Source organism: Mixophyes fleayi, chromosome 7 (assembly GCF_038048845.1).
Source record: "Mixophyes fleayi isolate aMixFle1 chromosome 7, aMixFle1.hap1, whole genome shotgun sequence".
Taxonomy (NCBI): Eukaryota; Metazoa; Chordata; class Amphibia; order Anura; family Limnodynastidae; genus Mixophyes; species Mixophyes fleayi.
The window spans coordinates 102,740,141-102,812,229 of NC_134408.1; the positions used below are offsets into that span (position 1 = coordinate 102,740,141).

The 72,089-nt window shown below is 38.9% G+C and overlaps 2 protein-coding genes across 2 annotated transcripts; both read right to left on the minus strand.

Annotated features, from left to right (window-relative positions):
* Positions 1 to 10,025: 10,025 nt before the first annotated feature.
* Positions 10,026 to 28,844, minus strand: LOC142096995 (gamma-crystallin M2-like). The gene is made up of 3 exons (XM_075178604.1): positions 28,756 to 28,844; positions 11,062 to 11,304; positions 10,026 to 10,300 (listed from the first exon to the last, which is right to left on the minus strand). Exons 1-3 carry the CDS (start codon positions 28,765 to 28,767, stop codon positions 10,028 to 10,030), a joined length of 528 nt encoding a protein of 175 aa, XP_075034705.1. The 5' UTR covers positions 28,768 to 28,844; the 3' UTR covers positions 10,026 to 10,027.
* Positions 28,845 to 53,483: 24,639 nt separating this feature from the next.
* Positions 53,484 to 56,242, minus strand: LOC142096996 (gamma-crystallin 1-like). The gene is made up of 3 exons (XM_075178605.1): positions 56,189 to 56,242; positions 55,251 to 55,493; positions 53,484 to 53,848 (listed from the first exon to the last, which is right to left on the minus strand). Exons 1-3 carry the CDS (start codon positions 56,195 to 56,197, stop codon positions 53,573 to 53,575), a joined length of 528 nt encoding a protein of 175 aa, XP_075034706.1. The 5' UTR covers positions 56,198 to 56,242; the 3' UTR covers positions 53,484 to 53,572.
* Positions 56,243 to 72,089: the final 15,847 nt, after the last annotated feature.

The following is a 72,089-nucleotide window of genomic DNA, read 5'->3' on the forward strand; positions in this document are numbered from 1 at the left end:
GAACGCAAACAGCATGGATCTACTAGGGAGGAGGGGGGGGGGGGGTCAGGTCATGTCAAACAAGTCTTATTTAATTTTATGACTGGGTGACTAAAGTAATAGATCAAGGAGGGGCTGATCTAGATTTTAGTAAAGCTTTTTGACACTGTCCCACTTTGCAGACTGTTAAATAAACTTGAAAGCTTGCGATTTGATTCAAAGATGGTGGAATGGATAAGATCTTGGTTGCAGGATCGAAAACAGAGAGTTATAGTAAATGGAAATACATTCACAGCATAGAAAGGTTACCAGTGGAGTACCCCAAAGATCTGTACTTGGATCAGTGCTTTTTAATATCTTTGTTGGAGACATTGCAAATGGTATTGCAGGGAAAGTATGCCTTTTTGCAGATGACAAAGATATGCAACAGGGTAGACACACCAGGAGGGGTAAAACAAATGATTGATGATCTAGGTAGACTAGAGGAATGGTCAAGAGAGTGGCAACTACAATTTAATGCAAAAAAAGCAAAATCATGCACTTGGGTCTCAAAAACCCAAACGCTAAAAATAGTATTAATGGCACTATAATGGAAACTACTGAGGAGGAAAGGGATCTAGGAGTCACTATTTCAGGTGACTTAAAGGTCGGTAAGCAATGCAACAAAGCAATGAGAAAAGCAATTCAGATGCTTGGTTGCATAGGGAGAGGAATCGGCAGAAAAAAAGAAGTAATAAAACCACTGTATAGGTCATTGGTACGGCCTCATCTAGAATACTGTGTTCAATTCTTGAGGCCTTATCTCCAGAAGGATATAACTACATTTTAAACTGTACAAAGAAGGGCAACTAAAATGGGGCATGGCCTACAGCACAAAACTTACTCGGAAAGACTAAAAGACCTTAATATATATAGTTTGGAGCAGAGAAGGGAAAGAGAGGACATGATAGAAACTTTCAAATATATCTAGGGTTTGAAGAAAGTACATGAAGAAAACATTCTTCAAAGGAAGAGAAGTATTAGAACTCAAGGATATGCACTGAGACTGTAGGTTCAGAGGAAATTTGAGGAAAAACTACTTGACAGAAAGAGTAGTGGGTAAGTGGAATAGCCTTCTATCAGATGTGGTAGAAGCTAATACAGTAGAGCAGTTTAAACATTCTTGAGATAGACATAAGAATATCCATATAAATAAAAAAGGATCAAATAAGGTTTAAGGTTGCCATAGGTTAATAAAACAATGGGCAGACTAGATGGGCCAAGCGGTTCTTCTCTGCCGTCAATTTCTATGTTTCTATGTTTCTATATTCCGCTTCACACGGCTCTGCTCGAAAAGGAAGAGCTGTATGCACCTAACAGTAGTGCACGCAGCATTGCCCATGTATATGCTGGGGATGGGAAATGTTGGAGAGCAGCAAAGCCCTGTCTAAAATTATAGCCACGCCCCCATGCATGCTGTCACGCCCACTGGTGGCATGGCGTGGAAACCCCTCTCTATAAATCCTGCGTTTGCCCCTGATATATTACACTGTATTGTTTTTTATATTTCCGGCTCACATTACCTACTGTGACAGTGCATTTGAAACCTGAGAGGAATGGAATTGACTATAAACTGGCTCTGTTTATTTAATGAACACACACACTAAGATTATTCTTCTGAACATCAATACCTCCTGTTAATGGTAAAAGTGGTCCTCAAATATTATAACTGCTTCACAAGGTTTTCACCTATAGCAATGTTTATGTTCCACAGTATTCATTTGCCTCCAGGTCTTATACTCATAGTAGTAGATTATTATCACATCTGCTGATGATGTGGACAGAACACAGAGGGAAGAAGTAAGCAACTAGGATGATATCAAAAATGGCTAATTACAAATTGAGATCAGGGCAGGCTGAATAGGAAGCCAAGGTCAGGGCAGGCAGAGATTAATACAAATCCATTAAGCATGCCAAGGTCGGAGCAGGAGAAGACAGAAAAATCCATAAAAAAGTAGACAAATCAGGTCAGGATTCAACAGCACATTAGATCAAGCAGAAACTATAACCAGCACAGGTTTTTTTAAGCACAGAAAGGCTTATGAGAGGAGACCAGCTAATTAGATGCACAAGTAGAACAACCTTGATTAGCATGAAATTTCCTAGGCAGCTAGTACTGCCTTGCAATTGGCTAGATACTGGCAGTAAAAGAAAAAAAGACGCTGGTTGCCGTTAACATCACAAGGAGTGTTGCTGAAGGATTTTTGCAGCCCACCTTTAGTCGTGTGCTTAAGGTGGTGCTGCAGGTTTTCCTGTCATGTACCCATCAATTTAGACATCTATTACTCAATTAGGAGTTCTTTGTGCCCATAATGCATCTGTTTGCCTCCATAGCTGGCTACCTGTCAGTTATACGGCAGTAGAAATATTCTTTATATTATGATATAATATGTAAAATAGCGTGGAATACTGTTGGGTTAGAATAGCACCATATCATGTCAAAATAGGTCCCTCATACTTTACAACATTGCTTAAACATTATATATATATATATATATATATATATATATATATATATATATATATATATATATATATATATATTAATTCTTTCTCTTTAAAGAAGACAATGCTTAACCTTTCCACCCTTGGTTCCTTACTCCCATTTTACATACACACACAGAGCAAGAGGTTGCATACAATTTTGTGCATACCTAAAACAGATTTTTTATAGAACGAACTTTTAGGGATATATTTACTAAACTGTGGGTTTCAAAAAGTAGAGATATTGCCTATAGCAACCAATCAGATTCTAGTTATTATTTGTTTAGTGCATTCTACAAAATGACAGATAGAATCTGATGGGTTGATATAGGCACCATCTCTTCTTTTTCAAACCTGAAGTTTAGTAAATATACCCCCTGGCCCAGTGGTTCACAAACTTTTTCAGTTTGCAGCACCCTTAGAGTCTCCATAATTTTTTCAAGGCACCCCTTCAAAATAGTTACCGAGCAGTCCCGTTTTTTAAGTATTTGAGTCAAAATAACGTAATAAACGTAATAAATATTTAGGTCAGGACTGAAATACTTAGTAAGTTGCTTGCAAAAATAATACACATCAATCCAAGGGAAAATAATATTTTTATATTTTATTTTCAATGATATTTCTGTCAAAGAATAATTTACAGCTAATATTAAGAGGAATAAGATCAAACAAAATAAAACAACAACATGTACAAAAATCATCACATTGTGCCCCTTCACCTTTACACTGTGCCCCTCTTCATTCACACACTGTCTGCCCCTCTTCATCCACTCACTGTCTGCCCCTTTTCATCCACTCACTGTCTGCCCCTCTTCATCCTCACACTGTCTGCCCCTCTTCATCCTCACACTGTCTGCACTTCTTCATCCTCACTGTCTGCCGCTCTTCATCCTCACTGTCTGCCCCCTCCTTCATTCTATTGCCCCTCCATTGCTGTTTTCTTTCACCTTCTCCGTTTCTATACTTACCATACCTGGCCTTCTTTCTTCTATATCTTCTGTCTTCTCTTCTACCTTCTTAGCAATGCGGCGGGGCCCTCCTCTCTCCTGTCGCTTCTCACTGAATATACCGGGCGTGAGGGAGGATTGGCAAGTTGTTTTTTGCTGGGTTTTTTTGTCCCCTGGCCGTGACACCCCTGTGACAACCCCGCGGCACCCCTGGGAATCGCGGTGCACACTTTGGGAACCGCTGCACTAGCCTTTTAAAAACCAATTAATGTTGCCTTGACTGGTCTGAAGAAACCCTTATATATGTGGTGAATATTGTTTGCGACATCATTGCTTTATGTGTGATATTTCACATATTGCCACCCGGAGTGGGATTCTTTGAGTGGAAGAGGCTGAGTTTACTGGCCAGGAGGAAGATGACATTGGTCCTAGTCTTCCAGATTCACATGATTACTCTACCTTAAAGTGATTAGTAATTTCATCGTTCTTTACATATAAGAACTTTTTATGTTTACTTAAAATGTGATGTTTGCAATATATGGATAAAAAAAACAAGGAAACCATTTATTTTTCTAAATAGTGCATTTATTGGAACAGACAGGCAAATAGTGCAACACAAGCACAAGTGAAACACATAAAAGTAATTTTGATTTGTGCCCTTACTTGCCCCCAGGCCCAATATTTCCTGTGTTGCTTGATTAGAGCTGCCTCCGGATCACCCATGCAACTCCAACAGGGGCAGGAAGGTAAACAAGTGGATTCTCAGTATAATGAACAATGATATCGATCAGTCTCTCCAAAGTGGTATGAATGATGGTAAGCTTGTTTCCTATGTGATCCATTTATTGGTGTAATGCTGTGTTGGTTTCATACATTTTCTGAAACAATTGTTGAGAGATGGCCGCTATCTCCTTCTTGTGGCTGTTGTTCCACTGCCCCATCATGAGTGTTCTCACCTGTGGGGCCCTGTTCCACATCACCTGGCTTCTCAGCTTCTATATCTAACATAATGCAAGAAAAATAAGACATCACTATCATGTATGTTTTCATCAGCCAAGGTTTTGCATCATATCAGTCAATTTCATAAGCACATTAGTAAGTTCACATGTGAAGAAAAAAATACACCAAAAGATTTGATAATATGCATGAAGCGTAAAGTTCATGACTTTGGCTTGATAGCAATTTTACCTATGCATCAATTTATAACATTATCGTTCTTCTAGGGATCAGCACAGAACATACATAGTAATCCTGAGTACATGGCCAGATTATCCTATAGGCTGACCAGGTTGCAGTCTAGCTTGCTAGGCCTTTGTGAGGTTGTTGTTGAAAATCTCTTTTGTGAAAAGTCAAGTGAAAATTAGTTTAAAAAACATGGGAATATTTACATTGTTGGTGTATTTTTTTCGGTCTAAAGATCACACAATAATCATAGACTGTTGCAGATGTAAACAATTTTTTCAACTTTAAACAGGTTGCAATGTAATATTGTGGGCAGCACGGTGGCTAAGTGGTTAGCACTTCTGCCTCACAGCGCTGGGGTCATGAGTTCAAATCCATTGCATTATCTGTGTGGAGTTTGTATTGTTCTCCACGTGTTTGCGTGGGTTTCCTCTGGGTGCTCCGGTTTCCTCCCACACTCCAAAAACATACTAGTAGGTTAATTGTCTGCTATCAAAATTGACCCTAGGCTGTGTCTGTCTGTGTGTGTGTGTATATGTTATAGAATTTAGACTGTAAGCTCCAATGGGGCAGGGACTGATGTGAATGAGTTCTCTGTACAGCGCTGCGGAATCAGTGGCGCTATATAAATAAATGGTGATGATGATGATGATGAAACTTTTAAATTGTTATGCATTGAAAAGGTTTTGGGTTTGTAATTCCCATGCCTTGCACAACATTTATGTGTTTGACAATATTAAAAGAACATGGACATTTTGGTTATGTATTCTAAGCACAGTATAACTGAAACAATTATGTGTTTGCTTACCTTTTCTTGCCCTCAGTCACAGACCTCCAACTAGGAGCCACATAATTGACCTTCTATGTGATGTCCTCCAAAATTCAGGGGTTCACAGGCTTTGATAGTTAGTATGGAGCAGCCTTTCCACCAAAAGTTCCACCAAAACTGAAACCTACATGTAGGCAAAGTTGGGCTGCCTACCATTGGTGTAGGATTGGCTTTGCCCAGCATCTCTTCCTCTGAGTGGAACATTTTTCAAAAGCAATGTATAGCGTAGAATGACAATATATGGCCTTTACAATATGACAAGGAACAATCTTTGACTTTCCAGCTTTATATGGTGTATGCAGTGGCACATTCTCCCACCATTTATTATGTGTGAACACTCCAGCTTTGGAACACTCCTAAATGCCTTGGTATGGCCCACTATTGTGATTGAATGACAAATACTCCATTTGGGACAAGAGAAAGGAAGATCCACAATTTTAGATATTCTATAGAAGTTAACGGTGACTTACATACCTTCATCCACACATGGCCTTCTCACAATCATTATAAAATAAACTAATAATAAAATACTGTATTTTTGATTACAGTTTGATCTGGCTCATGTAGTTATGTCCCAGTGTAAAAGAGAAAGTAATGTGGCTTGTGCTAACCTTAACTGGACAAAGTACAAGGTCTGCTATGTAATAGTGATGTTTCAGTATTAGCATGTGATTACATTCACATTAGGCTACTGAAGTTTTATTAAGCCTCCTAGGTCAAGTCCATATGCAAGTGGTGTAGATGTGTTTGTATTTGGCCAACAATGGAGTAATGCTGCCTGTTTGTTATTTAATAATTAACATTAAAACCTTAGATAATATGTAATAAAAGACTAATCTGTCAAATTTCTTCCAACAGAATGCTTCTGCTGCCAACATGAGGCCAGGGAGGAGCCCCAGCTTGAGGATTCCGTGGAGGATGCCATAAAAGAATCATGGGACGATTCCTTGGAGGGACACTTGAAAATTGTGGAAGAGTCCCTGGAGGAGTCCCAGGTTTGCCCCATACCCCAGCATGATGCACCACAGGAGGAGTCCCTGGAGGAGTTCCAGATTAGCACCAGTTTGAGGCACCACAGAAGGAGCCCCACCTTGAGGGGCTCCAGATTGAAGAGCCCCAGCTTGAAGAAAAGTTTGTTATTTTGAAAAAACTTTTTTGTGTGTGTTTTGTTTGTGTGTGTTTTGTCTAAGCAAATGTCTACTAATTAGACATATTTGTTAGTAAATATGTTAAAGAAGCTTTTATGTTACCATGGCATAGTGCAGGCTGATAAGGTAATGCATAAGAAGGGTTCATATGTTGTAATTAACATGAAACATGAGCGCTTAGTAATAATAAGGTGAATGAGGGTAAATAAGGAAATGCATGCATGTGCATTCTACTGTGAATTACGAATAAAGACAGATATAATACAAATAGGTGGATTTGCTCCCAAATCAAAAGAAGGGGAAAACAAATATGCAATGTTATGTACGTGCAATTGTAAGTCACGTAATTCACTTATTGTCCTATTATGGAACGTAGTACGCAGGGGCGTTTGTAGGTGAACATGGACATATGCACGTCCAAGTTACAAGCATGTTTTAGAAATGGAAATTGTGTTCACATTGCACCCACAAATGAATTATGCCCTATATGTGTGTTTTTCTATATTTGGTAATATCTTTTGGAGGTGTCTTTCATCATCTGAAATGGAATTTAATGATGATCCAGACACATCCAGAGCACACGTTAATATATTTATTTGGTATACAGTTATTGGTACCTTGTTATTACAATTAATTTTGTTCTAACTCTTATATACTAAATTGTGTTTTGTCATCCACTGCTCTATTTTGTGGTTTAAAGGAGGCTACCATACTGTATGTATTTCGATATTTATTTTTTATGTTATATTTATTCACTAATCATATTTTAGTACTATAGCAACAAGCACCACTAGCCTATTTCTTTGTAGATAATTGATTGACTTATTATAATTATTTATCATTCTAATTCATTATTAGGGAGAAGTTGTTTATGCTTAAGCTTCAGACCCCATTCTCAAAATAGAAAATGTTCATCCTTGTACTGTGATATTGTGTTCTTGGTTATATATTTTTGTGTTACATATTTTTATGCCTATCATGAATGAGAGAGACTAAACGCAATAACTGGCATTATAGCAACATTGCCCTTTCAGTTGATTTTTCAAGCACTAAAAATATAGACAAAATTGTCTCTTCTGTAAAATATTTATAGAAGTCCTATGTGACTTTTTATACTTGTATCACACCACTGTTTAAACAATCTTCCACTTTTACGTCACATTTACACTCCAGTAATATGGTAAATATGACAAGTATTGTACTTAATTTGCTCAGCAAAATCTATGGTGCCATTAGTATATGATATTTTACTAGGGGAAAAATAAGAAACTTATATGGTATAAAACACAATATACATATATTACACAGGTGATCTTCCTGAGGAATACTTTTACTATAGAATATACAATTATATGCTTTGCAAATTACCCTTAAGTTGACCACAGTCCCTGGAATATCACAGCCAATATTGGGCAATTGGCCAAATATCACAGAAAGTATGGTCTTATAGAAGTCAATAGGATCAATATCGGGAATGAAAGAAAATGGGGTCAGTGGATGACCACTATTCTGCTAATGTGTGCAATTCAATTGCACCAACAGGCTGCAATGAAGCTGGAAGTGACCCAGCACCTTGAAATGTGGGAAGACCAACTGGATATTGTCTGATCTGTAACCAACATGTGTAGCCTAAATGGAAGTTGATATTATACCTTGATACTCTGGTTGAGTGATAGTTTCTCAAGTCTTGATTGAGCAACTTCCACTTCTGTATTTGTCTGAGAGGCATGTTGGTGTTAGTAGCTGAGGGGGAGTGCTTGCACTGTATTGCTATTTGGAGGCTTCTGGGCTACCTCTTGGTAAGTTAGCTCTCAATTTAAAAACACATATATGTATGGCCCAAATATATGGGACTCTCACTGTTTAGAGTTAGGACAACTCTATTAGTAAAGCGCCGTGGAGTGGAGGGTGGCTTTAACATACATTTGCAAATGTGTGCAACTGAGACTTTTGCATTTTTATTTACTGTAGAAATGGCAGATCTGTTGCTGGCTATAGCAGTGTGCTGGGGTTTTTTTCTCTATGTTTGTTTCTTAAGTCTGGTCAACCTGCTTGTCTTCCCTAGAGGTGCATACACATGGGCCAATTCTGTGTGCGACCAAAACTAAACTATTCAGCCTGAGTGCCAATAGGTCACCATTACCATGGCCTAATAATAACTATGTTCACAGTTAGATGTGGTCAACATCTGAACAGAGCTATTGCCTGTTCTAGTTAGTATATCTGATAGATCCAGATAAGATGTTGGTCGGGATGATTATTCATTTTTGGGCCAATAGATGTGATTTGTGATCAGTTATTTCTAAAGCAACCTAAAGGAACATCAAAATCAAAATATAGGTACCTTAAGATAGACTTTGATAGTCCATGTTCAAAACACTCGAAAGTGCACATTAGAAGAAAATGTATCAGACCATACTTTTACTAAAGTATATACTTTTTTCTGATGTATGTCGGACATAAGCCTGACATAAACATGGCTTATATGCTACAAATGCAGAGCTAGACGCATATTGAGATGCCTACCACTCAGCATATGGGAGTGAACTTGCTATATTTACAGGTGTCGTTTTGAGCATAAATTATGCATAACATGCATATAACTCGACATCAGGCCCTATGTTCATATAAAATAGCTATATGAAGAAACTTGAAACTAACATATAGGTCCAATCTTAGTTATCTTTATTTAATAAATACAACAAATGGAACTAACTGGAAAATTAAGAATAACATTATAGGACAGGATTAATTCAATTGCAGTGCAATATCACCATCTAGTGTTAAAAATCAAGAATGCATCTAATTGCTTAATTCCTTTATGGTTCTGAGGATTTTCTTAATTATGCACAGTAGAATTAATGTATGTGCCTGGGTCACAAATGGTAAAATTTGCTTTTACAAAAAGCAGGAATAGAGCAAAATCCACTAATCCTGACTAAACAGATTTAGAAGTCTGAATCATGTGAAAATAGGGTTAAAGGTTTCTAATATGAAAAATAGTAATTGTCTTGGGAAAGGCAGAACAAATGGGAAGTACTGTTTTTTTAAAGCTTCATGTGAAAAAATATAACAAGACGTTCATTTCTGAATGACACCTGTGTTTAGAGAATACCCAGAGCAATACATATTATTCTAATATTCCAAATATGGAAAAGGCAATATTGAAGAACATACTCAATGTAATACAACAAACTGAATAAAAAAAAACATCCAACACTGCTTAAAAAAGAATGTAAGTGTAGTTTGAAATGTATGACTTTGAAAATTAGATTATTATATTTTGTGCTTCAGTTTGTTTTTATATCCGTCAACCAGTTTATCACAAAATTTTAATTTACCCCAAATAACCTAATAAAGGAAGAAAGAAATAATACATTAAGATTTTGTTTAAAATAATATTTTTATTTCAGCATACTTCAGTTATCCAAGACGGTCCTGAATGAACCAACCCTGCTATTCACAGCACCCCAATCACTGAACTTCCTGTACTCTCCAGGTCTCAAGAAATACTGCCTTCCTTTGTAGTTGGGCTCCTCATAGAAGATCCAGTTTCCCTGAATGACATTGCAAGAATGGATATCATTGTACTGGAGCTGTTCATGGACATTAGAACAGTTGTCAGAGAAATCCATCATTTGACCCTTGAAGTCCTCTTTCTCATATACTTTTAGCTGCTGGGAGCCTCTGTGCTATAAACACAAAAATTGCATAATTTAATAAATACTACATCCAAAAAGAGCCGTTTTTCTATTAAATGTTTATAAACATATAATATACACATCACAATGCAAAAATTATAATAAAAAATCAGAAGATGCACATATGTCTTCCTTATATATTATGTTTTATTTCCTTTGCCATCAGTATTGCCTATAATGTATTTAATCTCAAAATAAATAAGAAAGATTTTCACAGGTGACATGTAGGAAGGAGTATCAACTCAGCACACATTTACAAAAAATATTTCCCCATTTACAGTCCATTTCATTAGGCAATGCATTGATTGCACATAGTGCCACAAAATTCAGTCGTAAATAAGGAAATCATCAATGTAAAGCTACAGCAATTGTGTGCTGCTGCAGGCTGTCCCAATATGTATTTCTTTAAAAAAAGGACAGTTTTATGACCTCTAACCACTTATTGCACCGATGTTGAGTTGAGATTCAGAAGTCTTCAAGGTTCATTATGTGCACACATCAACATTCTATGCTGACAGGTAAAGGAATCCCCCTCCTTCCGGCAGGTATTAAGTAAACTCCGGTTAGCCTTATTGAGGATATGATAAGCAACTGATCAAGTTGTTTTCATCACTGTCTATGTGCTATTTTATGCTGCATGTCATTTGAAATTTTATTATTTGTTCTATAATCTTAATTTTTGATCTTTAATTTTTGAGGATTATAAATTCAAGTAGAAATGTGCAAAAAGGATACTGCTTTTGAGCACTTACTGGCAAAATCATACGACATGATCTGACACAATCGTTGAAACCCATCCATCTCTGGTAATCAGTATAGTCCCCCTTCTTCAAATAATACTGATACCCCATATAGTTGGGACACTCGTAGATCATCCAGCAGCCATTCTCTACCCGGATGGAGTTGCACTGACCTACATGTGCATGCAGATCAGAGGAGTCTGAGCTGCACTCATAGGAACGACCCTGGAAGTTTTTGTCTTCAAAGAAGATAATCTAGAACAAAAAGAGCATACCTGTAACTATTGTATACAATATACCGCAAGCATGACAATTTCATTATTCAGTAACTCTAATATGCCGATACTCAAACTAAATCTAACACAGTGCTGTATGTACTTTGTGAATCTTAGAGCGCAACCTACACACAACTTGCGTTTAAAAACTAAGCCCAGAACATGGTTCCGATCATATTCAAATACAAACAGATCTCAAGATACATTTTTATTTAAATCTGGGCATAGGTACACTCTGGCTAAATGTTACTTGCCATATGTAGACAGACACAACAGACTGCAGGATAGGCACATGCATATATACAATATAAAGGCCCATCAATACGCATGTAGAACATTTTTTTTTCTAAAATAAATAAATATATTTGTTAAAAAAAAATATTTTTTAAAAATACTAAATACATAAATCTGCTGTTAATGCATACTGTACATGCAATACATTGTTATTGTCTATCTTCCTTGAATACACAAGTTCTGTGATAGCTAGTGGCATGCATACTTTTCACTTTTAAAACAAATAATACAGTTATAATCATCACTATCAATCGGCACTTATACCTGCCCTGTAGCTGGTGCTAATGATATGGCTAAAAAGTAGAGATGGGCGGGCTCGGTTCCCCGAGATCCGAATCGTACCAAATTTAGCCTATCAGAGTACCAAGCTGAGCAGGCTCGGTACTTTCCCGCCCATCCGGATTCGAAATCGAGGCAAAACGTCATTATGACGTATTCGTATTTCTGAGCTCGGTTCTCGCGAGATTTGAAAACCATAAATACCAGCCTCCACAGCAATCCATCGCCATTTGACAGAGGGAGAAAGCAGGGTTAGGTCACACTGGCTATATTAGCGCAGGGACAGAGCAGTAATTGGACACATTATTGTTTCTATTCAATACCATTCTCATCTTAATACCAGTTGTTACAGCAGTAAGAGGAGGATAGAGGAGGGTTTTTGTTCAGTTTCTGGCACTCCAAGTCCTTTTGGGGTGTCCCCCATTCTTTTGCATTAATTTTTCAGGCTGTCAAAAGTCCTATTTGTCAGCAGTGTCCAAAAAATATATTTAGCACTCCCAAGTGCTTTTGGGGTGTTCCCCATTCTTTTGCATTAATTTTTCTGGCTGTCAAAAGTCATGTTTGTCAGCAGAATAAAAAACTATTTTTAGCACTACAAGTGCTTTTGGGGTGTCCCATATTCCCCAGTGTTTACTGTAATTTTTCTGGCTGTCAAAAGTCATATTTGCCAGCAGTATCTAAAACAATATTTAGCACTACAAGTGCTTTGGCCTTATTAAAATGGATTCAAAGCAAAGGATGGTGGAGGATTATTTTCAAGAGTTAATTGATATGGAAATGTCATACAGTCCCTTTCCTTACTGGAAAGAAAAGCAGACAATTTGGAAACCCATGTACAAACTTGATTTGCAATACTTAAGCTGCCCACCCTCCAGTGTGTACTCTGAACGAGTGTTCAGCATATCAAGGAACTAAGTCAGTGATCGCCGTAGAAGGCTACTTCCCAAAAATGTGGAGAAAATTATGTTTATAAAAATTAACTACATCTTCCACAAGGAAGGCCTTCACCATCCAAGACATGCAAGCACTGACTGTTCTCTAATGGCGGATTCAAGCGGCGATGAATTGATAGTCTGTGATGATGACGTACACACTGATGATGGTGAGGATGAAGCTCCAGATGATGACGATAACATCTTTTTAAAACTTTCTATTTAAGTGTAGGGTGCAATCTACCCCCAAAGAAGAAAGGAACTTGGGGCATTTCCATATCACGTACCGTCTTGAAAGGCTGCTGTTTGGGCAATTCCTCCTTAAGGGTAGGGTGTCATACACAGAGTAACCCCAAACTGGCTTTCTCCATTTCTATTAATATTGTATAGTCTATAACGGCTGAATTTTTTGGTATTTTCGACAAGTGGAAGGGGGCCTAGAGAGACAGAAACCAAACTGCCTTTGTCCATTTCAATTAACATTGTACAGTCTATAACGGCTGAATTTTTTGGTATTTTCTACAATTGGAGGGGGGCCTAGAGAGACAGAAACCAAACTGCCTTTGTCCATTTCTTTACATATTTAACTATAAGTGTAGGGTGTAATATACATCCAAATACGATGGCTGCATTGCCAATATGCATAGATGGAGAGGAAGACAATCTGGTTTGTGTGTCGAATTAATGAAGGCCTACCAGGAATTAAACAGTTTTTTTGATAATTTATTAGCTTTGCAACTACATTACTTATCCAGGTGGAGCACTAAATTTGTTTTTTTTATGACCAAAAACATTGATTTTTGAATTTTTGAAAATAGCAAAGCAAAACCAAACAAAACCAAAACCATAACTAAAACACGCAATGGCGGTTTGGCAAAACCAAAACCAAAACCAAAACACGACGGTAATCCAGATCCAAAACCAAAACCAGAACTCGGGGTCAGTGAGCATCTCTTCTAAAAACACGTACTTAAGATAAACCCAGGACTTGAATTGGCTGCATCATGCATTGACACGCACTTACTGTACATTACCTATGTTCATCCTTCCCTTCCCTCCCCCGTTCCATCCTTCATATCATAGGCAGTTGTGTCATTTGCATTTGAGCTATTTCATGCAAGGTACGGTATGCAAATGGACCTGTATATCTATTTAGTCCTATCATTTTTATTCATAAATCGTAAAAATTGTTTTCAGCAAAAAGATGCTTTAAATCTTGCTTGTCCTACTCTTTGCAGACAGTTTCTATCTGAACTGAGAAAAATAATATCAGTTGTCATAATTATAACTTGATTATTGAAACATAAATGTGAAAATAGACTGTCAAAGTTTCCTAAATATCCTTTTTTGTCACTTGTCCTATTGCTGAAAAGCCCACCAGGGGGTAGATGTTTGGTAGACAAAGCTGTTTAGTTTCAAACTGTTGGGTCAATCCAAAAACATTATGTATCCCTTGTGGGGATATATTAAAGGAATAACCCCCATAAAAACTGCTTGCAGAGACATCTGTAGAAATATATATATATATATATATATATATATATATATATATATATATATATATATATATATATATATATATATATATTAGGGGTGTGCACCGGCCACTTTTGGTGTTTTGGGTTCTGATTAGCTTGAGGTTTTGGGTTCTGATTTGTTTTGCCAAAACACCCCATGAAAGGTTTTGGTTCTGATTTTGGGTTTTGGGTTCGGATTTTTTTTTAAAAAAGCATAAAAAGTGCTAAAATCCATATTTTTTTTTTTTCCCTCCTACACTATTATTAACCTCAATAACAATCATTTCCACTAATTTCCAGTCTATTCTGAACACCTCACACCTTACAATATTGTTTTTAGTCCAAAAGGTTGCACCGAGGTAGCTGGATGTCTAAGCTAAGCGACACAAGTGGGCGGCACAAACACGTGGCCCATCGTAGGTGGCTGTATAGGCTTGAATGGCCTTTTGCTGCTCCTCCATCCTCTGCAGCATATAGAGGGTGGAGTTCAAGCGCGTCACTACCTCTTGTTTTAGTTGATGGCAGGGCAGGTTCATGCTTTTTTGATGTAGCAGGAACAGTGAACGTAGTTTAATATCTGATACTAATATTTCTGCACTGCAGGAACAGTGAACGTAGTTTAATATCTGATACTAATATTTCTGCACTGCAGGAACAGTGAACGTACTTTAATATCTGATACTAATATTTCTGCACTGCAGGAACAGTGAACGTACTTTAATATCTGATACTAATATTTCTGCACTGCAGGAACAGTGAACGTAGTTTAATATCTGATACTAATATTTCTGGACTGCCTATTGAAGTGTATTCTCAACGGGATTTGGTACCGGGGACACAATACCTCCATCAACCGTCTAAATTCCACTGTACAGATGGCGGACACCGGACGCACGTCTAACACCAACATAGCTGTTACGGCCGCAGTTATCCGCTTTGCCATAGGATGACTACTGTCGTACTTCGTGCTCATGGCAAACGACTGTTGGACGGTCAACTGTTTTGTGAAAGATGTAGCGTTCTTACGACTTCCCCTCTGGGAAGATGACCGACTACCAGCAGCAACAGCAGCAGCGGCAGTAGTAGGCGTACCACTGCAGGATCCTCCGGAAGAATCCCGGATTAAATAGGACTCAGTCATGCCGATGACATGGCCTGCAGGACTATCTCTGATGGAGATCGTGGAGGAAATTGACGAGGAGGGTGTTGGTGGTGTGTATACAACAGGACCAAGGGATTTAGGTGTCCCTGGACTGCTGACGGTCCTAGCCACAGGTCCTGAACTAAACACTGAATTATGAAGGTTCTTCAGGTGACGTATAAGGGAGATTGTCCCTAGGTGGCCACGATCCTTACCCCTGCTTATTTGAGCTTTACATAAGGTACATATGGCCATACATTTGTTGTCCGGATTGGGATAAAAATAACTCCAGACCGAAGAGGTGGATTTTTTGGTCTTCTGACCAGGCATGACGATTGGCTTTTTCATCCCATGGACAACAACTGTTTCCTCATTTAAGATAACCACATCAGCATCCTCCTCGTCAAGTTCCTCCTCAGCGCCAGCTATATCAATATCCTCCTCCCGGTGTACAACATTGACACCTTCATTAGCCAAATCTGTAACTGGACTGTGGGTGATCCTTCCAGCATATGCAGAGGGCGTGCTGCAAATGGTTGAAGGAGCCACCTCTTCCCGTACAGTGATGGGAAGGTCAGGCTTCGCAACCACCAACATCCTTGGACTCGCCTTGGGGATTTTGATGCCATCTCTTTAGAAGGCAGAGTTGTTTGCTGTGTTGTTGATGACAGCTTAAGTGTCTTAAATTTTTTAGAGAGGGGGGGAGGAGGGCTTAGATCCTTGGGTGAAGCTGAACCACTAGTCATGAAAACGGGCCAGGGCCTAAGCCGTTCCTTGCCACTCCGTGTTGTAAATGGCATATTGGCAAGTTTACGTTTCTCCTCAGATGATTTCAATTTTCTTTTTTTGCTAAATTTAGTGAACTTTGGCTTTTTGGATTTTACATGCCCTCTACTAGGAGATTGGGCATCGCCCTTGGCAGACGACATTGATGGCATTTCATCGTCTATGTCATGACTAGTGGCAGCAGCTTCAGCATTAGGAGGAAGTGGGTCTTGATCTTTCCCTACTTTATCCTCCAAATTTTTGTACTCCATTATCTGGTACTAATATTTCTGGACTGCAAGAACAATGAACGTATTTTAATTTAGCAGTACTAATATTTCTGGACTGCAAGAACAGTGAACGTATTTTAATTTAGCAGTACTAATATTTCTGGACTGCAAGAACAGTGAACGTAGGTAAATATTGCAGTATTAATATTTCTGGACTGCAAGAACAGTGAACATAGGTAAATATTGCAGTACTAATATTTCGGACTGCAAGAACAGTGAACGTATTTTAATTTTGCAGTACTAATATTTCTGGACTGCAAGAACAGTAAACGTATTTTAATTTAGCAGTACTAATATTTCTGGACTGCAAGAACAGTGAACGTAGGTAAATATTGCAGTACTAATATTTCTGGACTGCAAGAACAGTGAACGTAGGTAAATATTGCAGTACTAATATTTCTGGACTGCAAGAACAGTGAACGTAGGTAAATATTGCAGTACTAATATTTCTGGACTGCAAGAACAGTGAACGTATTTTAATTTTGCAGTACTATTATTTCTGGACTGCAAGAACAGTGAACGTATTTTAATTTAGCAGTACTAATATTTCTGGACTGCAAGAACAGTGAACATAGGTAAATATTGCAGTACTAATATTTCTGGACTGCAAGAACAGTGAACGTATTTTAATTTTGCAGTACTAATATTTCTGGACTGCAAGAACAGTGAACGTATTTTAATTTAGCAGTACTAATATTTCTGGACTGCAAGAACAGTGAACATAGGTAAATATTGCAGTACTAATATTGCTGGACTGCAAGAACAGTGAACGTATTTTAATTTAGCAGTACTAATATTTCTGGACTGCAAGAACAGTGAACGTAGGTATTGCAGTACTAATTTTTCTGGACTGCAAGAATATATTGCACTAGAATTTTTTTTATACTTTTTAAATTATTTTTTTATATTTTTTTAAAATTATTTTTGTATAATTTTTTAAATTTTTTTTATGATTTTTTAATAATTATAAAATTACTATGGACTTAGCAGAACAAAGCACAGGAGAAAAGCACCACTGGATTCAGCAGGACAGAGCACTGGCCAAAACACCACTGGACTCAGCAGGACAGAGCACAGGACAAAAGCACCACTGGACTCAGCAGGACAGAGCACAGGACAAAAGCACCACTAGACTCAGCAGGACAGTGCACAGGACAAAAGCACCACTGGACTCAGCAGGACAGAGCACTGGCCAAAGCACCACTGGACTCAGCAGCATAAAGCACCACTGGACTAATCACAGGAGCACAGAACCGCCCTCTTCCCTGATCTCAGCCCAAATGAAGATGGTGGCCGCAAGCAGGGAATTTATGACATCCGAGCCTAGCGAGATCCGACGCGAAACTTGGATGTCATAGCCTCGTTTTGGTTTCATTTAGCCGCCGGAAATACCCGAACAGTGCTCGGATCCCGTCGGATCCGCACTGTTCGGGTGGGCTCGGATTAGCGGAATCCGAGCCCGCTCATCACTAATATATATATATATATATATATATATATATATATATATATATATATATATAGTCTACACATAGTTATTCATAATAAAATCTGTACTTGATGAAATCTGAAATAAGGCATTTTGAATATATTTTTGCTAGTTTCTACCATTTTGAATTAATAATAATAAAATGTATAGGTACAATATGGGTAGCCCAACAAGACATACCATTTTGAAAACTAGTCAACTTAATGCATCAAACGAGGGTCTGCCTGAGTTTATGTAAGTTAGGGTGGGGGAGATATTAAACTTTATAATGCTTTCTGTAATGTAAGGTATTATTGTTTAGTGATCACCAATACATAACTACTAAAGGGATACCTTATTTAAAAGAGGGGATGCCTCTCTTTCAAATAAGTCTCTAGGTTCCAGAATTGGAGATATCTGTGTATTACAAACCCCTAGCTGACCCTGGACTCCTTAATGTTTTCTGATGTGTAAGGAGTTATTGTGATCACCAAACAATTACTGCTAATGGGCCATACAATTTGAAACTCCCCTTTTACAAATATGGATGCCCCTGCTTGTTTTGAAGCCAGGATGAGGGAGATCAGTGCCCTCCTTCTCCATCACTAGACTTAGAATTGTTTATGTAGCTTAGAGTATTATTATTGAATAACTATTAAATGGGCATCTCATTTAAAGGATGGGGTCCTCTCTTTCAAACAAGGGTGTCCCCATATTTCAAGATATAGCATTTCAGTGCCCTCACCCCATTCCCTGGCCCTTGATGATTTTTCTGCAGGGAATGTATAAAGAAGTGGTGATTAATGACACAATAATGATAACATTAAGCCCTGCTCCTCCCTAATCTACCACCAACAGGAAATAGCTATCAGGGACAGGTATGTATAATTTAATTTATTTGAAACCCCTGTGAAGGGGTTAAGGTATAAAAAATAAAATCATACTTGCCAACTTATGACAAGTATGATGGCGGGGCCATATGCCGCGATTCCCGGGGAATCGCACTGGTTTGGACTTAATTCTGCCCACTTCACTAGGAAGTGGGCAGATGCGGGAGTTTGCCATACTCTCCCGGGAGTCCGTGAGACTCACCTGAAATGCGGGAGTCTCCCGGACTTTCCCAGAGAGTTGGCAAGTATGAATAAGATAGCAAAATGACACACAGTAATAAAAGATTATGCAAACAAGAAAAGCAGAAACAGAAAAAATTAAATTTCCTTTCTGTTCCTGGAGGATGGAGATGGATTAATTCCTGAATACAATATGGCCTCCAGGAATAACAATCTCTTACAGTTTTCAGGCAATTTAAATAATGTTTTTCTTGCCCACAAGCCCCCTCTTCTGAGGTGAATCAGAAAGGCAGTGTATGTAGTAATAGGGGGAAATCACACTTGAGTGTGAATCACAATATATTCAGGAGTAGCTAGAAATTGTTTAACAGGTCTTTCAAACATCACAGAATCATAATAATACATTTAATCAACAGAGTACAATTTTACCTTCGTATAGACATAGAACATCACTATAAAATATTGATTAATTGGGACAATACTCCATTCTATGCTTTCCCTGCCATGTAAACCTTTACATTGGTGTATTACATTTTCCTGAGTATGAATATGCCCAGGACGTTCTCAAATAGCAATAAAAAAAATAATTGCTTTGTTGTGGACATAACTTCTTTGAAAATATAGATCTGACTTTATGCTTTGAATTCAGTATGGGTGGTCATAAATTTCTATCTGACATGTGATCTGAATTTCTATCTGATATGTGTGCTGAGGAGACACTGAGACACCTATCTATAGCTCCCCCTTACTATTAGACAGGACATAAGCAACAGTAGTGTGCCTGGCTATGGCAAATGGTAAACGGATATGTTAGCAAAGCTAAATTAACCCCTTCATTTCTTGACACTCAGGGAGTTACAGCAATTTGTATTTTTCTATTTTAGCCCTTGTTCATGTCATACCAATGACAGTGAGTGTCAGACTTGTTGAATGATTTATTCAATTTTGGATAGAGTTTGTCTAAGGGTGATTTTGTCTTCATTAATCTTTTCATACCCACTTGTCATGCATGACCAGGAAGGTCTTGACTTAATGTTACATAATGCCTGTGCATTCATTATATATATATATATATATATATATATATATATATATATATATATATATATATATATATAACTAATGTTGTGCAATAATGAGAAAACTAGGGCAGCTTTCTCAAGTAGCAGGTTTTGGGAGAAAATAAAAAAATATGTGCAGTTTATTTAAAAAAATTAAAAATTATCTTGCTTAAAAAGTTTAATTAGTTGATTTCTCTATTCTGGTTTTCTCTAATAATGAAGAAAGCAACATTATTTGTATTTAATATTGTTCGTAACACTAATACAAATGTTTAAGGTCATTTGTGTAAGTATTAGGAGGAGCATAATTAAATTGCCAGTTCAGGCAACAGAATAATTGGGTGTTGCCCTAAACAATATTATACATAAAGAAAATTATCCAGTCATGGATTAAACAGCAAAGCAAACTATGTTGCAAGAATATTTTGCCTTTCTTTGTCCTTTAACCACTTTATTTGAAAGTGTGCAGATATACTCCATGACTGTACCTCTCACTCTCAATGGTACATGGAGTTTAGAAGTCTAAAGAATACTCCCAGGTCAATCAGCAGCAGACTAGTGAGTATTTCTTCTCAGCACTGTTGGGTTTAGAAAACACAATCCAGCGCTGAGCTGGTAATTTACATAAATAAAGTTATATACTTTGTCAGTTAGGTGTTTAATAAACTTTATATGTTTTTATAGAGAACCATTCTCCCAAATTTATTTTGCCTTGGCGAATATAGTATTTTTTTTATAATAAGGTCACTACATTCATTATATAATTCATTAAGAATTATAATTATCTGTATCAAAATTAGTTTTTTTTGCCAGTGCTGTGGGATGACATTACCGAGTGTCTGGCCTGTCCCCGCTACACAACTAATAATAAAAAACTCAGAAATGAGGAATGCTCTTAAAGATACTAAAATAATGGGTAACCCTAGTTTGAAAGAGAGTCCTTCTTTAAAACAATGGTCACAGCTAGCACTATTGATAAAAAATGATAGACCCACTAGGATATTAGGATTTCCTCTGCAACGCTAGTGAGCATGAGTCAATGACTTTGTATAATGACATTACCACCTCAACTGTGGTTAGCATGAGTCATTACAAACTTGTCTCATTAAATTAGGGTATGCGTCTTTTCTGACCTGATTGGACTTCCAATGCTCAAGCAGCAGCAGTATGAATACAGCACATGTAATAAAAGGCAACAAAAGCACAATCCTTGTGCATTGCCACAATGATTTTAATAAATGAAGTTAAAAATACACTCCACTCCAAACTAGGAGTTGGAGAGAGATCAATAAAACTCGTACCAGAAAAACATAACAACAGTCACATAATGGGATCTTTAAGAGTGAAAACTCATCAGATGCTGATTAATCGCGATCCACATGAAATGTCAACTGTAATGTTCCTCAGGTTCCCACTAGTCCACCAACGCGTTTCAACCCTAAAGCGAGGGACTTTCTCAAGGTGTTAAAATCATTGTGGTAATGCACGAGGATTGTGCTTTTATTGCCTTTTATTACATGTGCTGTATTCATATTGCTGCTGCTTGAGCATTGGAGGAGGAGGAGAAGTTTGAATAAAGGTCTTTTCTGAGAAGCTTATGTTGGAGAGCTCTGTTGTAAGCAGATACCCTAAGGGGATTTCTCAGAGAGAAATTACGCTGGTGGATTCATATTATTGTCTTAAAGAACACCCATTTGGAAAAAGAATTATGAACTAGTGGTGGTGAACAATTCTATATATTATGTAACAGATTTACACTATGTATTGTATTTCATTTTTTTGTATGGTGTATGAATCCCGTTGAAGATCGGTATCCATATGGGAAGGAGAGATTACATATGATAAGGGAATTTCATATACACCAATCCATTGAACAAAGAAGGAAGCGCCATTGTATGTAAGATTGTTATTTGCAACCTTGGCCAACAGCATACAAAGACTTCAGACTCTACAATCTTGGCAAACAGCATTCAAAGACTACTCAGACACATTTCTCAGTGCTTATTATCAGTAGCCAGCTGTGTTTTCTCTGTTTTTGATTATCGGTTACTCTGGATGTTTTCAACATATGCAAATAAACTCATAGCTGCTACTGCTGCTGATTGTTATTTGCACTTATCTCCTGCTTGTATTGCACTGAATTGCCTAACATCACTACAAAAATTAAAAAAAGAGCCAATACATAGCATTGTACATAAAAATGTGGTACCCATTAGCAGATATTGTCTGTCGATCACATGTGATAAACATACAGTATACACTACACTACATAAAATAAAGAAAAGTCAGTGCTTACAGATGTGCATACAAATTATGCTATTCTGAAAGGTATGTCAACCACTTATATATAGTGGGCATTCCAGTCTTGGGTTATTAGGTTAAGTTTCTTCTAATTTGATGTGGTAGGATATCTAGTTTCTCAAATAGTGTGCTTTGTTTTCTTACCTCCTATATATTTACTACACATATTATACATTGTGGGCCTGATTTAAATTTAAAAATTTGACTTTTGTGTACACTTACATCTCTAGGCATTATTATCAGTTGCAGATATCTTAACATATGTACAATTTTACATCTAGCATATGGGCACATCTGGCCCATACCCAGGACGGTCTTATCTTGACATTATATAACTGACTGTGCTTTCATTAGTTTAGCACAAAATCAATGGTGTGCTATAATGAGCAAACTAAGCCAACATTCTCTGGCAGCATCTTTTAGGAGAACATAAAAAAAATGTATACTATTTATTTTAAAAATGCCAATTTTATTTCAACAAAAGTTTAAATAGTTAACTTCTCCCTTCTTGGGTTTTCTAATAATGAAGAATGTGACATTAGTTGTATTTATGTAACAAGTAGATATTGCTTCTCCTGCGCTCCTTGGGGACTAGGGTTAGGGAATGCAGCCTCTTCTCCCCGGGGATTGCCTAATACTCCCCCAAATGAATACTAGTAATATGTACGGTTGGGATCGGGCGCAATTGGGAACGGGAAAGACAGTAAAGTAAAAAACTCCTTGCCAATAGATGAATTGCAATATTAAACAGAGAAAGTAATAAACAGTGAACTGTGTCACAGCCAAATTGCACATACATCCGGTACATGCAATGACTTTACTGTCTTTCCCGTTCCCATTTGCGCTCGATCCCAACCGTATATATTATTAGTTGTATTTATGTTAATTTGTATAACTTATAGAAGGGGCATAATTTACACTACACGCTCAGGCAGAATGATTGGGCATAGCACTGCACCATATTATACATAAAGGATACTATACAGACTTCCAGATGTCATCTTCATCAACACGGAAACTTACAGCAGGCCTATGGGACACACAGGAGTATTCTAAAGATACATGTAAACCAGATGCACCTCTAAGGAGCATGACTGAGCATCTCAAAATATGTGTGTAAGATGTGTGTATGCCCAGTTTGACAAATAAATCAGGCTCTATAGGCCTATAATTTTAAAATACTGATTTTATTTGGGAAGATTGTATTTATAATCCTGATTTTTCTGTTTTGGATAAGTAGATTGATACCAAATCTGTAACAACAATTTTTTTATTGGAATAGTTTAGCAAAAAACAAACAAACAACAGAAGCAGCAAATGTAAGGTAAATGAAGAGAAAAATCAATATTGGGGGTCATGGTGATATGGGGGATTGATTGCAGAGATGATGATATGGTGGGGGTTAAGGGGATCAATGATTATGTGAAGGCTTGAAGAGGGACAGGGTGATTAAAGGAGCATAATGATATAGAGGAGTTATGAGGGACATCGTGATTTTGGTGATTGATTGTGAGCATGATGATACAGGAGATTTTTTGGTCATATGATTATTTATGGCAGTTTTGGGCAAACATTTTCAGGAGTGGGCCAAATAAAAAAGAAAAACTTTAGGCGGGCCAATATAATTTGTTAAATAACTCAAATATCAAAATATATAATACAATTTTTTTGAATGGGACGGGAGGGTGTTATATAGCAGTGTTACCTCTATAAGTGCAGCGATCGTACAGACACAGCACTTATTTCAGCAGGTTGTTACAGATCCGTCTTTCTGGTGAGCCACTAACTGACAACACAGCAGCCAATCGAAATCCGCCTTAGTATAGGGCCCAGCCCATCTCTTCTCACATGACTTTCAGCCATTAGGGGGCGGGCAGGTGTTTAAGTGATTGACATACGAAGTTTCTTTTTAGAAAGGAGGATCAAGTGTAATGGAAGAAATAGATGGGAAGGCATAAAAATGAAGGTTCTGACACACAGGGTCGACACTAATAATTTTATGCATATTTTAATGAATTTTTTTTAAATATTGGCGGGCCAGATAGAACCTCTAAGTGGGCCGGATCTGGCCCGCAGGCCGTAGTTTGCCCATCACTGATTTAGGGGATCTGAATATATTTGAGGACTGATGATAATCTGATATGATATAAAGGACACAATATGATATAAGATAGAGATGTTCACTGACCTCCATGAACTGGTTTTGGTTTTGGATCTGGTTTAGCTTCGTGTTTTGGTTTTGGCAAAACCACCCTCGTGTGTTTTGGTTTTGGTTTTGGATTTTTAAAATATGCTAAAATCATATAATTTTGCTCTATTTGTTCCTACATTATTATTAGCCTCAATAACATTAATTTCCAGTCATTTGCAGTCAATTTTGACCACCTCACAGGTCACAATATTATTTTCATACACTTTCGGACAAATACTGCAGCAACCTGGCTGGATGCTAAGAGACAGAGCAATGACATAAACACACGGCAGTTCCTAGCACATCTAGGACACATTGGCACACAGCAGTGGCAGAAAAGAAAAATGGGGGATCCGCCCTCCCTCCCGCCCCTCGCTATGTTGGATCTTAAAAAGGAATTCAAAACTCGCAAGATCCGAGATCCGGCGATGTCACAATGACGTTTTGCCTCGTTTTCGATTCCAAGGTGCGCGACAGTACCGAGGTACTCGGATACCCTAAGTTCGGGTGTGTTCGGTTCCCGAGGAACTGAGCCTGAGCATCTCTAATATAAGGGACATGAAATGTGGAATTATTGATGGCATAGGGGAATGATGACATGAAAATGATAGTGGACACTTGACACATCCCTTGGTGTATTTAGACCTGCTCTTTGGGTGCCTCCCAAGAATCTTTGGGGTCCCTACAAAATTTTTCTTTTGAGGACCACAAATTCTAGTTACACTCCTGTATATAGAGAACTACCACAATAGCAGAAATTGGAACTGCATGTGTAACAGCCAAATGGAGGCCCCACATAACTATGATACTTTCTTGATCTCTCCTGCCAGGTGCTTAGCAACAGCAATTACATTGTTAGGGTGTGAATGTGCATTGTTACTTTTATGCATTATATTGTAATTACATGATGCAGACATATTCTCATTGAGTAAAGCAAGGTTTTAACCATTGTCATGTTCTTTATGGTGAAGGACTACAGTTATTGTGACCCGGGATGGGTTCCCCTCCACATCAATCACCAACTTATTTTTATCCTGTTTCCTGAACACATATTGTCACTCATATTTTTCAGTCAGGATCACACAGAAATGGGTTAAAGATAACCAGATCTGTCAACCTGCACAGTAGATAAACTTCTACATTAACTACAGCACTTTGAAAAAATAAATCACTCACACTAATAGTGATGCAGATTACTGCAGGACTGCTCTGGCCCCTGGATAAGTTTAATTTCAATGTTCCCGTAAGCACTTTCCTACACCACTAAGGGGGAATTAAGTCGGTCCACTAAGGATGGTTGAATGACATCATTATAATTTGATTTCGGTAATGCCTAAATAAAAAAAATATCAATAGGTTTTAATTTATTTATTGTATAAGCTAAATTGTCACAGTTTTTTTTTTTGTATACCAAAGGATCCATCCGTTGATTAAGTGCTTTCTATAGAGAAAACTGCTGCAGGCTTACATGATAACACAATCCAAAGCTAAATTAAAGAAGAAATTTTCTCTTACTTGAGCCCTCCCTACAATACTGGTGCTTTTATACAAGAAACTACTGCTGTGTTTGTTCCTGGCAACATTTCCCCCCACACACTGTAAATCTTGATTTAAAATGTTCACGTCTTTAATTTTCATACTGGGAATGTTATATAATGACAAAGGTACAGTCATATACTCCATCCTAGATTGTAGAGTAGATTAGCTAGTGGACATTAAAGAGACACTAACCTGAAAATATGTATTTTCTTAATTTGTCTTAGCACAGGCAGATATATATGATATGCATAGTTTTATATTATCCCTTTATGCTGTTTATAAGCAAATTTGTGGGCTAATGTTTACTACTGCCTTCATTCTAGCATATGTTTGGTCTTTCCTGGACTTATTTATGTCCCCAGTGACCCCCTACTCCACCACCAATGAAGTTACACTTATCGATTATCATTTGACCACACCCCAAAGCTATTGTACTGTGAGTGGATTATTTTCCTTAATAAAATTAACAGACGTACTCTGATAGGAGATGAAGGGACTTTAAGGAAGAGAAAGCAAAGCAAAATACCCATACTAAATTATGTACTCTGCAAGCAAACTTCTAGCACCATCATGTAATATTTAATGTCCTATTAGAAGGATGATTCCATGCATTCTCATCTTAATATTTACATATACATATCAAATACAATGGGAAATAAAAGTGAAAGGGCTAGAGTCTGTTAAGTGAACTTCTCTGATTTGCTCAATATATTAAAAACTTAAGAAATGTTAAATTATTTTCTATGGTTCCAAATAATTGACCAATGTTTATATATGAGGTGTGCCAGTATGATACACCATCCAAAGAGGGAGCTTCAATTTTAGAATGTAAATCCCCAATTTCAAATGTTGGTGTTTTGAACTTAATGAATAATTTTTAATAGTTTTAGTAGATATTAATAGCCTTAGTTTACATCGGTATGAAAATTAATGTAATTAAAATGTAAAACCAGGATTTCCAGTGTGCATGTGGAAATGTTTAAGGCAGCTTTGTACTCTTTTCTGAAAATAGAAGGCCTTCAGATTCAGTACCTCCATGGCTACTTGCAGTATCAGCATTATTTACACTTGCTTACAGACTGGGCACCTCTGAATAAAGAGAGATTCTTAATGAGGACCTTTCCTCTCAGAAGAACTTTGAGGCATGTTACAACTAATAGTAGGGGAAAGCTCCATGCCTTATTACCAGAATTGGTATTTTGGGTGAACATTCTTCATCAACACGACCCAGGCAGCAATGTCAACAAATGTTTAACCAGAGGGCTGAGCACAATCTGTATCTGAAATTAAAACCATACCTCTAAGACATGCCTAGGCCTAACCATGAATGAAAACATCCATCTTTTAGTGGTCATAAATGAAACAGCAGCTATAGATTTCAATAAATAACTACCAATATTTGAGGTTTCTATGGCACAGTACCCAAGTAACACAAAAAAATAGGATCTGGAACCTACCGTTGGCAGCATCCCCAGACAACACTAATTCAACGAGTGCAAGTAGTCCTAAATACTTTTCCAACTGCCAATATTTAAACAGTCTCGCCTGAGATGAACAGGAATAAAATCATAGCCATGAATGTTTCTATTAAAAGAACATCATGCAGTCTCTGAGAAAACGCATCAGAAACTTTTATGGCTAACCCTGATGTCTTCATGGCAAGACACCTGATGGATTTCACCGCAGCAATTTCTTGCTGTCTCTAGTAGATATCCTTCATGAATATCTTTCATAGACAAATCTACTAGGCTCCTAAAAAATTCTACAGGCAGAATTGTCTTTCATGTGTTTTATTGTTCAGTTTTTACTTTGCTCTTCATAAATTTTAAGACAGAAGAGACATGGGGCTAGATTTACTAAGCTGCGGGTTTGAAAAAGTGGAGATGTTGCCTATGGCAACCAATCAGATTCTAGCTTTCATTTATTTAGTACCTTCTACAAAATGACAGCTAGAATCTGATTGGTTGCTATAGGCAACATCTCCACTTTTTCAAACCCGCAGCTTAGTAAATCTAGCCCATGGTGTGAACTATATAAGCAGATGAATAATCAACAATAACTAATTACTTGTCTTATTAGGGACAGAACTGTTAGAAATATAAACATTTGTCAAAAGTGCTATCAGGTGTTAGAAGTGCAAACAAAATTGTGCAACTTCTAACACTTTCATTTCTTTCAAAAAATTAAAAAGCTGAACTTTTTTTGGAATTGGGAAAATATGTTTATTGATCCAAATGGAAGTCACAAAGTTACTGATGAGTACTTATAATCTCGAACTGTAAATATTGAAAATTGAGCAAATGTTTTTTAGAAATACATTATAAAGGTTTTTGTGTGCTATTAATGACTATCAAAATGTTCTCGATCTTCGTATACCAGTTCATGAATTTAAATTTTGAGTGATTGTTACGATTATGATTACTTTATATCATTTGCACATTCTTTTATAGCAGACTGCAAGCTGTACTAGGTTCATTCCAACTACAATAGTTAACATATAATATAATTAATACTAATATATAATGATATTTATTATAATAATAATAAGACATAAATGCAATAAATAAAGTTACAGTATACTACCTTTCCCATCATGTAGCCAACAGAACGATGGACAACTGCAATAGCCAGTGAGAAAATTATGTCATGCCCTTTAAATACTCTGTTTAGAAAATACACAGTCTGCATGGCACATTGTCAATTTATTGCGAGCGTTTTTTGTTTTATTTGGGGAAACAGATTAATGAATTTACACATGCTTTGTTCACTTTTACAACATTTCTTTAATCACAGAGTTTAAGATATTTGTTATTTGCTGAATTGGCCTTTTCATTATTGAAGTTTATAATCTGGCTAGTGGAATGAAAGCTTGTCAGCACATTCTCTGCTCAGACAGACATTGATGACATGTGATAGTGGGAAAAACAGTGAAAAGAGGAATGTTAAGGGACAGCACATTTACAACAACACATGAATGTGAACATAAAGATCCATAATGTTCTGTAAATTAGGATGTTGATCTCTGAGTTTACATCTTTCCTTTCCATCTCCGGTAACTAACTACTCAATCAGTATTTTGTGCGTGTTTATAATTTCACTATTTACTGTAATTGGCTTTACTATTTAAGTATTGAATGATACTCAACATACTGTATGTATATTAGGAACAGCAACACTGCTATGTTTTTAGCCACTTCTACTCCCAACTAAAATTCAGCCAGCAATCTTCCAAATATACCATTGGTGAAAGGAGTAGACTGATGCTGGCACCACATGTGGAAAGTAGCAGATGACTGGAACTGGAGGAGTTAAAAAAAACAAAAACTAGCCTGGTATTATGAATCCATTTTCCTATGGTTTCATGTTGATATGAGGACTAGGGTATGGCAGTGATGGCAGTAGTCCATATATTTATTACGCCAGGGGAATAAAAAGACTGGCGGGCGTGTTTTAATGGCGTTGGGTGCATTTTTATGGTACTCGTGATCAGAGCTGGATCACCTGTTAGGCATTCTAGGCCCCTGCCTAAGACGAACAGTGGCTTGGGGGCATGCAGGGTCTAAAATGAGGCTGGCCCCACTGGTGCTCTGCTTTCTGGTGGTTGTCCCCTATGCCTTGGATCATAGATCTGTTTCTGTCCTTAACCTCTCCGAGTCTCCACCCCTTCCTTCTCCTATCTTTTCTTCGCTGTCCCTTCCTCCACCTCACTGCTTCCCGATATATATACATCTGCACTGAAGCTCCACTCTGCACACTGGCTGGTACAGAAAACAGATGGCTTCCTTCAGGGATAGGGGTGTATCTGGGGAAAGAGAAATGGGAGTGGATACAGGGGCAAACGCAGGATTTCTAGAGGGGGGTTTCCAAATGTTTGATTTTGGAACAAAGCAAAAACAAAACTAAAACAAACTACAATAAACTGGCAACAGATTTTTCATTGTAGTTACATTTTTTTTACAGTTTTTGATAATAAAGTTTTGTCTTTAAGATTTCATATGTTTTTTGTGTGCACTATTTTACTTATTTAGAGATGGGTTCCATGTCCCGACCGCCCATAGGGCCAAATCTGCGCTTCAACTGCATGCTGACATACAATGGAAGCACATGTTTGCCCTCAATTCTCATACATATTCATTTGAGCTTTTCCATCTTTATCCCATCTCTGATGTGCAGAGATGGGTTCCATGTCCCGACAGCTTATTGGCCCAAATCAACACTAACTACTACCCTACTGCCACATACAGTGGAAGTGCTTAATGCTTGTTATATATATATATATATATATATATATATATATATATATATATATATATATATATATATATATAAAAAAAAATATATATCTATATCTATAATATAAAAGCCTAGCGGCGTGTGTTAGTCTGTGTGTGTAAAAAAAAACAACAAGCTGTAGCGCAACCTGCTGGGCGGAGTTATACACTGACCTACTAAATTCTTAGTGTGTGTGGAAAAAAACCTCAAAGGGCTGAAATTTGGTATACTAATTTGTTAATTTAATTTGTTAATTGTTAAAAGTGTTTATAAAGATTTTTAAAAAATATATATATATTTCTTGAAGGAGAAGTGACAGTTGGGAGTGGTTGGTGGTTGCCGGGGGTGACAGAGCGAGAGGAGTGTGATACTCAGGATACTCTGGATAGACATCTGGATAGATGTGGCGATAAAGATGAAGGATGAGGTGGTGACATGTAGACAAAACCACGTTAAAAAAGGGCGCTTGCGTCGGGAAGTAACGCTCTTCCCCTGAGGAGGCCTGGGCTAGGTCCAAATGCATGACAAGAACCTTTTTAACACCTTAAGTAGCTTTATTTGACTAGAATGCATGAGTATCATGCACGGGTTAACTTGTATAAAAGTAAAAGCCTAGCGGTGTATGTTAGTGTGTGTGTGTGGAAAAAACTATTTTCTCAGAAAGGGCTCATCCAATTGACCTGAAATTTGGTATACTGACATTATTTGACAAAAAAATTAGAATAGTGAAGTCAGTTAACTTCCATCATCCCTCCTTCCCCCCGTGGGAGGTGTAGTAAAGGCTAAAGATTTTTAAAAAATATATATATATTTCTTGAAGGAGAAGTGACAGTTGGGAGTGGTTGGTGGTTGCCGGGGGTGACAGAGCGAGAGGAGTGTGATACTCAGGACCGCTGAGAGAGATCCCTGTGTCTGGATAGACATCTGGATAGATGTGGCGATAAAGATGAAGGATGAGGTGGTGACATGTGGACAAAACCACGTTAAAAAAGGGCGCTTGCGTCGGGAAGTAACGCTCTTCCCCTGAGGAGGCCTGGGCTAGGTCCAAATGCATGACAAGAACCTTTTTAACACCTTAAGTAGCTTTATTTGACTAGAATGCATGAGTATCATGCACGGGTTAACTTGTATAAAAGTAAAAGCCTAGCGGTGTGTGTTAGTGTGTGTGTGTGGAAAAAACTATTTTCTCAGAAAGGGCTCATCCAATTGACCTGAAATTTGGTATACTGACATTATTTGACAAAAAAATTAGAATAGTGAAGTCAGTTAACTTCTATCATCCCTCCTTCCCCCCGTGGGAGGTGTAGTAAAGGCTAAATTTACGAGTTGAGGGCTCAAACTCATTTTCGTGAGGTAATTTTACCTCATGAACACACATTAAAAAGGGCGCTTGCGTCGGGAAGTAACGCTCTTCCCCTGAGGAGGCCTAGCAGGGCAGGTTTTCCAGGTCACCTGGAGGACTGGGTTTGGGAAACACTGTTCTAGCTGTTCTTAGCTCTGAGAAAAACTTTCTTCTGAGACTACTCTTAGTACAAGAAAGCAGCACTGCACTCCTCACACAGCCAAGAAATCGTACTTTTGGAATCCCTGGCAAAGTTCCCTACTTGAAAAGTAGCGGGCTTTGTGCACAATTGAAAATGCTTTAGTACCTGCCAATCCGCTAAATGCTCAGGATTCATCTTGTTCATCACCGCCATTGGATGAGGTTGTGACAGAGGAATTGCCTGATTTTATATACGGTCTAAGAAAGTCTATGGTCCTCTGATTTTCTGGTACGCAGTTTTTATACACTTAGGTATGCACATTGCACCTGTGTGTTATATCATTCACCTTTGGGTTCACTATTTGATCTGCTGCTGGAGGACTATTTCCAGAATTGGTACAGTTTGAAACAATACTGCACTATGTTATTTTCTGTTCTGTTTTTTCTGCATTGTCGCTACATCTGATGGAGTTTGAGAGGGATTACCTCTGAAGAGGAACCTCCATTTGACCATTTACATCTTGAATACATCTTTACGGTACGCAGTTATTACATCTTCCCAAATACCATATTTGATAATACACATTGGGGCGCCCTACTTGTTTTTCTGTTACATATATATATATATATATATATTGTGGCAAGAGCCCGCTACTGCAGAAGCACACGCGTACAACTTCTTCCTTTTTATGGTTCTTTATTGTCAGGATGGTAATAATGTTTTGACACCGTATACTTGCGCAGCAATTATGGAGACCCTCAACGCTTACTATACATAGTCCAGCTCTCTGTCCAGATCAGCCAGCTAGCCCAGCGTTGATCTTCCTGAACAATGAAACAAACAGGGTTTTATACCTGACAATCCTCCCACAGGCCTAGCTTGATGGACAGGTGACACACCCACCTTCTCTTTAAAAGGAAATGCCCATCCCTGGCTCTGTTAAGACTATCAGACCCACCCTGTCTGTTTGCTGAGCGGAAGCAGCTTTTAAATCATGTAAGTAAACCAATTTTAAACTACACATATGTTTTTACTTGGTTTAATCTCCACCTAGGTACATAACTGTGCCAATGTTTTACTCTACTTCCCTGCTTTCTCTGCATATTGCCAGCTAAATGCCTCCTTTTGTTACATATCCCTCCCCCTAGCATCTCCAAGTAGGGGGTCGCGGACTTCGCGAGGAGCGCATATTTTCGTGACAACGCATCTGCATTTTTGTGTAGAATCCCAGGCCTATGTTCTACTGAGAGCTTGAAAGGTTGTAGTGCCAAGAACCAGCGGGTTACCTTGGCATTTACCTGCCGGTTGTTCTGCATCCATCTTAATGGTGAACTCTCTGTCTAGGAGATAATAGCGCAGAGCTTCTGTAGCCCATTTTATGGCGAGACATTCTTTTTCCACAGTGGCATATTTTTGTTCCCTTGGAAGCAACTTACGACTTAGGTACAGGACAGGATTTTCTACTCCATTCTTCTCCTGTGACAAGACTGCACCTAAGCCAACACCAGAAGCATCAGTTTGGAGGAAGAACCTCTGGGTAAAATCTGGTGCTTGTAGAACTGGAGAGGAACAAAGAGCTAACCGAAGATCAGACCAGGCGGTTTCTGCAGAGTCAGACCAGGTTAATCTATCTGGACAACTTTTTTTTAATATGTCAGTAAGTGGAGCAGCTCTAGTGGCGAAGTGGCTTACAAACCACCTGTAGTAACCTACTAAGCCTAAAAAGGTTCTTAACTGTGACTTTTTCTCTGGTCTTGTCCAATTTTTGACTGCCTCCACTTTGTCTAGCTGGGGTTTTACATGCCCTCGACCAACAATGTACCCCAAATATTTGGCTTCTCTCATGGCTATGGCACATTTCTCTGGGTTAGCTGTTAACCCTGCGGACCGTAATGAAGCTAAGACCGCCTCTACTTTGGCTAAATGTGATCCCCAGTCTGGGGTATAAATCACTATATCGTCCAAATAAGCAGCTGCATAAGCTGTGTGAGGTCATAGCAATTTATTCATAACCCTTTGGAAGGTAGCAGGTGCCCCATGCAACCCAAAGGGTAGGACTTTATATTAATAGAGACCATCAGGGGTGGAAAATGCAGTCTTTGGCTTGGCCGTGGAAGTCAGGGGAACTTGCCAATAACCCTTTGTTAGATCAAGGGTTGTTAAATAATTGCTACCAGCAAGATTTTCCACTAGTTCATCCACACGTGGCATCGGATAGGCATCAAACTGTGACATACTGTTTAGGCGCCTAAAGTCATTGCAGAACCTAATTGTCCCATTGGGTTTCGGGACAAGCACAATGGGACTATTCCATTCACTAGTGGACTCTTCAATTACATCTAACTGGAGCATCTTCTCGACCTCCTTTCTCACGTCCACCCGTCTGGCTTCTGGAATACGATATGGCTTCTGCTTGACAATGACTCCTGGCGCAGTGACAATGTCATGTTCGATTAAGGTAGTGCGCCCAGGAATGGAAGAGAAGACATCCCTGTTCCGGCGAATCATTTCTTCAGTCTGTTGTCTCTGCTGAATGGACAAGGCTGGCTCTATGGGCACTTCAGACTTTTCAATGGCAGTACTCACTACCTGAGGAGAGGTTTCCTCATCATGCCAGGGTTTAAGGAGGTACACATGATATATTTGCTCCTCCCTTCTCCTACCTAACTGGTGGACTCTGTAATTGACAGGACCGACAGCCTCTAGAACTTCATATGGACCCTGCCAATGGGCAAAAAGTTTGCTTTCCTGGGTAGGAACCAGGACTAGGACCTTTTCCCCAGGCTTGAAAGATCGAACAACAGCACTTTTGTCATAACTTTTCTTCTGTCGTTCCTGAGCCTCTTTTACATGTTGCTGCACAATGGGCCCTATCTTTCCTAGCCTCTCATACATTTGTGACACAAATTATACCAGATTTGGCTCCCTGGGACGTTGCTGCTCCCACCCTTCTTTTAACATATCCAAGATACCCCTGGGCTGTCTCCCAAACAATAACTCAAAGGGACTAAACCCTGTTGAAGCTTGAGGTACCTCACGGATGGCAAACATCAAATAGGGAATAAGAGTGTCCCAATCTTTTTTCTCTTGAGCCACTGCTTTCCTGAGCATGTGCTTTAATGTGCGGTTAAAGCGTTCCACCAAGCTATCTGTTTGTGGATGGTATACAGAGGCATGAAGCGCCGTAACCCCTAGCAACTGGCACATGTCCTTCATCAGTTTAGACATGAATGGAGTACCCTGATCTGTGAGAATTTCTTTGGGTATTCCCAAGCGTGTAAACATCAATACAAGTTCTTTAGCTATGGTGCTGGACTTTATGTTTCGTAGGGGAATTGCCTCTGGATACCTGGTTGCATAGTCAAGCACCACTAGTATATATTGGTGCCACCATGCAGATTTTTCCAGGGGCCCCACAAGGTCCATAGCTATCCGTTCAAAGGGAACTTGTACTATTGGTATTGGAATGATAGGTGCCCTGTACATGGGTTTGAGACAGGTTCTCTGACAAATGGGACAGGACCGGCAATACTTTTTCACTGCCATGTGTACACCGGGCCAGTAAAACCTAAGCAGAACTCGTTCCCATGTTTTATCCTCCCCTAGGTGTCCCCCACAGACATGTGTATGTGCTGCTTTTAACACTAGGGTTACATGGACCTGAGGAACCATTAATTGTTCTACTTTTTCCCCCTGTACATTAGCAACTCTATACAGGAAATTATTTTTAACCATAAAATATGGTATACCTTCTGAAGGCTGGGCGGCTTTCGCTACCCCATTTACCTCAGTCACACTTTTAAAGGCATGTTCCAAAGTGGCATCATTAAGTTGGTCTCGAGCAAAGTCCTGCAAAGGAAACAAAATTGGTATTGCGGACCAGTCCGTATCCTCACTGACAGGCGGGGTGGGCTCATCTGCGACATCACCGACCAATGCTAGTTTGGACTGTCCATGTTTCCCCACAGTTGGATGCTTTTGTGGAACTCCTGCTGTGACTCCCAGGATGGCATTCCGGTTTGGCGGTTCCCAAAGATCGATGTCCAGATGTTGTGGATTCTTAGGCAGTTCCTTTAAGACCGGGCTTCTGACCGTTGCATCAGTTGCCGGCATGTCCGGCCGGATCCGCTCACCGAGGACATCATTAAACAGTGGGAAGTCTCGCCCCAAAATGAGTGGATATGGGAGTTTAGGTGCTATGGCAGCTACCACCATAACAGTTTTGTCTTTGAGTGTGACTGGTAGTATTGTTCTCTCGTACTCCTCTGTTGTGCCATGTACGCAAAGAACTTTCACTTTGGGCAACTGAGAAGTTATGGTTTCGGGTAAGGCAGAGCTGGAAACCAATGAAAGTTCACTCCCCGAGTCAACCAAGGCCAGAACAAGGTTTTGGTTGATTAGCACAGTCACCCGGAACAAACAAGGACTTCCTGATGTGGGACTCATGGTAAAACAGCTTGGAAATGCAGGTCCAATATGTGCTACAGAACAGTCCATGGGTTCCTGTAGTTTAGGACACTCTGCCTTAAAGTGGCCTGGCTCACGACATTCAAAACACTTCAGATTAGACAGCATTGCACCTGGCCCTCTGTCCGTAGCAGTTTTGCCATTGGGCCCTGTGGAAAGGATTGTCAAACCTGGCTTTTGGCGTGGCAGCGGCTTTGGCACAAATGCAGGTTCTTTAGTCATTTGCTGTAGCGCACAAAACCTTTCTACCACGGTGGCAAGCTCTTCATAAGTTTGTGGGTCTGATTGCAGAACCCACCTTTGCAAATCGCGGTTCAGCCCCCGGATGCAGTGATCTATTGCCAGAACTTCAATAATCCGAGAAGGTGAATTCTCCTCAGGCTGCAGCCACTTCTTTAAAATTTTAGAAAGCTCAGCCACTTGCGCTCTGACCGGTTTTTCTTTATCATAGCGCCATTGGTGATAGCGCTGGGCTCTGCCTGGCCCGGAAACTCCAATGCGAGCCAATATCTCAGACTTTAGACACAGATAATCAGAGGCCCGTTCCTCATCTAGATCCATATAAGCTCGCTGAGCTTCACCAGTCAGATATGGCGCCAGTCTCTCAGCCCAATATTTAGGAGGCCATTTTGCCCTTTTTGCAAGTCTCTCAAAGGACACCAGATATGCTTCTATGTCATCACCTGGCGACATTTTCAGGAGAACAGGACCAGGTGATTTATTTCTGTCATGCCTCACCTGGCTTAACTCTTCCCTTAAGAGCCTAGTGTTTTCCACCTGTGCCTCGGCAACTCGTAGCATCTGAGCTTGCTGCTGTTGCTGCGCATCGGCCACATTCACGAAGGTTTTCAGTACTTCCTCCATGTTGACGTCTGCGCGGGTTGGGTAGCGGAAACTTGCTTCCCAGAGCATCCCACTCCTGACACCACTTGTGGCAAGAGCCCGCTACTGCAGAAGCACACGCGTACAACTTCTTCCTTTTTATGGTTCTTTATTGTCAGGATGGTAATAATGTTTTGACACCGTATACTTGCACAGCAATTATGGAGACCCTCAACGCTTACTATACATAGTCCAGCTCTCTGTCCAGATCAGCCAGCTAGCCCAGCGTTGATCTCCCTGAACAATGAAACAAGCAGGGTTTTATACCTGACACTCCTCCCACAGGCCTAGCTTGATGGACAGGTGACACACCCACCTTCTCTTTAAAAGGAAACGCCCATCCCTGGCTCTGTTCAATCATGACATGTTGTATTTGCATTAATAGCAATGAAGATGTTATGCTATTCATATACATTCTGTATGTTAACTTTTACTCTATGATAGAGGAACTTAATTTCTCATTGTGTATAGGTACTAGAATATGTGTCTTTTACCTGGATGACATTCTGATTTACTTTAGCTCTATTTCCATGCATTGTTATCATGTGTGTCAGTATCAAGAGAACACCTGTTTGCCAAGTTAGAGAAATGTGAGATCGAGGTTCCTGAGGTAACCTTCTTAGGCTATATTAAATTGGCTGGTGGATTCTCCATGGACAGCTCAAAATTGATAGCCATCAAAAAATGGGTACAGCCCACCAACCTAACACCCTTACAGCGATTACTTATACTTTTCAAATTAGTATCGGAAATTTAAACAAGAATGCTCTTCAATTGTAGCTCAGTTAATTACTCTAACCAAGAAGGGGGCAGACCCATATAACTGGACACCAGAAGCCGCCAATGCTTTTATCGATTTAAAAGAAGCATTGTGTACTGCTCCAGTCCTCATCCATTGAGATTTAAAAGAACATTTCTTTGTCGAAGTTGATGCATCAGATATCGGGGTTGTTGCAGTCCTTTCTCAACAAAATTCTACAGATATTTCTATTCCTGAAAGTTTATGGTGGCAGAGAATGATTACAAAGTGGGGATTCGAGAGCTGCTGGAAATTAAATGGGCAGTAGAGGAATGGTTTCATTGGTTGAAGCCAAGCATGAGTTTTATTGATCATAAGAACCTTGTCTACATAGAATGTGCAAAGAGGCTCAATTCCAGACAGGCTCATTGGTCACTGTTTTTCTCCAGATTTTTATTCATTATTATGTACCAGCACAGAACAATAAAATGTAAAGACAGATGCCTTGTCTACAAGTTTTATGCCTTATCAAACTGGTCAATTACCTCTGGATCCTTTATGCCCACTGCCAGGGTTATAGGAGTCTTGACAAGAGATCTATCCATTTACTTACACTAGGCACAAACATGGGCTCCACCCCGGACTCCCTATTCCAAATCCTTTGTACCAAAGGAACTAAGGTTCAAAGTTCTTCAACCACAACAAATTTGTCCACCTGAAGTTAACAAAACATTTCAGTTGGTGTCCCAAACTCATTGGTGGCCAGAACTCAGCAAAGATGTTCAAAGCTTTGCCCGGGCATGTGCAGTCTGTGGAATAGTGAAGTATCCACTAAAAGCACCCCTGGGTCTACTGGAACCACTACCTATCGCTAAAATTCCTTGGACGCATATCTCCATGGACTTCATAGTTGACCTCCCATTGTCTTAAGGTTTCAATACCATCTAGGTATTGGCCCATTTTTTTCCTCTAGAAGGACTTCTTTCAGCCAAAATATTGTCTGAATTATTCATCTCTCATATCTTCAGTCTTCATGGGGCTCTGCACAATATAGTATTAGATAGAGGCACACAGTTCGTAGCAACCTTTTGGAAGGCTTTCTGTAAAGCCTTAGGAACCGAGCTTTCATTCTCATTGGCATACCATTCAAAATGGCCAGACTGAACAGAAAAATTAGGTATTGGAACTGTACCTCTGTAATCATCTGGAATTAAACATGTCAAAATATCTCCTTCAGATATTGTATCCCCGCTTTCATATGACAGACTATCTTTATTAATTACATATTTGTTGTGTTACAATGGAGATTCACATAAACAACACAGGGAATCTTCATACCTAAATAGTGCTGACATCTCATGACAACAACATGAGGAGAGCAACCTACTTCAGTGCTATAGCTTATAACACCGTCATTGAGAGAGTTGTCGTCTTTATTATGGAGGCACCTAGGTAAACATAGTAACCCCTCACAAGAGAGACAAGGGAGAAGTTTGCTATGACAACTCAGCTCTGGGAAAGCCATGTATCGATAATGTACAACACTATAAGAATTATGGAAACCATTTACCATAGTAACGGATTGCAATGAACGAACAGATGTGTATTGGGAATAGTCAGAATTTGGAGTTCAATAATGATAAGATTGGGGACATAGAGAACATTATTGTGTTTCGATAGGAAACTTTTGTTTTATTAATTATTGTTAGGTAGCATATTGATTGGCCACTGTTAGTATAAAACGGGCTCCACCTTTTTAACTTTGAAAAGACCCATAATTCAGGGTCAAAATGTGTTAAAGGAGTGATGAAAATGTTATAATAATCTACCTACATATTAACATCTTTGGGACCTAGGATCCGGTGATTTCAGCATGGCCCCGGGATATTTACCATATTGTCACGTAACTAAGGATGGAGTAGCTTACTGGTTTCTGCGCTGCTCAGCAAAGAGGTGCGGAATCTAATGTGTCCCAGGTCTTTGCCAGGGACCCCCGCAAGGGAGTATGGATTTCGCTGCGGGAGACATGCAGGTCGCGGTCCTCAGAGAGAGCAACCAGTGAAGCGTAGTTGGAAGAGGAGTCAGGCGGTCCGGTCAAGCCATGCAAACAAGCGGTGCCAAAAGGAAAATCCGAAAACGAGGTCAAATAACGAAGCCGGGTCAGATACGTGGAACACAGGAGACTGGAGCAAGGTCAATAACGTAGCCGGGTCATACATGAGGAATACTTGGAAGACAGGAGGGTAGGTCAGAAAACGTAGGCGGATCATACACTGGAAGGCACAAGTGAGGTAATTCTCTTGAACACTGGAGTAATGGAGACCAAATACACTGGCACTTATTAGGTGCCAGAGCCAGATATATATAGGGAAGGGGCTGTCCAATCTATTGGCGGTGGTGACGCTGAACACCACCGCCAGAATCTGAAAGTAGTGTCCCGTTGCTAGGCAACAGGATGCGCCGCCAACGGGAGGCCGGAAGTGCGTTTGGTTGCCTGGCAACCAGACACTTGTGGGCGGAAGTACCTGAGAACTTAATTAATAAAATCATGGACAATGGCTGTTACGTAGCTCAAATGGTATAACTATTTACTCATAATGAACTTTACTGGTGTGGCATGAGGTCTTCCACTTGTCTCTCAATCAGTTCCGAATCATATTGTAAGATCCTCGAAGATCTATTTTGGAAAAGAAAACAGTTTAATTTAATGGAACAGCTCAGAAATGAGAAGTAGTGGGTACCTATTTTTGAGGGTTATTTTATTTAGGCCTCAGTAGTTTATACACGCTCATCCTTCTTGGAGACAAATGCCTGCCCCTACTGGGGATGTAGTTGGCCTAATAAAACCCTTGTATGCTCTCTTCAATTTATTCTTCCATAGTCCTGAATTCAGGAGTAAAGAAAGGGTATAACGTCCTCCTAGCTTGAAACCAAGGTTTAGGTCAATGAGACAATTGAAATGTCTGTGAGTGGGAGCTCATCAGCTGCTTTCTTGCAGAATATGTCAGAGTATTCCCTATAAGGGACTGGCAGAATCAACACTGACAGCAGTCATATGGACCAGGGATTGTTCCTGCAAGAATATATTCCAATGGCCTATCACACCAAAGTCCCAGTTAATATTAGGATTACATTTGGACAACCAAGGATTGTCTAAGATTATTGGATACAAAGATGATCGTATAAGAAAAAATAAAATACCTACTGTGTGCAAAACCCCAACCAACAGGGAAGTTCTGTAGTCTTGCAACTAATAATCCCTCCAGAAATGGGAGTACAATCTAACCTACAAATTGTTATACCAGAGACCAGAGTGATGTTGAGTATTTCTAATCTCTAAGCCAAACCGTGAGCCAACAAATTTACAGCTGCTTCACTACCCACAAAAACTGGACATCAATAGTATGGGTATCAGAGGCTAACTTTAGAGAGAATGCTTTAAGTCTGAGTTTTTTAGACCTTGGAAGCCTCCCTAATATTAACTTGCTGCCAACTTTTAGGGCAAGTGGAGTCAAATTGGCCCTTGTTGCCACAGTAAAGGTATAGGCCGGTAGACCAGCTGCACGTTGCCTGGCCTTATCCTAGGCAGACAATCTGAACATGCCAAATTAGGCTCAGCTGCTCCATGACTAATGTTTGGAATTGCAACAGAGGAATCAAGAAATGAACAGTAGACTCTCTTGCTTGCTTCCTCTCCCTAATGCGGTAATCAATCCTAAGGATAAATGTATTAAGGCCTCTAAGGACTCAGAAGGAACAAATACCCTAATGCAGAATTCAATTACATTTGTAGAAACCAAAGCGCTGATTCAGTAAGGAACAAACGTGAGTCGTGTATAATCATGCACAAATTCAACAGAGCATATCTAAAGAAATGTTCCTGAATGAATGCGGTTCAAAAGTCACTTACATGACGTAAAAACAGCAGCATTGCATTTTTCTTCGTCCTACTAAATAATTCACTGGCCCACATACATATGATATGCATTTGTATTGCCGATTGACAGTGGAGTGCAATTAAATTAAATTAAAAATAAATTATTAATCCTTACACTCATGTTTTATTATCATAGTTATTATCAGAATTTCATATTAACTCTACTCATTAATCCTTTCTGTGATGCTGTATGTATGATGTTTGTATGATATTGCATAATTTGTAAAAAGCAATTATGATGATAGTGGGAGAATGGCTGTGCTGCCATGTGTGAGCTAAGGAAACAATTATGACCCAGTCAAACACACTTCTACACCACTTTCATATGGACTTGACCTGGGAGGTTGAAAACAGGCAATGGTAGGAGAGCATACCTGCATACCCTTTGTAACAGCTGGAGAGGCAGTTATTCAGCCCTGCCATCTTGTGCTTTATCACTGCAGAGTACAGAGGTGCTAAGTTTTTGTTAGTGATTTCTCAGACATCTCAGATCTCTTCTTGTGTTATATTGGAGAGTACAAGGCCATGTGAGACAATGTATAGAACTTTTAATGCTTTTTAATAATGACTGCCTTTTTTCCCCCTTTTTAGAAATCAGAACTTTCTCCAGAACATTGCCTTCACACTTGACTTGGAATTCCTCTTGTGTTATATTGGTGAGCACAAGGTCATATGTGAGAAAGTTTAGAGAGCTTTAAATGTATTTTGACAATGACTCCCATTCATCCCCCTGTTTAGATTAATGGCAGAGCCACAGCAGCTAGGGTCAAGTCAGGGCCCTGGCTCCTCTGATTCGGTATAGAAGTGGAGGCAGCTAAATTTTATCAACATGAGGTAGAAATGCTGGTATAGCTGGTGGCAGAGAGGTTTTGGGACCAAAATTATTGTATTGTGCTATGCATACCCAGTACAGGTCTTTGTAAATTTGAGCAACCTTAAAATCTTTGCAGAAGGTATGACAGACCAACATCTTTAACAACTTTAAAAACTTGGACATTATCATTCCTACTTTGCCACCTGTTTTATAAGTCTTCAAATTAAGTATTAGCGCTGAGTAGGTTTCTGTTATTAGTATGTGACCTTCACGGTCAATACATATCTATCTAAATGTCTGCACTAGTCTTTGGAAAATATTTTGGATTGTATACATTGCAACATTCTTATCTTTGACCATTTCACACAGATGGTAAGGCTTTAAACATCTCCTGAAAGACAAACTGCATAACCACAGCAGGCATCCTAGGGGGACAAGATGTAGTCTTCCAGCTATGTTGGAACTCAGTCCCCTGGAGATCATGGAATTGTCCTGCATAGATGATCAGTTGATGCAAGGAGTGGGCAGGATTGACACTGGAACTAGCCCACCCCTCACCACAGCACTATCCCCCAGAGTGAAACCGAAAAAGAATCTAATCAGGCACTCCACTGGGGTATGCAGCTATGTCAGTATCCAGAAAATTCACCAAGTACTCTAATGAACTATATATGAAAAATTAAAAATGATATATACACTTGCGCTCCCCTTTTTTTGCACATTAAGTTAATCCTCAATTTGAATTTCAACTTTCAAACCGATTTTTTTCAAATGAGTAAATTCACATGTCCTTCTTAGGACTCACATGTAAAAAAACCCACACAATTTACAACATAGTGCAATATGTCATATAGTAATAAATGATAACAAGTCCACCACCATTTGACAGATGCTCTTCTCTTTTCTCAGTGCTTGAATTGAAAGTGTAGATTAAGACACATCAGGTGATTCCAATTTCCACTAATCCCCTTCAGGGTATATGCTTACAGCCATCCATAGAATCATGTGCCTTCTGAAATCTCCTTATGGGTGCCATTTTTTTCACAGGTTCTTTGAAATCAAATTCTCCCATCCTTACATATTGTTCATATAGCAAAGGAGAGATGCAAAAAAGGAGAGGGACCTTGTGCATTGACTTCGTAACCAATTGTTATTCTTCTAATACAATCATAAAAACAATGATAAAAACACTCAACTTAATAAAAACATCAATCATGATGTCACTGATGAAGTTTCAATCAACTTTATTGTTCCCGGAAAAAAAAGTTCTCTTGTGTGGTCTCTAGATGTCCAATGACTAATGTAGATGCACATCTCTCTGTTCTCTGTCGATCAGCACACTTCCGTTATTCCACAGGCCCTCAATAGAAATGAACCAAAATTAATGAGCAAATAACACACATATCATATGAAAATACATGTACAATAATGTGTATACATTGATCTTACATCAGGCTATTTATTCTAAATAAAAGTACATTCTACCACATAAAACATGACCATGAACCCTTATGAACGTATATTCTACCCCAAGTTGTTTTATATTATAGAAACCATTTAATCTCAAAATCTGCATTTAACCCATCAAGGGGTTAATGCTTTTAAATTATATATCCATCTCATCTCAGCCCTAGCCAAGATGCTGGCTATATCTCTATTTTCCAAGATTGCTCCACCAGTTGTATCCCCCAAAAGTGTTTAATTTGCTCTGCTTTACCGGAATGTACCGTCTTAAAATGGTGAGATTATGAGTTTCCAAATCCCTTCCTTATATTGTAAACATGTTCCCTTAATCTGACCTTCAGGGGACATGTGGCCTTACCCACATAAATAGCCATTAATCTCCAATTGAGTAGTTTTATTGGTGGCTGATTTACATACTGTACAAGCCATACACATGCCACATCTATCACCAAACTCCTGTCCTTTATACGTTGCCTCAGATTCACAAAGATAGGTGGAAAACCCCAGGTAGGCCCATCGTCTCGGGGACAGGGTCAGCTACAGTAAATTTTTCTGAAATTATTGATCATTATTTACAGCCGTTGGCTCAATCGAATCGGTCATATTTACGAGACACCAAATGTTTTTTGGAGAAATTGTCCAGCATTGAAATCTTTGTCTGGAAGGCGACAGAGGAAGATCTCCATGAGTTTTGTCATCATTTGAATAGCAATACCTTGAATATAGAGCTGACCTTTGACTCCAGTAAAGTACATGTTAATTTTTTGGACATAACAGTGTATGTGAAGGAAGGAGTTATTTAAACAAAAACGTATGAGAATCCAACAGACATTGTTAGCTATATCCAATGTGACAGTAATCACCATGGGATATGGTTGGAAAATATTCAAATGAAGAGAGTGAAGAGGAATTGTTCAGAACATGAGGTATATAAGACTCAAATCGAGGAAATGAAAGTCCGATTTAAAGAGAAGGGATATAGTACTGAAAGTGTTGATAAGGCAGAAGAAAAGGATATGCAGTTGGATAGAAAAACCCTACTCACCTCTGGGGAGGATTTTAAGAATAGGCGATCGTGTAATTTTGAGTAGGCTTTTGTATCACAATTTTCGAAAGAACATAAACAAGTAGAGAAGATGTTTGCTAAATATTCTGATTTATTAAGAAGGGATATTGTGATTGGAGAGGTAATTGCGGAAAAGCCAGTTTTCATTTATAGAAAGGCTCCAAATATTAAGGATACAATAGTAGGAAGTAGCCTACCAGAGAACACAACGAGATCTATAAGAATGATAGGTGTGGCATGTGTATGGCTTGTACAGTATGTAAATCAGCCACCAATAAAACTACTCAATTGGAGATTAATGGCTATAGGTTCAAAATCGATCAATATATGACATGCAAAAGCAGGAATGTTATCTATTTTATACAATGTACATGTGGTAAAATCTATGTGGGTAAGACCACACTGTCAGGCTTCGGCAGTAGCCTCGGATGCAGAGGGCCAGTAACCAGTATTAGCGCCACTGAACTAGCAGGTGCGGAGTCTAACCTGCCCCTGATGTTCGCCAGGGACCCCCTCAAGGAGGTTTGGACTTCGCTGCTCAGGGCATGCAGCTTACGGTCCTACTAGCCAGTTGCCGCTGTAGTGCTAAGGAAGGTCAGATGGTCCGGGTCAGAAGCCAATCGGGAATGTGCGGTACTAAAGGGAGATCCAAACGGGTAGTCAGACGGGCCAAGGTCGCAGGAACAGAATGGGGCAAAATGCAGGAGAATGGTCGACAAGCCGGGTCACAACAGAGAAGCACAGTACAGAGGAGTAGTCAGGAGCGCGGGTCAAAATCCAGATAGCAGACATAGAATAGGAACAATGCTGGAGACAGGAACCTGTTACTCTGTCACCCCAATGGAGCCAGAGCAGGGTTTAAATGGAGACAGGGAGCCAGGGATAGGAGGAACAGAAGGGACTGTGAGACTCGTTGACCACCGAATAGAAGCGTCCCATTGCTAGCCAATGGGACGAGTTAGAGCGCACGTGCCCGATATCCAGAAGATGGCCGGGGACGCTGAGAGCCTGTTGCTAGGCAGCAGGACGCCCCGGCTGAGTCTTATCTGTCCCCGCAAAGCCGAGGAATAGCGGGGACGGTGCCTGACACACACGTTCCCTAAAGATCAGATTAAGGGAACATGTTTACAATATAAGGAAGGCATTGGAACTCATTCTCTATCCCACCATTTTAAGACAGTGCATTCCTGTAAAGCAAATTAAACACTTTTGGAGGATACAATTGGTTGAGGATTCTTGGAAAAATAGAGATATAGCCAGCATCTTGGCTAAGGCTGTGATGAGATGGATATATAATTTAAAAGCATTAACTCCTGAAGGGTTAAATACAGATTTGGAGATTAAATGGTTTCTATAATATGACAGAATTTGTGGTAGAATATACTTTCATAAGGGTTCATGGTCATGTTTTATGTGGTAGAATGTACTTTTATTTAGAATAAATAGCCTGATGTAAGATCGATGTATACACATTATTGTACATATATTTTCATATGATATGTGTGTTATTTGCTCATTAATTTTGTTTCATATCTATTAAGGGCCTGTGGAACAACAGAAGTAAGGTGATCGACAGAGAACAGAGAGATGTGCATCTATATTAGTCATGATACACCTAGAGACCACACAAGAGAACTTTGATTTCAAGGAACAATAAAGTTGATTGAAACCAAGCCTCTATTCCGTATGATACTTTTGTGGACAACACCGGAAGTATGGGAATGGAGCGGGGATGTGTCTATGTGGGAATATAGGCAGAGGATATAAGGATGAATTTTGACATATATGGACAGCCTTGAAAAAGACCCTAGTTTTGGGTTGAAACGTGTTGGTAGAAGGACACTCATGATCCAGCAGTTTCGGCAGTAGTGGAGGACCTGAGTCTGGAGTAATTTCCGTTTGTTCATTTTCCCACATGCTAGTACATATGGACTTCTGGTCTGAGTTTATCCATCAGTGATGTCGTGATTGATGTTTTTTTTAAGTTAAGTGTTTTTATCATTGTTTTTATAATTGTATTAAAAGAATAACAATTGGTTACCAAATTAATGCACAAGGTCCCTCTCTTTTTTGCATCTCTCTTTTGCTGTATGAACAATGTGTATGGATGGGAGAATTTGATATCAAAGAACCTGTGAGAAAATGACACCCATAAGGAGATTTGAGAAGGCACATGATTCTATGGATGGCTGTAAGCAAATACCCTGAAGGGGATTAGTGGAAATTAGAATCACCTGGTGTCTCTTAATCTACACTTTCAATTCAAGCACTGAGAAAAGAGGAGGGCATGTGTCAAATGGTGGTGGACTTCTTGTCATTTATTACTATATGACATATTGCACTATGTTGTAAAATGTGTGTTTTTTTTTACATGTGAGTTCTAAGAAGGACATGTGAATTTACTATCCCCTAGAGGTCAATTTCAGATTGAAATATGTACATAAAAAATACCAATGCCTAATGTTTTGCTTACAGAAATCTAAACCATACTTGCCAACTCTCCCGGAATGTCCGGGAGACTCCCACATTTTGCGAGAGTCTCCCGGATTCCCGGGCGAGTGTGGCAATCTCCCGAATTCTACCCACTTCACTAGGAAGTGCCCCACTTCCTAGTGAAGTGGGCAGAATTAGATCCCAAACGCTGCGATTCCCGGTGAATCGCGGCATTTGGCCGTCACATGGGGTGGGGCCGAAATGACGCGATTTGCTGACAGTGAAATAGTGAGGACCCTATCCTTAAAAGAATGGGGAGAAGAAGGCTGTCTTTATATTGGGAGTGGAGAGAGTCTGACCAGGCAGGCCCAATGATACCCCTCCCGAACTCATTAGGCCTTGTTGTTTCCTGCACACTTAGGACAGGTCCCTAGGATGTGACCGCTCTCCCCACAGTATAAGCACATTCTGTTCCGAAACCTCATCTCCTTCAATTCAGCCATCAGGCGAGTTCTTCCTAATTGCATAGGTTATTCAGGAGGGAGTGCAGGTGTCTGAAAATTGGGGGCCAGACAGACTGTAACGAGACTGCCCTTTCTCAGAATTACATTCCTTAAAACGCAGATCAATATTGGCAATTGATAAGATGAAGCAGGTTGTTGGGCGCATAAGGTAATGTATATGATAGCAAGGTGAACAAATGTGTGGGGAATTGAGATTAGACTTAAATACAATTGGGAGAATTGTGGCACATATAAATCACTGTTCTGGCCAGAATGACATAAAAAATAATAGCAAGTAAGCTGTAATGACAAAAATGACAATATAGACGTTTTCTGATATTGTGACGAGCTATGCCAATACTAAATGCAGGATAAATGGCAGTGCGCATAGAAATAAAGTTGCTCGTTATAAATAAGACAGTTCAAGTTAAAAAGTCTCAATAGGATGAAATTCCAAGATTTACATTAGTATCAAAACATAGGAGGCTAAGTCCGGTAGATGATGGCAAACAAATGAAGAGTATTCGATAAAAGAGTTCAATTATAGATCGTTCCATACATTGACCATTTGAGTCAAATAAGTCCAGTTGTTATTGTGGGAAATGGTTTCCAGTAACTCAAGTTTGTAAGAAGATGTTGCTAGTGGAGCTGTGGCGCTCCTCTCCTGTAGTCCGGGCATTCCTTACCCTCCTGATTGCAGGTGGTTTTTCTCACTCGTGGGTCTCGAAGGAGATGTGTAGTTACAAACGGTACGCATGCGCAGTCCGACTTTGATGCCGGCTGGTCTGGTAGTAGTACCGCAGCTGATATTAATCTGGTAGTAGTGCTGCGGCTGATATTAATGCAGCATGTGTGTATGCGGACAATGATGAAATGATTGTGGCAGCTCCTAATGATAAATATGAAGCTGGTGGCAAATTGAGATGTTGAAAATAGTAAATAAGTCGTTAACCAACACGTTTTGTGCCTCAAAAGAATCTGGGCTTCCTCAGGGATGCATGTAAATCTCAATTTGCCACGAGCTTTATATTTGATTAACTTTATTAACATGGGATATGGCCAACAGTTGACATGATTTAGTCCCCTATCCTTTCTCTTTGAAACCAATCTGGACCCATCCGATGTTCTCTCAGGGCTCTCCAGACACAATCTCATGTTCGTGGAAATCACATAAGCTTGACTGATTCCTCCACACCATGGGGGAATAAGCTCCTATATCCTACGATGACATACACGCTAAATGCCGCCCTCCCCCCTCAACTCATTCCAATGTCTTCAAATCCGAGGCTTCATACAATCCCAATGCCGCACCAAAAAACTCTCTCCTTTAGAGCATAAATGTATTTACTCAGCTGGCCACAGAGGGAATATATCACTCATGTATTGCTTGCACACGGCTACCTTTGATCAACCTCTGGCACTGCACGAAGAAGCATGGGAATGTTCTTCTATGTCTATGATATCTATGATATTGCGGTAGCTGTTCGGGGAATCGTTGGAGAAGGGCAATGAGTGGAGACGGGGATAGTTTTACTGTTGTGAGTTGAAAAACTTCAATCCAAATCGGTTGAATTATCGGACAGGACCAAAACACATGGTAGATATCTCTAACCATGCCAGCAAAGCTGTGAGTGAGAGGGCCATATTTTGTGTAGGCGGACAGGGGTTAAGTAAGTCCTATATAGGAGCTTCATAAACATTTCCAGGTGGTTTGTGCATTTAGACATTTTAGCTAAATTATTATAAATGTAGTCCCATTGAGTCGGAGAAAGAGATAAATCTAAATCGGATTCCCATTTTGTTTGGGAAGTATGTTTAGTCGTAGCAGAGGGAGTGGAGAAGTAGGTGTACCAAAATGTGATGCCTCCTTTGTTATTGGCTCTAGTCAATTTAGAATAGAGAATGTGTGGAGGAGGGTTCACCGGACAGGTCAGTGATCCAATGCCGAAGCTGCTGGTACTTATAAAAATCTCTGGAGGGGAGGTCAAAGCTATCCTGCAGCTACGCAAAGGAGCAAAGCCCCTCCGCACCAAACAAATGTGCCAAAGAGCAAAAACTCTCAGAGATCCAATTACAGTGTTCAAGGTCGGGGATAAGTGTAGCAACACTGGAGAGAGAGATATTACTGGTGGAGGTGCAAAATCTGGAGAGGATCCTGCTGTCCTATCCCAAAATTTAAGAGCATCACGGATAGAGGAAGGGGGCTGGGAGGGTGTGAGGTATCAGAGGGGGAGGGAGCCAGATTAGTTCAGCTATAGGAAAAGAGGGGAAAAGGGAATGCTCCAGGTACACCCAGGGTTTGTGTCTAGCCAAAAGGACCCTCTCGAATCTGAGAAACAATACATGCCTCTTGATATTTTACTAGGTTGGGTAATGCAAGCCCACCTGGGCAAATGTGAGGGCTTACCTCTCCAAATGTACTCAATCATAAGGGAGTGCAGCGCATCTATATATTTCTTAGGGAGCAGATATGGGATTGTTCTAAAAATGTACATGAGTTTAAGGAGCTGCATCATTTTGAACGCCGCCACTCTGCCCAGCAAGGAGACCATCCAAATACTTGATAATTTAGCGAGTTGGACAATAAAAGGCGGTTAATTTAAATCAAATATATCAAAAATGTTGGCCTGAATGTGGATCCCAAGGTAGAAGAGTGAGTGTTCCTTCAACGTATATTTAAATTGAGCCTTCAGATGCATCAAGTAGTCTAGAAGGAGATTAAGGGGGAAAGCTTCCGTTTTTGTAGCATTTAATTTATAATAGGATGCCCGGCTATCTTCATTAAGTATTTTGTGTAAATTCGACAATGAGGTCTCCGGACTAGACAAATGAAGCAGCACATCATCCGCAAACAGACAAAGACCGTGATCGGTTCCCCGGAGACTAAAACCCTTGTAAGCATATGAGCGTCGTGTCCTTTCCGCCAAAGGTTCAATGGCCAATATAAAATTGAGGGAACCCTGCTTAGTACCAATAGATATGGCAAATTTATCAGAGAGGAACCCATTGCTGAACACTTTGGCAGAAGGGCCATCATATAATGCCAGTATTGCCTTCAAAATACTACCAGTAAAGCCAAATTTCAGCAATACCCCCAATGGGGTCTGTTGAATGCCTTCTCTGCGTCCAGAGAGAGCATCAACAGTTCATCACGAGACCTAGAAATATACTCCACAATATCCAAGACTCTTTTTGTGATTTTTAGGATATTGCTCTGGTTACCGCTAACTTAACCAACTAATACCTGGCCTTAGCAAACCCACTGACTGCTTAATAGCACACATTTGCCAGGCCTCCAAATTGATCATTGCTCGAGCCTGAAAACAGCCTACTCCTTCCTTGAGAAGCAGAGTTGATCAACCGAATATGGTACATCTCTTCCATGGAATACATTACTGCACTCTTGAACAATACTGTATCTAAGTATCAAGTGGTTTGGCCCACTCCTTGGTTCCATACACACCACTCTCTAGTATCTGGACATGCTTAATTAAAACACCCCCCTCCCTCCACCTCATTCAATTATCTCTCCCCGCATCCCCCTCTCTTTCCAGATTTCCAACCCTAGACCCTGCTACTATAATTGTACTGTGTCATTGGATTGTTTAATGTGTTTCATGTTTCCATATTTATACGGTTTGAAAAAAAAGTAAAAAAAAAGCAATTTCATATTGTGGGTACATAAAAGGATTATGCCGTTTCAATATTGTGGACAATTGCAAAACTGTTTTACAGAAGGTGTAGCTATAGGTTATAAAACTTGCCAAGAAAGAAGACACATGATAATGGGTGGTCACTGCTTAAATATGAGATATTGGGATACACCTCCTCATACAGATTCACCAAAAATCATCAAAATGTTTGGGTATATTGGAGGACATTGGATAATATATTGTGTTAGCTAAGCTTGGGAAGGTGCTGAAATAACAGCCAGAGAAAGAAACATATAGTGATATGGAAAGGAAAGCTAAAGCTGGTTTGGCTTCTATGCCACTGAATGATTATTATTTGCTATAATTAATTAATTGTTTTGTTGTATTCAGGCATATTTGCCCAATATATTCTTGTACTGAGCATTATTCAGATGTTATATATATATATATATATATATATATGGCGTGAGTTGGTCAGCTTAAACATATATTGCAATATGTGGAACTAACATTCCCTGTTTTTAATATAGAACAGTACTTGATATAGCATTAATTATGTGTTTGGAGAGTGCAGAGTATCCCTGTTTTCTTGTCTATACAATGTGGGCAACCCCCTCTTGCACCCCAGTCTGTACACGGTGAGTACAGAGGACCTATGTCTGTTTTTGTTTATATATATATATATATATATATATATATATATATATATATATATATATATAATATATTCCTAAATATGCTTTGCTGTTAGTCAAGTTTGTGCAGGATTCCACTCAGCAGAATATGTTGTTTTTTCCTGTTTTCCTTAGCTGTTTCCTTTTTTTATCTGTTCAAGAATGGTAATTAGTCCATGCCCTATATTTTTTATGTACTATGTTACTTATAAATGTGTGCCAAACATTGTTTGGTATTGCAATCTTGCTGACCTTCTTGTAATAAACGTCTATTTTTAGATACTAGGGGCTAGATTTACTAAGCTGCGGGTTTGAAAAAGGTGGAGATGTTGCCTATAGCAACCAATCAGATTCTAGCTGTCATTTTGTAGAAAGTATTAAATAAATGAAAGCTAGAATCTGATTGGTTGCTATAGGCAACATCCTCACTTTTTCAAACCCGCAGCTTAGTAAATCTAGCCCTTGGTCTCTGAAACAAATGATTTATACATGTTGATAGTCTACGGGGTATATCTACTGAACTGCGGGTTTGAAAAAGTGAGAGATGTTGCCACCAATCAGATTCTAGCTATCATATATTTAGTACATTCTACAAATGACAGCTAGAATCTGATTGGTTGCTATAGGCAACATCTCCACTTTTTCAAACCCGTAGTTTAGTAAACAAAAGTTTATAGTTTTGGTTAAACTCAATATTAAATGAACTGTTGTTTGTTCAGTACATCTGAGTTGACTTAGATTCTTGCTACATCTTTCATACCGAAGATATTTCATAACCTCGTTCTCTTGAGTATAGATCTGTCCAGTTAACCCTTTCAGTTACTGCTTTTCTTCTGAGTATCCTCACATGTGTAAAAGTGCTTTGTTTTCAAAATTAGAAAGTAAGTTAAAGTTAACTCTGTGTTCTGGTGAAAAAAATGCATAATAAGAGTGCACAGATTTAAACTTCAAGGAAAATGAATATATTAGGTATATGGTAATTAATTTAAGCACATGAAAAAATTTCAGCATTTTAGTACAAATCAGAGATGCGTCTAAAAGAGCCAACTCTGGCGTTCATGGCTCCCCAATCTGTAAATCTTCTGTATTCCCCATGTTTCAGGTAATACTGACGTCCTCTATAGTTGGGCTGTTCAAAGAAGATCCAATATCCTTCAAGGACATTGCAGGAATGGATGTCATGATAATTAAATTCTTCATTCACGTAAGGACAATCTTCAGTGAATTCCATCATCTGACCTCTGAAGTCCTCCCTCTCGTAGATCCTAATTCTGAAGGAGCCTTGGTGCTATTGCAGAAAACAGAATACTATAAACAACACACATTTTTCTAATATTACCAATACTACAGCAAATTCTAATTATCAGAGTGAATAATTTCAATCAATACTGAAACCTATCCTACTAAATCTAAAATACAAGAGTTGCAAATAACATTAAAAAATATTTATACGCAAATGTTTCAGCAACCTAATAGAGAGTTAGGTTTGTCTGTGATCTTTAGAAAGTATGTTTTTATGTCCATCTAATTTCTCATCTGTAAAGCTGCAGATATGGGCAGATTTGCCTAATTGCTAATTATGTCCTTATTGACTGCACAAAATGTTATCTGACCACTAGTTGCTCTGGCTTTACTGCTGGATAAAATAGGATCCAATTAATGCAGTCTGAAGATAACTGCACTCACTGTTTGATTGCAGTTGCCATCTGAGTACATTTACCGCTAGTTCTAATCTACATCCTTATCAGATTTTGAATGGTATTGGCTGTCTTTTTTGGTCTTGACCAATTTTTTTTTTTTTCATATACACAAAGTTTTTTGTGGCCAGCTTGGTCTAAAATATCTGTGTGCAGGTTTAGTATAATGAAGGACATTGAAGTTAAAGTGTCAAACATATAAAACATGTTTTCTGCATGTTATGTTATATTAATCCATACATATATATATATATATATTTATCCATGCAACCAAATGCCTTTTCAAGTTATGAGTATTTATATAGTATGTTTTGCTGCTCTTTAAATGGCCTACACTTTCATGTCTTCTATTTCTTCTCCAGCATGACCTGCTATTGGCTAGGATAATCTCCACTCCAGCTCATATGTATTCCTACAGTCACTCAGAGCCCACACCAGCGCCTAGTGACTCTTCAGTGGGCTGCATTGGGTAAGGTGGCAAGGAAGGGATCAGGGTGGTTCAGACAATTTTATAATATTCTTGAAAGGAATTTAAAATTAAAATAAGGACATTTTAGGTCAATGTACAAACCACTGATCCACATTTTAGAATCTCTGATGTGCCTAAAACGGATACCTTATCTCTATCTCCCTTGTCCTAGCTATAACTGACCTACTAGTGACCAATAATCTTTTTTAATTTTAACAGGATTTGATGTTCCTGTTTTTTATGAGGGAGTATGAGCTTCATCTCCACTAGTCTTCTTATCAATCTTGCTCTGATCCCAAATATATTGAGGGAATAATATTTCAAATCATTTCAATGTTGATGACACCTTAGATGGGTTCACAGAACATATTCATGTAAATAGAGCTAAACCTCTAGATTTAAATACCAATAAAACTGCCACTAAAAATTTAATTATATAATATTGTTATAATTTAATTCTGCCTTTATCAGCTAGATAATTATGTTGTTAATAACCAGAAATATCTCTAGGGAATCCATATTACCTGAGGGATTAAACGGCAGGACCTGATGGAATCACTCAGACCAGACCAGTGCTGACAATCTGGGTACTCGCCCCTCTTTACAAAGTACTGTTGTCCAGTGTAATTGGGACGCTCATAAATCATCCAGTTTCCATTCTCAACTCGGATAGAGTTGCAGCGACTGAAGAAAGAGTTCAGTTCAGAACTGTCAGTGCTGCACTCATGGGAACGGCCCTGGAAGTTCCTATCCTCATAGAAGATGATCTGAAAAATATTAGGCAAAAATTATTATTTTATTGTAGACAAGGTTGTTAAAATCCAAAGCAATACATTTTGTCTATTAGTATCGATCGTTTACTAAAATAAATGGCCATAAAAACAAACACTGTAAAAGTATTCTACAATTTTACATTGTAACTTAGTATAATAGCATTAATTTTGAAAAAATAATATTATGTAATTAAAGTGAATGAACTTCCATTGCTGAAATAAGTACAGGCTAAAATGGGACAATGTAAGGGCAGTATTTAATTAGTGGTGCTGTAGGTAGTAGTGTTTGGAGAACAGAGCAAAAATATATTATTTTAAAAAACAGCTTACTGTTTCCTATGTGTGCTTTGAATAACCATTAAAGTATATTAATTTTGTACATTTAAGGTTATATTAATTTATAAACAGGAGGCGAATAGAGTAGAAACAGTACCACTACTGTACTCAGGAAAGGGAAGATTTTGTTGTTTAAATTGACAGATATATACTTAGTTCTGTTTTATGATCTTTTTTATGCAAAATACAATTAAACATAATTATCAAAGTAGCAAAATATAGGTATTTGCAATGCTGCATTAAATTACATACAGCAGCTTACAGTGATATTTCTTGAATTTCTGTACCTAAATACATCTATATTATAGTACATATAATAATATATGTAATAACAGTATTGACAATCATATTACCTTATCCATTTTGAATGTTAGTGAAGTGATGTGAAGAGAAATAGACCATTCCAATTTATACTAGTTGCCAACAATGCACTTTGCATGACAATGACTTAATTAAATAGAATGTACATCAGATTGACAATGTCAGCAGTTCTCATCATGGGATTGTAACACAACAAAATCACAAACTCAAGCAACTTGTTTTATTTTACTCTGCATTGCTATTTAAACTGTAGAGTCAATCGTACAACAGCTGCTATTGAACATAATGTTGATTAAGAGACTATCTGAGAAATAAGCATATTTTGTAGTTCACATAAAGGCCACTGTTTAAAACGTTTGCTATTTTTGCTGTTAATAGCACCAAGGGTCTAATAGTGTGCCAGTATATATATATATATATATATATATATATATATATATACACAGTGTATATATATATATATATATATATATATATATATATATATATATATATATATATAAATACGCACACACACACTCACATATTATATATATATGTATAAAACTATTCTCATTAATAAACTCCTGGTAGTTTCCAGTTAATCCCCAAGAAACACAAATAATTTTCTGCTTTTAATTTGCAGGAACATTATATATGTCATAAGCTTATGCTTATTATGAAGAAAGACTACATGCAAAATGTAGCGTAATGTAAAATATTTTAATTTATTCTCACTATAACAGTCTTACACATAATATGAGACAGGGTAGTAAGCATAGATGGTAATACAAAATATTATTTTTCTTGCATGTTTAACAACTATGTATAAGCAATTTATGTGTTTTTGTATGTGTGTGTGCATATACTTGTGTTCCTACACTTGTGGTACATTTAAATGTTTATACACCAACACTGTGGGGACCTCAGATTGAAGTCCTCATGAAACTAACTATGCTAGTCAATGCAGGAAATTTTGCTCATATACCCAGCATCAAAGTCTAGCATGTCCCAACAAGTCACTTTTTTATGGCCAAAAAAGTGTATGTATGTTTTTGACATGTAGGGGAACATGTGTGCACTCCACCACTGTCAGTGGAACAGGAGGCTCATACACACACTGAAACACATGTTCTCTGTCTTATCATAGAACCACCGGGGTCCTCAGTGTGCTGGAAGAAAAGGGGGTGGCAGCTTTCCCTTCGATTTGCACATAACAGGAGAGAGAGAGAGAGAGAGAGAGAGAGAGAGAGAGAAAGAGAGAGAGAGAGAGAGAGAGAGAGAGAGAGACTATCAAAGCCTTCTCCTACAGATAGGAAGATACAAACAGTGGATATGAAACGGAAGTAGTGACTCCGATTATAGCCTGGAGAGCAGACGAGATGAGTATGTCCCTAAGCCTTCAGAGGAGAGTCGCTCAGACACCAGCAACAGTAGTATTGATGTACCATTTCAGGGTAGCCGAAGAAAAAGAAAGAACACAGAGACTTGTTCTACACACAACAATACTCTACCACACAGAAGGCCACATATCTGATGTGGTGTCTTTAAAACATTTTCCAAAAAATGAGATGGATCCTGAGCATATTACAAACAGCAGTACTGCCTGTACTGTGAGAGACCTGTCTCAAAAATAGCCCAGCATAACAAGCACTGTTCACTGTAATGAGACAGAAGTTGCCTGGGCACTTAATTTTGCTAACTACTGCAATTGGAATGAAGGCCACTTTTCACACGACTCGGAGGTAATATTGACAGGAAGCAGTGTTCTAATTCAATGCAAATGACCAGAAAAAGCTATAAGGCACATTTTTTTTCAGGTCATGGTGTGGAAAAAAACAGAGAGGAGATCAAAGTTGTGGAGAAGCACTTGGTGAAGTTTATATAGACATTCAGGGAGCCTGTAATGCATGATTACATCATGGCTGCGCAATTCGCACTGAGAGATCGGAACTGGTTATTTGTGAAATTCTACATAAAGTATCAGATAACAACTGTAAAGAGAAATAAAAATAGTTGAATTCATACGCAGTGGTTGTCAATGACTATAACCTGTTTGACTAGCCATGGTTAGGTGTCAGCATATGCCTTTGTATGGATGTCATCAGATGGCTTGAATACACAAAACTGTCCACCAAAGTGAAATGTCATTATTTTGGTCTAGGTTAAACTGAAAATATAGCCGTTGTTACAAACAGTTTCTAAGCATACCCATTTAATTGTCTGTTGGTAGGGCAATAGGGCATTGGTGTCCCTATGATGAATGTTGCAGACATAGGTCATCATAATGCAGTAAAAACAAGTATGAGTGTGAGTGTGCATGCACGTGTATATGTCATGGGCCACAGGTGTTCGGATTCCAAGTGCTAAACTAGATTGGTGCGGAGTCTAACGAGTTCCCCAATGTTCAACAAGGACCGCCGCAAAGCATCATAGGCTTAGCTGTCTGTCCCCTAGCCTGCCACTAGATGTGACACTGCGGTAACAAGGATGTGCTCCTTCAAACGGGCACTTAAAACTCACCTGTTCCTCAAAGCCTACCAACCATCCACTTAACCCTTACCTTGTTGCTCCTTCGCTAACCTCCTTCTCTCATTCTCCCCTCTCTCCACCAGCCCCGCCTTTCTCTCCCATACTTTAAAAGCTCCCTCTTGTGCCTGTTTGTCTACCCTCCCTTAGGATGTGAGCTCGTATGAGCAGGGCCCCTCTACCCTCCTGTCTCCATACCTATTCTTCTGCTCCATCTTCGCCCATATGTCTGCCCGGAGTTCTGAAGTATTGGTACTTTGTGTTTATTGCTCTGTACTATGTCACCCTGTATGGTCTCCTGTTTGTATTATGTTCGGCGCTGTGGAAACCTTGTGGCGCCTATTAAATAAAAGATAATAATAATAATAATAATAATGTCAGAAGATAGGTGGAGCCTAGCTAGGGCAACAAACTGTAAACAGGTGCACATGTGTACTGGGTAGTATAAAACAGGAGATGGCAACAAAGTCAACTAGTACACAGGCAGTCAGAGCAGTAGAAAATCAGGAGCCTAGACAAGGCAACCAACCATGACCAGGTGCACAGGTGGGGGAAAGAGGGTGAGATCACAGGAAGAAGGATCCAGGCAGAATGCACAGGAACAGAGAATCAGACAGGTGAGGACACTTGTTGCTACAGTGTCAGAGCGAGGTTTTATGCTGGGGGATTTGAAGTTACCGTCTCCAAGCCACGGTCACGTGATCTCAACTGAGATCTAAAAGTGCCAGTGCCCACACTAAGTGATCCAACATTGCTAAAAAGGCAATCAAGTAAAATGTATGAATGTGTGTATCCCAGCTACTCTGTGTCTTATTGCAACCAGTGAAAACTTTGTAATCATGTGTCAATTGTAATCATGTGCCAATTATGTAGGCTATATGTAAACCTATAGAATACATTACTCATATATGAAATGTAATAATAAGAATATTAATATATATAAGGTTTTCATATTTGACACAAATTTTTTACATAGTCATGCCACTGCCTGAGACAACAACTGAAAATGTGTCCTTTTCATTTCTTACACAGAGTAATGCAAACAATGGTTTACAAGTAGTGTTGGTGAGGTACTTTTAGCACATTGTTGTGGCTCATCTTTAATTTAATTTTTTTTTAAAAAAAGTTGCATATAATTCATTATAAAGTTTATATCACATGTACCCAAGAAAACTTTTTTTAATTGTTGTGCATTTATGTTATAAACACATATAGGTTAAACAGTGCAGGAATAAACACAGCATTTTGACACAGGGCATTCTATCTGTGGCTAATAACAGAATTTCATATTTTAGGTAAATACACACTTATGATATACGGTATTTGTAGCAAACATAATAGAGACTCTGCTCTGAAAAAAGTCTACAAATTATACTTCCCTATAATGGAGTCTGTACATATACTTGCACAGTGGTATAAATGGCAGTGGAGCAGATTTGCTCATTTTTTAAACTTAAAACATGGCCTTCAGTAGAAGTAAGCAACCTGTGGGTTAGGAGTAGACCCCAATGATAGCCCTTGAGTAAGTCCGGAGCAGGACGAAACGCGTTGGGACTCCACCCACTATCATTCTATTGGCCTAAAGCAATATCCGGAAGTGACGTCAATACCGGAAGTGTGTTTGCGCTCCACAGTGGAACGCATCGTTAGCCGCTAACAGCAGCGGCGTGATCACCCGCTGCTGAACTATCTTCCCCTTTTTTTCTTTTTTTCATTTGGGACAAGCTGTTATTCTATATGTCTGTTTACCATCGGGACATTATATTGGATTCACTGCAAAGTTTGGACCTTACACTTGTTCCAACTACAAACCGCAAGTATCATATCGCATGGAACAACACAATTAAGAGTCTGATTCATTCCTCATAGCTGATATATTGATGTTAAGCGTGACGGATTCTCTTTGATTCAGAAGTTTACAACCTTCATGAGGACTGTTAATAATTATATTTGAATATCATACAGGGTTTTTATCTCCAGCAGCACGCGTCATTAATCTGGATAATTAGGACTGTGATTCATGGACGTTTTTGATAGAGATCTTATATTGTCATTTACTGTCAATTTATTATATCTGTTTATTATATCTGCTAATTATGCAGTTAGGTTGATAACTTATACGTTACATTTATGTGTAGACCACATCATTATTGTTATTATTTAAAGTGATAGTATTTTCATTAATACACATATCACTATTCTATTCATTTATTCATGGTAACACATGATCATACTTTTATTGTAATTTTTACTGTATTTTAATAAATGTTAGCAACTATTCAATGGTTTTATGACATCAATAGAATACTAGGTTCTGCACTTTTAGATAATTATTTGATGAGCGCCCAGCATTATAAAATTTTGGTTAGGACCCCAATGGAATCCCAGAATCTTTGGGGTCCCTTGATTATCAGCTATGCACTACATTCACATGTTTTGATTTCTCAGAAGAAAAGCACATTGACATTCAGGGTCCAGCTAAAAACAAAACAAAAAAAAAGCCAATAAGCTAGAGAAGGGTTTATGGGCACCTCTAAATGCCAACACTTATTGGGGCATTTTTTAGAGGTTCATATGTGCTGAAAACATATGTAGAGAAAAGAAGCATAGAACAAAAAAAGTATTAAAATGTAAATGTGGAGTCGGACATATTTTAAGATGCATCCTTCTCAAAAATAGTAGCATCTGTGCTAGGTGTATTTCATGCATAAAAAATGTGAATATTTACACCCCACAATAGTGTAGAGATAGCGTAGATTTGTGTTTTGATAGCATTAGTAGTAAGTTGTGTCATATACATAAGAGAGAATAGAATTGTGACAGTCTTATTAATAAATGTGAAAGTCAATACAAAATGTCATTAAATGCTAACACAAATACAAAATACAGATAAAAATGTAATTAAATTAAATACAAATTAAGTTTGTTTTTCCCTTTAAAAATTCAGTGGGAATCTTTTTTCCTCCAGTTATCCAAATGAAAATGCATTATACAGGGAAAGCTGAGCACTGAAAGGAAAAAAGAAGCCTCAAAAGATCAACAAACAAACAACAGAAAATTGTGCATTTTCAAAGTTATAGATTATAAAAACATATAATACTTTAACCTTTCAAATTTTTTCTCATTCGCACAGGAACAAAATGGACTTATCTTTTTACAAATTAGTGACTATCCACTTTTCTTAGAAGGGGATAATCTCACAGAACAAAATATGTACTTAATTAAAAAAGAAAAAGAAAAAATGGTCTTGTGTGGAGATGCACTGGTCAGCACTGTGACTTGCAAGATACTGCATGATTAGAACTTTCGATATATCTAAATATAAAAACCAAAGGCATATCTAAGTTAAGAGTAACATGCGTGCACTTTATAGACATTTATAAAAATTACACAATGCAGATCTGGTTAATTTTAAATTTTGTTAAATTGCCATATCCCTTTAAATAACTTGGAGGGGGGAGAAAAGAGGTGTACTGTGTAAAAGTGCAAAAATTATATTCAATTCCAACCTCCTAGTACTTTAGAACCACTTCTTTCATTTATTTGAAATGTTCTGTTTTCTTCTTTTCTGGAATAAATTAGTTGTAAATCTAAAGGGACATTTGGACTGTTTTTATTACATGTCTCATTTATGTGTGTTTGACGTTTATTATTACAGTGCTTAGAAGTGCACCAAAGTGCAACATGAAGATGCAAAACAGGTTCCAAGAAAAGTATTGGATGAGATACACAGACCATCAGCTCTGAGCTGGTGCAAAATGTAACTAATTTTTTTAGAGTACAATTGACTATGTAGTTCTCTGTGCAGCAAGGAACACCTATAAAAATGTGCTCACCCCTTTATCTAATTTCAGCAATCTGACTCAACAAAATGAGAGTTTTCCACAAGGGAAAAATGTTAAAATACAGCGCAAGCACTAGTACAACTAATAGTTGACATCTCACATAACAGCTTGCTGGTCTACCCCTGTCATGTCATGTTATGTGCCACTAGTTTGGCATCCTTATAACCCCTGTTTTCAAGATTTCTCAGCCCACTACCATTGGTCCATGCACCCCTGTCACCATTACCATCACTGGCCTGGACACACTTGTCCCCATCACTTCTCATCCTACCAATAACCTGGCTACACCTATTCCCTACACTCCTCACCTCATCATTTGTTTGGACTCCCATGTCACTTATATCCCATATTCTCCTTTCCTCACCACTCTGCTGCTCCCATGTTCCATCTGCAGGCAACCACTGCCCATTTATATTTATTTTTTGTCCAGTTGTCTGTAGTGGGAAAAGTACTATTTTGAGCTTTCATAAACAGGTCCTTAGATTCTGTGCTTTTCTTCTTTTTTCCTTCACAAAAATACACACATAATACCTATTCTTGTGTGGGAAAGTGTCATTTTCACGATCATCAGCTCACCTTGAGGTTTTAAATTTTTATCTCCACAATATGATTGAATGCGCTTTTTATGTTAATAGTCCAGTCAAGCTTGTAAGGATCAAGTAAACTGTAAGCTCAATAATAGATATAAAATATTAAAATGTAAAAGCTTATGTATGAGTAAGCAAAATAATGCACCCAATATAACTGAAGTGTATAAAGTTTTTAATTTTGTCGAGCATATGTTCTATATGCTTCCTGAAACTCATCTTCAAAACTTCCTAGGGTTTCACTGGGTGCAATAAGACACAGAGCAGCTGGGATACAGACACTCAGCTCCAAAGCGCATCATTTTTTCTCCTTCCAATGTGGCTATCCTTCCCAATATCTGAATTTTGGTTGAAAACATAATTCTCTCTTCTGTCACCAAAGCTCGCTGCCTTGGCGTCACCCTTGACTCTTCTCTCAGCTTTACCCCTTATATCCAGTCCTTCACTAAATCCTGCCACTTCCTCCTCTGTAACATCCCAAAAATCTGTCTCTTCCTCTCACATGAAGCAACCAAAATCTCGTCTATTGCAACCTCTTTCTCACTGGCCTTCCTGTCTCTCAATTTTCTGACTTTCAGTCCATCCAGAATGCTGTGGCCAGGCTCATCTTTCTCTTTCTTTGCTCCTCTTCCACTACTTCCCTGCATAAATCCCTTCATTGGCTTCCTATCTGTTTCTGAATTTAATTCAAGCTCCTTACCCTCAACTACAAAAGTCCTTACCAACACTTCTCCCCTTTACATCTCTGACCTTGTCTCGAGGTATATAGCTACCTGGCCATTCCACTCTGCCTCTGACCTCTGCCTCAATTCAGCTGTCATTACCTCCTCCCATGCTCACTTCCAGGATTTCTGCCTTGCTGCCCCCAATCTTTGGAACTCCCTACCCAGCCTCACACAACTCTCCCCCAACCTTCAGTTCTTCAAATGCTTACTCAAATCTCACCTTTTCAAGCTTGCCTATCCTACCACCTCCTGACCATCTTATCCATCACCTCCTCTTACTTCGCCTGCCATCTCTATTTTCTCCCAGTTGGTCCTACTGTCTCTTACCACCTCTCCCTCTAGAACAAAAACTCTTGAGGACAGGGTCCTCTTAACCTATTGTCCCATGTCTGTCTAATGTGTGACTTCTTCGCACATCCTGTGGGTTGGGTACTTGACAGATGAGGGAAAATCTGACATCGACAAGCCCTACAAATAAAATCTGAATTTCTGCAAAACCTATTATAAAATAAACAGACTTACCTTGAAGCCGACACTGGAGATGTCCAATTGAATTATTCAGCACTGGAGCTTGACGTCATCGTGACATCTGTCAATAGAAATTTAAAGCACTGTTTTAGTGTTTAAACACTTAAGCCGAGATTTCCGCTTTAAATTTCTATTGTCAGACGTCATCGTGACATGAAGCTGCAGTGCCGAACACTTGTCCAATCGTAATAACTTGCTGTCAGCATGGTGATCCAATCGGAGATCTCCAATGTCGGGTTCAAGGGAAGTCTGTATATTTTCCAATTGGTTTTTCAGAAATTTGGATTTTCTTTGTAGGGCTTGTCAATGCCGGATTAGTGGCAATCGTGAAAATGTCTTTTGCTGCACTCTGTGTGTTACGGTTCTGATGCCTTAGTCAATATTTGCACAGGCTTACCTAGGGCGCGGAGTCTAACTGCCTTCCGGTCTTCACCAAGAACCACCGCAAGGTAGGGTGGACTTTGTTGCCGAAGAACCGCAGGTCGCGGCCCCCAGGTTAGCCTACTGATGTAAGGGAGAAGGCTCTAAGTGATGGGTAGTCAAACAGGCAATATGACAAAGTGATGCAAATACAGGCACTAACCGTGAATTCCAGGGTTTGGAGGTCTGGCGCAGTCACCGGTAGATGAACAGAGTCGGTTGAGTGCGTAGCAGGAGATGGGTCCAGAAGAGTCGAGACACAGCCGGGTCGGTACACAGGATGGTCAGTCCAATTCGCGGTGCCAGGGATTAAGCCAAAGAGTAGTCAGGTCACAGCCAGGTTGGTACACAGGAGTAGAAGGGAAATGGAAGTACACAGGGAGCAGGGTCACAGGAGTCAGGTACACAGGAACAGGTAGCCAGGAACAGGAAACACATTGCTCTGACACAGGCAGCGTGTCAGAGCAGAGTAGATATAGAGATTTGAATTCCCCGTCCAGGAGTCACATGACTAGATGCAGGGAGAACCCGGAAGTGCGGGGGCGCCATCGGGAGAAGCGCTGAACAGCAGAGGATACAGCTGCCAGACAACGCTGACAGCGCAGCGGAGCGGGGACAAGGTAAGTTCATAACACTGTGTGAGTCCCCATATCCTAATGGACAAACCCTATTACCTAAAGGAAGCTTACAGACTTTTAAGTGGTCATGAAACATTAAATTCTGAAGATAGATCTTACAGAAAAGTACAAATAGGAATTGAAAAAGATTCTAGATACCAGCTTAGAATTTGGCATACTGAACAAAAAATAACATGAATATTTGGACATTAAGACACTAAGGGCTAGATTTACTAAGCTGCGGGTTTGAAAAAGTGGGGATGTTGCCTATAGCAACCAATCAGATTCTAGCTTTCATTTATTTAGTACCTTCTACAAAATGATAGCTAGAATCTGATTGGTTGCTATAGGCAACATCCCCACTTTTTCAAACCCGCAGCTTAGTAAATCTATCCCTAAGACTTACAATCTTTGATTTCCTGACGAAAACTCATAAAAAGTTGACCAACCCACCTGACCGAATGATTGTATTGGGCATTGGGTCTTTAATGGTCAATTTATAAGAAAATATACATTTCTACAACTGCTAATGGTCAAACAAAAGAGCTATCTTGAAGACACGAACCAAGCTCTTAATATGCTTAGAGATATTGAATGGCAAGAAGGGAATTTGCTTATGACTTGTGATATCACATCCTTATACATGGTAATCGATCATAAGAAAGGGTGTGAATATATAAATAATATATGAAGTGTCCACATTGGACCATCTCCAAGTCAAATTTATTATAGAAGTGATTATGTTCATTTTAGAGTATAATTACTTCTGGTTTGAAGGAAAATATTACAAGCAAACACGTGGGACTGCTATGGGAACACATTACACACCAGGGTACGCAAATTTATATGTGGCCCAATGGGAGAATGATGCAATTTGGCATAACAACCCATTCAGTTACTATATATCAGAATGGAAAAGGTATATAGGTGACATGATATGTATTTGGTCTGGAGGAGTAAAAAAACTGTAATCTTTTGTAGAATGCATAAACACAAACCTCAATAATAATAAATCTCAATTTACAGTTCACTGCTAATATTAGCAGTAAGAGTGTGGATTATTTAGACTTCAAAATCTTTGCAGTTAAAGGGAAACTAGAGACAATGACATTTTTGAAGAAGGTAGATTGTAATAATCACATACTAGCTACAATCAACCACCACAGTAACTGCACTCGTAGTATTCCGAGCGACAATTCCTGAGAGTAAGAAAGAACTGTTGAAAAGACTCGAATTATGCACTGCAGGCAGGAGAAATGCGGGAGAAAATAAAAATAGATTCCCTAAACTATAAATCTGAAATTTGAGAATATACAAAAACTAGATAGGGAAGAATTATTGAAATGTCATGAAAAAGAAACAATGTTGAGGAAACAAATAAAGTTAGGTTTTTAACCCAATAAAGTGACCATGCAATGAACTCGAAAAGAATTGTAAAAAAAAACACTGGTCTATCTTAGAAGGGATAATATAAGAAAAACCTACAGTTGCATTCAGGAAATGTCAAAATCTTAAAAATGACCTTGTACAATGTGATATCCCTATGAAAGAAATCAACATTGAAGAACAGGGCTGAATGAGAACAGAACAGATTTCTACAGATTCAATAGATGCCAGGCATGTAAAATCACAAATGTCAGCAATATGAAACCAACAATTGAAATCATCTCAAACTCCAATGGCAGGACATTCCAAATAAAAGAGATCACCTGTGACACCATAAGGGTGATAAACCTCTTGGAATGTCCATGCAGCCTGAGTTACATCAGCCGCACCATTAGGAGTTTAAAATTGAGATTGAGTGAACATTGTAGAAACATTCGGAAATGAGTAGAGACACAGTGGGCCTGATTCATTAAGGAAAGTAAGGCAACTATATTGTTGGTATCACTATATAGACTTTATAGATATACATATAGATGTTTTCTTTGTGTGGAGGGGAGAATTGGAAATGTTTTTGCCAATATATCAACAACAACACCTACAATATAGTATACACCTTCACTATTAGTAAAGAATTGGTTAATTTTTTGGATATAACGGTGTATGTGAAACAGGGTATAATTAAAGCTAAATGTTACAAAAGGCCAACAGATGTCAGTTCCTATTTATTGCGAAACAGTGAACACCATGAGATTTGGCGGCAGGGAGTACCATACAGTCAATTCTTACGTGTAAAAAAACACTGTACAGATAATAAAATACTAAGCGATCAGCTGGACCAATTGTTACTTGAATTTAGTGATAGGGGATACACTGTTGAAGAAATACAAAAGGCACCAATAAAAGCAGTGGTAGTCACTTTAACGGTGCTGATAACACCGACAGTGACTTCCACTAAGGGAGGAAAACGAAAATGATTTACATGACTTACAAGAAAGGAGGCCTGACCTTAAGAATGACAGATTAAGTGGCCGACAGTCTGGTAAGAAATGACGATCCTCACTCACAACGGCATGTTGGTAGTACGTAATTTTCAATTGCGACTTGTCTCTCAGTATTTTCAAAGTGGCAATGGCGCTTGTCATTCTACCTATTACATTTAAGCCTTAGTGTAATAATTAGGTGGGGTGAGAAGCACCATTGCTGCTTTAAAAATACCAACAGACAAGCCGCAATTGGAAATTACGTACTACCAACATGCCGTTGTTAGTGAGGATCGTCATTTCTTACCAGACTGTCATTCTTAAGGTCGGTCCTCCTTTCTTGTAAGTCAGGTAAATCATTTCTGTTTTCCTGCCTTCATGGTAGTCACTGTCAGTGACACCACCACCTAAATTTCGTACCCCATCCCATTAAAAGATCAATTAATTAGAGGCCCATTAAAAGAAAATCCTCCGAAAAAACACATTAAAACAAAGGAGTTTTTTTAGATGTGGAGATTGTATGGGTTATAAAATGATCAAAAATGGGACTCAAAATATTAAGAATTTCTGCATAACGGCAAAACCTATAAAATTAATGAATTCATTACCTGCAACACGAAAAATGTTTATATTGTGAAATGTATACGTGGCCTACTATATGTAGGAAAGACAACAAGACCTTTAAAAAATCGTATATCAAAACATCTGTATAATATTAGAGTGGGAAAGGAAGCACACTCTGTGTCTTCCCATTGTAAATCATGTCATAATAGTTCCCCTAAGAGTATATCAAATTTTTGGGGAGTTCAAGTGATACTTCCCAATTGGAAATATAGGAATCTTAAGAACCAATTAGCAACATCTGAAATGAGGTGGATACATAATCCCAACACTTTAAATCCCATTGGTTTAAATTAGAGATGCTCACTGACCCCTGTGTTTTGGTTTTGGTTTTGGTTTTCGATCTGGATTACCTTGGTGTTTTGGTTTTGGTTGGTTTTGTTTTGCAATTTGTTAAAAAATTCAATTTTTTTGGGCTAAAATAACATAATTTAGTGCTCCACCTGTTTCTTAGATAAGTGAGTTTATTCTACAGCTAACAAATGTCAATGAGCGCTTAGCCCCCCCACCCCCCGGGATGTGTGCTTTTATCAGACACCAATCCAGGGTGCCAGACAATGCACTAAGAAGAGCCATTGAAATTCATAGCAAAAAGCCAGTTCATCAGTGAGCTTCGAATTAGCCCCAATTCCCACAAACTTATAATCTAGTTAGGTACCTATTATGTAAAGTGCTGATTACAAACACAACAAAACATGTGTGGGAGAATGTGGCCTCTAAGATGCTTACTACTATATACAAAGACATTGCATGGATAGCTATCCAGGGATGTCTGCTCTCAGGACATTCTTGCACTCCCAGAACCTGTGCCAATATGTCCACTGCCCCTTCTGCATCACCAGAAGGGAAACAGCACAGCATTTTTTTAGGGACTTCCACACTGCACAGGCACTGTTGGATGCTTTGGAACATGAACATAAGGACAGTGTGCCCAGAACTTGCCTTTCATACCATTCAGTATTTTATGGATTATTTCCTGGGACCCACATAATTGGGGCAATCATTGGGGCAATCCAGGAGGCCTGGAGCTTAATGAAATGCTTTAAGGATGCTATTTGGCTTGCCAGGAATCGCCTCATCTTGAAAAGGGAGAAGATGACCATCCAGGACTGTCGCAGGCTGATCCACAGCCTACTAAGAGACTATAACACCATTGACAGTCCTGAGTAAGAGGAAGATGATTCATTTTCTGTCTCCCTCTTCTCCTTCTCCCCCTATGTGTCTTATTTATTCAATGTAATTTAACACTTGCCTGCAAATTCTACAGACAAGCCTGCTTGTCTTCCTCTCCATCTTTGACTATTGGCAATGGAGCCATCGTCTTTGGGTGTATATTACAGTCTACACTTATAGTTAAATAGAAAAAGAAGCAGCCTGCAAAGACTGTACAATAAAATAGAAATGCCCAAAGCAGATGTTCTGTTTGGGTGTATATTATTCCCAAACCTTATTAGTGCAAATTAGAAAAAATACAGTTTAATCCCTGGTAGGCCATCCTTAATTCTATAGCTACACACACCAACCCAGGGTGGCAGCCAATGGTCAAAAAAGAGCTATTGACATTCATAGTAAAAAAAGCAGTTTGGTGTCTGTCTGTGTATTACACCCTACACTTATAGTTAAATAGAACAAAAGCAGCCTGCAAAGACTGGACAATCAATAGAAATGGTCAAAGCATCTTTTATGTTTGGCTCTAGATTACACCCTACACTTATAGTGAAATTGACAAAACAGCAGCCTGCAAAGACTGTACATTAAATAGAAATGCCCCAAGTCCCTTTTCTCTTTGGGGGTAGATTACACCCTACACATATGAAAGTTTTAAAAAGATGTTGTCGTCATCATCTTAAGCATCATCCTCACCCTCATCAGTGTGTACATCATCATCACAGACTATTAATTAATCTCCGCTGGAATCCGCCATTAGAGAACTGTCAGTACTTGGATGTATTTGACGGTAAAGGCCTTCCTCGTGGAAGATGTAGTTCATTTTGATGAACATCATCTTTTCCACATTTTTCGGAATTAATCTTCTACGTCGGTCACTGACAAGGTTCCCGGCTGTGCTGAATACTCTTTCAGAGTACACACTGGAGGGTGGGCAGCTTAGGTATTGTAAAGCAAGTTTGTACATGGGTTTCTAAATGGCTTGTTTTTCTTCCCAGTATGGAAAGGTACTGTCTGACATTTCCATATCAATTAACTCTTGAAAACAATCCTCCACTATCCTTTGCATGTTAATAGTAGGATTGTATAGAGTTATGGGCAAGGTCACACATTTTTTGGTAAAATCTTTCAAACCAGCCCAGATGTCAAACTGTTGTGGTCTGCCCCCTGCGTCATCCCTGCTTCCCTTTGGAAAGTGCAATTTTTTCTGAGCAGCAGCTGCCTGAGAAACTGAAGGAGGAGACGTTGTCAAGCCAAGGCGCCATTCAGCGGACAACTTGCTGACCAATAGCTCCTTGCAAATGTTCACATCTTGGTCATTTTGAAGCAAAGAATCAATGTAGGTCTTAAACCTAGGATCAAGCACAGACACCAAAACGTAGTGATCCGAGTTCAAGATTTTAATAACTCTTGGATAATTGCGAAGCGAATTAAGTACTTGATCTACAAGGCCAACATACTTTGCGGAATTGTTTTCTTTCATCTCCTCCTTCATTTTGTCAAGCTTCTTTTCCAATAGTCGAATTAAGGGAATGACTTGGCTCAAGCTAGCAGAGTCTGCACTCACTTCACACGTCACAACTTCAAATGGTTTCAGCACCTTGCAAAGCACAGAAAGGATTCCCCACTGTGCAAGAGTGAAATACATTTTCCCTCCTTTCCCAATGTCATGGCTTGTGCAATACGCTTGTATGGCTTTGCGCTGTTCCTCCATCCTCTGAAGCATGTACAGGGTGGAATTCCACCTAGTTAACACCTCTTGCTTAAGTTGGTGGCAGGACAAGTTAAACTGTTCTTGGAGCTGCTGCAGTCTCCTACATGCTGTGGCAGAATGCCTGAAATGGCCTGAAATTTTACGGGCCAACGAAAGCATCTCCTGCACCACCAAGTTTTTTGTGTGAGCAAAACAGGGAATGTGATGGAATTCACCCAGCTGTAACGCTCGCACAATATTGTTGGCGTTATCAGTAATAACATATCCTGGGGAGAGTCCAAGTGGTATAAGCCATGTTTCAATGACATCCCTTAGTTTTTGTAATAAATTATCATGCTTGTTAGTGAAGCCGGTGATGCAAAGAGTAGCCTGCCTGTGAGAAATGTTACGTAGTGGTGTACATGCTGCTGCTGTTCCTGCTTGTGCAGGCGAATGACCAACCCAGTGGGCTGTCACAGTCATATAGTCTTTGGTTTGCCCACTTCCACTTGTCCACATATCTGTGGTTAAGTGTACCCAATTACTACATTTTTACGAGCGTTTTGGTATAGTTGCGGAATAGCTTTATGGGAAAAATGGTGTTGCGATGGAATTTTGTAATGGGGACACAAAACATCAATTAACTGTGAAAAACCAGCAGCGTTTATTGTGGATATTGGACGCAGATCTAACACTAGCATAGTAGCCATGTCGTCTGTGATCCGCTTTGCGACTGGGTGACTGCTGTCATATTTGCTTCCTCTAGCAAAAGATTGTTTCACAGTTATTTGTTGTAAAGTAGTAGTGCTCTTTTTCTTGGCCTTCTTATGGGAGGAAGATTCACCCCCAGCAGCAG

What these genes read in the sequence shown, in the direction of transcription:
- LOC142096995 (XM_075178604.1), bottom strand. An exon ending in CATGTCGTATGATTTTGCCA is followed by an intron (nt 10,301 to 11,061) that starts GTAAGTGCTCAA and finishes TTGTGTTTATAG; the next exon opens with CACAGAGGCTCCCAGCAGCT.
- LOC142096996 (XM_075178605.1), bottom strand. An exon ending in CCTGCCGTTTAATCCCTCAG is followed by an intron (nt 53,849 to 55,250) that starts GTAATATGGATT and finishes TTTCTGCAATAG; the next exon opens with CACCAAGGCTCCTTCAGAAT.